Source organism: Alosa pseudoharengus, unplaced genomic scaffold, assembly GCF_046254945.1.
Source record: "Alosa pseudoharengus isolate Yale_2024_CS ecotype anadromous, Long Island Sound unplaced genomic scaffold, YU_APseudo_1.1 YU_APseudo_1.1_scf_23, whole genome shotgun sequence".
Lineage (NCBI taxonomy): Eukaryota > Metazoa > Chordata > Actinopteri > Clupeiformes > Clupeidae > Alosa > Alosa pseudoharengus.
Window position 1 is genome coordinate 12,387,951 of NW_027468685.1, and position 70,614 is coordinate 12,458,564.

The 70,614-nt window shown below is 41.8% G+C and overlaps 5 protein-coding genes across 25 annotated transcripts in view; 2 read left to right on the forward strand and 3 right to left on the reverse strand.

Moving 5' to 3' along the window:
* Positions 1–6,654: 6,654 nt before the first annotated feature.
* On the reverse strand, positions 6,655–13,492 carry LOC143140566 (uncharacterized). 2 transcript variants are annotated; one of them, XM_076301550.1, is made up of 6 exons: positions 13,176–13,492; positions 12,020–12,498; positions 10,246–10,310; positions 9,039–9,169; positions 8,134–8,300; positions 6,655–7,731 (listed from the first exon to the last, which is right to left on the reverse strand). In XM_076301550.1, the coding sequence occupies exons 2-6, from the start codon at positions 12,494–12,496 to the stop codon at positions 7,561–7,563; spliced, it is 1,011 nt and encodes a 336-aa protein (XP_076157665.1). In that variant the 5' UTR covers positions 12,497–12,498; positions 13,176–13,492; the 3' UTR covers positions 6,655–7,560. The 2 variants fall into 2 exon arrangements, with proteins under 2 accessions (XP_076157665.1, XP_076157664.1); XM_076301549.1 differs by having other exon boundaries at positions 12,020–12,602.
* Positions 13,493–15,853: 2,361 nt separating this feature from the next.
* On the forward strand, positions 15,854–32,939 carry LOC143140569 (large proline-rich protein BAG6-like). Of its 6 annotated transcripts, none has more exons than XM_076301552.1 (25): positions 15,854–16,095; positions 16,763–16,846; positions 17,011–17,128; positions 17,420–17,661; positions 17,874–17,945; positions 18,070–18,192; positions 20,401–20,639; positions 20,968–21,097; positions 21,312–21,515; positions 22,156–22,390; positions 22,860–22,919; positions 23,845–24,146; positions 24,896–24,974; positions 25,262–25,611; positions 25,979–26,282; positions 26,588–26,757; positions 27,151–27,204; positions 27,520–27,622; positions 29,003–29,127; positions 29,419–29,553; positions 29,690–29,758; positions 29,948–30,139; positions 30,330–30,437; positions 30,759–30,905; positions 31,943–32,939. In XM_076301552.1, the coding sequence occupies exons 2-25, from the start codon at positions 16,769–16,771 to the stop codon at positions 32,036–32,038; spliced, it is 3,735 nt and encodes a 1,244-aa protein (XP_076157667.1). In that variant the 5' UTR covers positions 15,854–16,095; positions 16,763–16,768; the 3' UTR covers positions 32,039–32,939. The 6 variants fall into 6 exon arrangements, with proteins under 6 accessions (XP_076157667.1, XP_076157673.1, XP_076157672.1 ...); XM_076301558.1 differs by having other exon boundaries at positions 23,872–24,146; XM_076301557.1 differs by having other exon boundaries at positions 22,159–22,390.
* A 752-nt stretch (positions 32,940–33,691) lies between these two features.
* Positions 33,692–42,566, forward strand: tk1 (thymidine kinase 1, soluble). Its single transcript, XM_076301551.1, has 7 exons — positions 33,692–33,872; positions 34,008–34,039; positions 38,033–38,146; positions 38,242–38,335; positions 38,469–38,558; positions 40,101–40,220; positions 42,048–42,566. The coding sequence occupies exons 1-7, from the start codon at positions 33,807–33,809 to the stop codon at positions 42,225–42,227; spliced, it is 696 nt and encodes a 231-aa protein (XP_076157666.1). The 5' UTR covers positions 33,692–33,806; the 3' UTR covers positions 42,228–42,566.
* Positions 42,567–47,070: 4,504 nt separating this feature from the next.
* Positions 47,071–59,425, reverse strand: LOC143140570 (class I histocompatibility antigen, F10 alpha chain-like). 8 transcript variants are annotated; one of them, XM_076301559.1, is made up of 15 exons: positions 59,259–59,425; positions 56,283–56,573; positions 55,890–56,180; positions 55,525–55,809; positions 54,937–55,059; positions 54,767–54,811; positions 54,156–54,191; positions 53,036–53,086; positions 52,336–52,389; positions 51,653–51,697; positions 51,244–51,279; positions 50,374–50,388; positions 49,708–49,749; positions 49,169–49,257; positions 47,071–47,807 (listed from the first exon to the last, which is right to left on the reverse strand). In XM_076301559.1, the coding sequence occupies exons 1-14, from the start codon at positions 59,311–59,313 to the stop codon at positions 49,211–49,213; spliced, it is 1,416 nt and encodes a 471-aa protein (XP_076157674.1). In that variant the 5' UTR covers positions 59,314–59,425; the 3' UTR covers positions 47,071–47,807; positions 49,169–49,210. The 8 variants fall into 8 exon arrangements, with proteins under 8 accessions (XP_076157674.1, XP_076157675.1, XP_076157676.1 ...); XM_076301560.1 differs by lacking the exon at positions 49,169–49,257; XM_076301561.1 differs by lacking the exons at positions 51,244–51,279; positions 51,653–51,697.
* Positions 59,426–62,089: 2,664 nt separating this feature from the next.
* tpm3 (tropomyosin 3) overlaps positions 62,090–70,614 on the reverse strand; it is a 16,484-nt gene continuing 7,959 nt past the window's right edge. For 2 of the 8 annotated variants that reach the window (XM_076301570.1, XM_076301574.1), the window contains 8 exons: positions 69,338–69,471; positions 68,945–69,062; positions 68,745–68,815; positions 66,919–66,994; positions 65,340–65,402; positions 65,146–65,215; positions 64,798–64,876; positions 63,603–64,007 (listed from right to left, as the gene is read on the reverse strand). In XM_076301570.1, coding sequence (XP_076157685.1) covers positions 64,004–64,007; positions 64,798–64,876; positions 65,146–65,215; positions 65,340–65,402; positions 66,919–66,994; positions 68,745–68,815; positions 68,945–69,062; positions 69,338–69,471 — 615 coding nt within the window. In that variant the 3' untranslated portion in view covers positions 63,603–64,003. Of the gene's footprint in view, positions 62,934–63,602; positions 64,008–64,797; positions 64,877–65,145; positions 65,216–65,339; positions 65,403–66,918; positions 66,995–68,086; positions 68,163–68,744; positions 68,816–68,944; positions 69,063–69,337; positions 69,472–70,614 lie in introns of those variants that run through there. The other 6 variants (XM_076301568.1, XM_076301572.1, XM_076301569.1 and 3 more) reach the window with 3 other exon arrangements.

Genomic DNA, 70,614 nt, shown 5'->3' on the forward strand with positions numbered 1-70,614 from the left:
TCTTACACTATATTTTAAGCAAATAAAGTTGTTTGTTTAGGATTAGTGCGTGTATGTTTTAACCTTTGTTGTGGCATCCGTGTTTGTCACACATTCGATGGCAAAGCACTTGAACACTTGCTGTCGGAAAAACAAAGTAGCCATGGGGGCGGTCCTTGTCATTCCGAGGTGCTCTGAATGCACTCTTAAAGCGATGGTTCGGAGTAATTTTACCCTAGGGTTCTTTGCAACATGACCCCGAGCCAAACACCCTCCCAGAACCTTTTTTCCCTTGGTCGAGTAGCGCCGTCAGAAACGAATGACGTTCTGCAGTCATGATGGAACCAACTTTTATCTCGTAAATTACCCCACTAATAATGCCCTGAATGGTACGAAACTTCTGCAGTAGTACAACTACGACATTTAGTCCAATAAAGAGGCATTAGAAAGTTTGTAAGTGCACCAGGAGTTTATTTAAATAAGACTTGCCTGATTATCTGCTACTATACCGTTGCGTCAACGTTTCTTCCGTGATTTGGGAAAAGTCTGTAAAAGTCCTTGCAGGAAGCGATTACATCAACGTTTTTTGGTATATCCAGTTTTAAATATTTTTTTTCCGAAGTGTTTACAACTTAGTAATAACTAATAATTGTTGCAAACTGGACTACGAACAAAATATTAGTGCATTCCTGGATCTACATCCTTATACATGCTTCCTGCCAGGACTTTTACAGGCTTTTCCCAAATCACGGAAGAAACGTCGATGCATTATTCAGAATAGTAGGTTTATATAGTTATAGCTTGCATTAATATTTCTTAATTATGAAAACATGTAGGCCTAGCTTATAGCAGAGACTTTCTAATGTGGAGACACAGCACTCAAAAAATACTCCATAGAAATGCATGGGGCTAGTTTGTCACGCCAATATGGCCGTTGTCTACACATATCCCACCCCTTCCTCGGCAAAACGTCGACATGTGAATACATTGAGCCAATCATGTGGTGTGATGTGAATACATTGAGCCAATCATATGGTGTGTTGTGAAGACATTGGCCAATCATGTGTTGTGATCTCGCCGCTGGAGCAAGATTGGTGTCGTGAAGCCTTGCGCACGCGCAGTTCGACCCAAAGACTGTGCCCGATGAGTGCCCATAAAACGTTGGCCGCCGAGTGGATGGACTTGCCTAAAAGGACTTTGCTTATAGCCTTCACTTGGCCTCTGTTTTACAGCTAACAAGAAACAGGTGTCTTCGAACACTACTGTAGGAGGAAAGGCACCAGAGTGTTTTACAGTAGCAAAGGAGTTGGCCATCGCAAATAATAGTGGAAGGCCGATTATGGAGGGGGTTGAGGGAGGCATTCGGTCGGATTCTGGTGCTGTGGAAATGTGTAGCCTTTATGTGCAGGGTACAGTAATATGACATTCAATTCAACAAGTTTGTTAAAATGGTGATTTTTATTTATTAGGCCTACTGTAGGCTATGTCCGATTTATTTTAGGCTATTCTTGCTCAGATGTTCAGCATACTGTAGGCCTATGTCCGATTTAGTTTAGGACATACAGTATTCTTGCATAACCGATTGAATACATGAATGTCCACGTACGGGCATTGCTATGAGACATCTTCCTAGATCATCTGACAAAAGATAACGAATTCCCTCGGTTGACAATCTATATCTTCATAGAGAATATCGTTCGGGTAGGCTATAGCCTATATATTTTCTGGCGGACTCTAAAAGGGACATTCCAGAATTAGAGGACATTTTGGCATTTACACTTCTTAAATAATTATTTTCTATTTTACCATTTTATGTTGAATATTTAACAAATATAGGTCATAAACTACTCAATTATATGATTTGTCAAGCTCAGGCATCAACTGTACTTTTTCCACCTCATATGTTTTATTTGCTGTGTACATGAGTTACGCAACCCTGTTACAAATACAAAATAGCATGAAAAAAGTATATTTTTTAAAATATTTTTCAGTAAATCCTTTTTCATTCAATAAAGGAAGTCATTTTACACTGAATAGTCATATGATTTCAAGTGACACAGTTTTTTTAAATAATTCCAGTATCTATTCTCAAATATGCTCAGATACATTGTGCATATAATCATATAAGCTGTTCTAAGGACTATAGATGTCATTTTTTGTGTGATAGCAAAATTACTTACCATTATTTATCCTTATTTTAATAAAAATGTTTTTGTAACAGGGTTGCAAATTGAGTCATAACATCATAAATCTGTAGAAATCCATTAGAAATTCTGATATTAGGCCTATCTATTGCAAATAATCACAAATTATTTTCAGCTGTAATTGAATCTCAACATGTATTGTAGCACACTATGCTGCAATGGCGCTGTACCAACAGAAGAAAATCTGGCAATTTATTTTATATATAAAATATAATATATTTTTATAATTTAACTCAGCATATTTAATCATAAATATATCATAGTTAACAAAAAATACCCTGATAACTATGATAATAACCATGTTACTTTAATTAGAGTAACAGGGTTGCGAGTAACAGGGTTGCGAATTAATGCTAATATAGCATCTACCTTATGAACAGAAGCTAGCTGTAAAATTTAGCTATTTTACCAAGGTCAAGGACCAATGTGGTTATACAAATACAGAAAATAAAAAAATTAATTATTCAACATTAATCTTAAAACATGAGTAACAGGGTTGCGTGGTTAAGCTTTACATACTCAATTATCCCAGAAAAGTTTGAAAATATATTAAAATTGGAAGAGGACACTCACCTTTTGTCTACCCATGTTTTTTGAAAATGATTGGATGATGTCATTTCTTGTTTGTAATATGACATAATATTTTAACCCTTTATCAGCCAGGCAAAAATGGTATTGGGAACAGGGTTGCGTGCACATTCGGGGACACAACTTCATGGCACAATAAATAGTATTCAAAATATGTTATAATCAAAGAAATTCTTTTTTACAGATACAATAGATGCGTATCCACAAAATACTGCAAAAGATAGATATTAAAGACTTATTTTAGCTGTTCAATTTGGTTTAAAAGTTGGTCATCAGGAGCCGGGGACAGGATAAAAACCCCATTTTAAGGGGTGTTCCAGAACTAATCGGTATTTTTAATCATGTAAAGGAACCACTTTTCCCCAGCAGATTATTATGTTTTGCTTTATGACAGTTTCACTTGCAGGTATGTGAACATTTTTGTTATTTTGGACTTGAGTATTTGAAATATCAGGGGGGGGGGGGGGGACACCCAGGGGCGGTCTTAACATAGAGGCATAGGTAGGCGGCTGCTTGGGGCCCCCTACCAGTAGTCTTAGTAGGGGGGCCCCCAACCAACCTAAAAAAAAAAAACCTTGTCATCATAAACGCTTAAAAAGTAGTAAATTGTAATAATATTCTTAAGAAATACGTTAAAACATTGACGCAGTAGTTAAAATGTCCAGTTCATGTTCATGTTCAGTGTATGTCCCTACACATACACCCCCTACGTCCACAATGAAATGGACTAGGCCTAGTCTGTAACGTGCGTTGCGCGAAAGATAAACATAAAGGACGTCTGGGAAAGTGTTGGCAATTTAGCGACTTTGTCGCTAGATTAAGTGACTTTTGGCCATCCCTAGCAGGGAAAAATGGCATCTAGCGACTAATGACAAATTTGCTTACTTCTTGCAACGATGGCAAACTCTGTTTCGTTGTTGAAACGTCAGAAAATCTCCCCTCATGCCAGTTTCTTTAGTGAATTAGGCCCAAAGCATTGCCCCACGATAATAAAAGTTACGACTGGCTTATGTGGTATCAGCCCGTGTCATTACACGGAAGTAGATGTTCTATAAATCTAACAGCTCAGAAAACTTCACTGGAAGGTGCAGCAACAACGAGACGAGAGCAATGACATGATGGCAGGGAAACAGGGACACGCTTGCCAGCATCGTTCAACAAGCACATTGAACAAGTAGGCTACAACTTCATTCACAAAGTAGATTTAAAAAGTAGTTTAAAATCGAGCATACAAGTAAAAAAAAGTAGAAAAACCTATAACATTTGTTTAGGCTTTGCAGCATGTTGTCAATGCAGGACAGACTGTCCGCTGGAGTAAAAAAAACAATTATCTCGGTCTGTCCGAGTGACATTTAAGCCTATAGCCTACCAAAATATAGCCATTGCCGGTTAAATTGTGTAGGCTACCCTATGGTGAAGTTATAATCAGATGTCATGCAGTGCAAAGCAGATGCAGCAGTTGGGAATAGGTTAGAAATTACTGCATTTCAGCCACCTGATGCTCGTTCTGGTGTAGGCAGAAAAAAACCCCGGATAAGATAGTATACATAAATGTAAAGTGTACCAATTAATACTGTATATAAGTATTAAAACAATTATATTTCAAGAAGTTGCCTATAATATAGGAGAAAAGCAAACAGGCGTAAAGTGGAATTAAAGGGCCATCACCAGGGTTTTTTAGGTGGTGGTAGTGGGGGGCGGGGGTCGGGTTCTCTGTTGGGCTATCGTGACTATTAGTTTGTGTAGTGCTACACTTTGGGCTGTATTTTGGGCCACCAGCGCATGGCGTAATACTCGTTATTCATTCGCGGAAAGTTGAATTAGTTATTTTGCACGTTTATTTTTTAAGCATTGCGCCCAGGGGTGTGGCAATTAACAACCTAGGGAGGGACCTAGCGCATTGTCTAAAAATCGCTATCATACACCACCTAAACCTGGTCAGAAGTCAATGGCGAGTTGTTCATATGCTATCTTAAGAGCGCATGTCAACAGTCATATTGGCAGGTGCACGCACCATCCTTCTATCATTCATGAACGCACAGCAGCGCACGTCCATGCAAAGCATTACAAATTGCACAATTACAATGGGAAACATAATTAGAATAAAGATATTACGAAATACTGTACATCTATACTATTCACCATCATTTGCAAATTGGTATGACGGTTAAAAGTGATTAGGGGAGAGGCGAGAGACACGTATGGAGCACAGCTGAAGACGCACTGTCACGAGATATAAGCAACTCCTCTGCAGGATAAATGTTATTTTATTCAGTCATTTGAGCAACATTAGGGTAAGTGTTGCTTTTTCCAGCCTATGTTTTCGATGGTAACCCATTGTCAGTCAATAGTGAAAGTAACTGCATATAACTGTCTTGTCGTAGACTGACTCCTTGGTGAAGTTAGTTTCACTTTGCCAATGAGTTCAAATAATAGACGAGTGCAAATGCGTGAAGGCTATGCTAGGTTTTAGTAAAGCATGGTTTAAGAATGACTATTCCATACGGTCTCGCAAGCAGCCTCCTTCAAATGCGCCGTTGAATGCCAAAATACCGATGCATTTATTTGACATATCGCGCGTTGCGCCATTAAAGGGAATGACAGATGTCATTCTCATTGGTTTAAAATGATGTTACGCCCCAAACACACCCATATGACTGATTAAAAGACCTAGGAACACCTTGTTACGCCATGCGCTCCACTTTTGAGAACGAAACCCCTCCCAATGTGAACTGGACATCCTACTAAATTTGAATAGACTTTTGACAAGTGACGATGCACTTTAGAATGTCATGATAGGGCCCTTTGTGTGTTCTCTGCTTTCCATCTTCATTTTGGAGTAGGCCTAAAGCAGGGTTTAAAGGGGAAGTTTTTTTTCTCCTCTCCAACCTTCACTTCCCCGTAGATTAGCTTTACCTGCCTATCCACCATTCAGTCGGTAGGCTACATTTTTTTTCGTTCTCTTTAAAGATCGAATGGGGGGGCCCCATACATACCTTCGCCTTGGGCCCCCAATTTGCTAAATCCGCCACTGGGGACACCAAATGTCCTCTAATTCTGGAATGTCCCAAAACCCCTCGCCCTGCGAAGAGAGTCCCTCACAATTTGCGCTCCAATGTCGTATGGATCATCCAGGTACGCCGACATGTCTCGGGAGAAATTGTTAGTGGAGGGGTGGTACTTATAAACGGTGTGGTTAACGGAAACCTCGGGTTAACCAAGAACATAACCTGATCGGAGCAGGTTTGAGATGCAGCGTAAATTGCCATGGCAGCATACCTCGGTTAAAACCTATCCACCTTTCGTAGTACGGGTTAATCGGGAAGTTACGCCACATGTGATCAAGTTACTCTTGAAGTTACCCAGATAAGCCAGAAACCCCGCTTCGTAGTACAGGCCCCAGGTATTTAACGCATTCTCTAAATGTGTGATACACAAAGTAATTGGTAAACACTGCTTTCTGGAGTACAAAGTGATGTGAGAACATAGCTTGCAGATCACAGAGCAGGAGAATACTATAGGCACAGGATGATGTGTGATGAGTGTGATATTGCATCAGCCTATCAGAAGCCTGAATGGAGTCCAGCGCTATCTCACAGGTGACTCACCCAGCAGGGCTGCGGTCTCCTCCATTAGCTCTAAGTGCAGAGGATTTACCCACAGTACACCACACACTCTCCAGTCACCGATAGACAATACATTCTGTCCCCGGCCACTAAATACGTCTCCCAGCAACCCATCTGAGAAGCAGACCACACGGCTCCCTGACCTTTAAGCCATTTATTCTGAGGGCCTCAACAAAAGCTATTCCTCAAAGCTTTCAAGGGACCAATTAAGAAAAACAAACAGCTTGCTTTAGAAAAAAACAGACAAAGCAAACAAGCTTTATAAAAATTATTTATTTCTACATTTTTATCTTTCACATGGTTTTAACACTCACAAAAAAAATACTCTAACCGAGATAAAAAAAAGAACAATGCCACGGCCAGTATCTAGCTCCTGTGGTGTGGTTTGGTCATATCTTCTAGCAGGCCACTCTCAAATTCCGCCCCCTTGAAACTACAGAACAATGTGAAATTGAAGATGGCGGGGGAAGTTTTCAGAGAACAAGGATTGAGAGTGTTCCAGGAAAAGTTTGGATTCTTTTAGTGCCTGGCTGACTCCTCCTCCCACGCAGCCAAGTCCTGCCTGACGTGTTTTTCCGTCCCGTCAGCACGCTCCTCAGATTCTGCTCGCCAGACCGGAGCAACGACGCTGCCATGGTGATTCTGTTTAATGATTAGTGCTGGGAGTACAGAGTCCCTCCAGTGTGGTTTCCGTGCGTCCACCCTACTGTCTTCAGTACCTCACGCACTCTTGCCTTGATAGGGAGGGGAGGCTTTGGCTCCATACACCCGTAATGGCTTCAAAAAAACATGCTCCTCACTGTTCCAGCACACACGCAGAACTGCACTGTTCCAGTAACCTCCCAGTGTTCAACTAATGCCAAATGTTCACTCATCAGTAGTCTCTGTCCACATTGACCCACCCTCACCCACTAGGCGTACTGCAGCAGGGAGAGGTAGATGTGCCATTTGTTAAGCGGTGCTTGCAGTCACTCACACACTCTCTCTCTCTCTCTCACACACACACACACACACACACACACTCTCTCTCACACACACACACTCTCTCTCTCTCTCACACACACACACACACACACAACTCTCTCTTTTTCTCTCTCTCTCCCTCACACACACACACACACACACACTCTCTCTCTCTCTCTCTCTCACACACACACACAGAGTTAGTCAGCATCCTGCAGCAGTGATGAGTAGAGCTGTGACTGTAGGAAGCGTGGGTAGCAGTCTGTGTCCAGCAGGGAGTAGATGCGCTTTTGGGCCATGGACAGCGAAGTGTGGGAGGGCGCCTGAAGTAGCTCAAGAGTCAGCTCGCGAGTCTTACTGTCCAGATTGACCTGCGAGAGAGACAAAGGAGTGAGGACACAGAATGCAGAGAAGCCTGTGGAGTTGACTACTGGGTGTGAAATGTTGACGAGTGTTCGGGGTGTTTGTGTTCTCGCGGTTACTTGTGGACTTGTAACCGGAGGGTTGCTGGTTCGAGCCCCGACCAGTGGGCCACGGCTGAAGTGCCCTTGAGCAAGGCACCTAACCCCTCACTGCTCCCCGAGCGCCGCTGTTGTTGCAGGCAGCTCACTGCACCGGGATTAGTGTGTGCTTCACCTCACTGTGTGTTCACTGTGTGCTGTGTGTGTTTCACTAATTCACGGATTGGGTTAAATGCAGAGACCAAATTTCCCTCACGGGATCAAAAGAGTATATATACTGTACTTAGATGTGTCCAGAGTGTGTTGCCGTACCTCTCTGGGTGCCCCTGGCTGGATGTAGGTGGCACTGATGTCCCGGGCCCGGCGCTGCAGGCTGAAGTTGTTGGAGCTGTGACGGTACTGCTCGCACGCCAGGTAGAACTGCAGGTTCTCCTCGCTGAACTCTGAGCGCAGGAACGCCCCGAACACAGACAGACCCGCTGCGAACGAGAGCGAGAACGAGAGAATGGTGTTTAAAATACAACATTGTCTGTGTGAGGAGAAACCTACTCAGAGAAGCTGATAGGGGTGTGGGGACACAGCTGTGCCATTCCCACTCTCTGGTTACCCTCCAACACACACACACACACACACACACACCCACACACACACACACACACACACACACACACACACCTACACACACCTACACACACACACGCAATGACCTTGGCAGTGAGCTTGGCAGAAAATATGGTACTCATGGGATATGGCACTGTTAAATCCAGCTCACTTCAGTATTTTACAAAAATGGAACATGGACAGCAGACTATGCTCACTATCTGTATAGAGAATATATTATGGTTATGGAATTTAGCAGACATTTTTGTCCAAAGCGAATTTTGCATAATCAGAACCCCCCCCCCCCCGAAAACCATCTTGGAATGATCTCTCAAATTATCTTAAAATTATCTCTAAGGTTGCAAATCTCTCCGCCTACTTATTCACTCTGCCATTCTCTAGATTAAAGGACAAGCTGATGCACTGAGGAGGAGGACTAAGGACTAGAGTGAAAACAGTTGAGATTTCTCAGCCAACACTGTGACAGCATGCACTGACCCAAGACCAACCCTGACCCTGGCTAGCTGGCCATTTACCAGCCATGACCACCACATCTCAGTCATTCTCCTTCCTTCACTTGCCCTCTCCGTCAGAAACCGCCGCGAGCGGCTACTTACTGCGGCTGGACAGCAGGTTGCTAAGCGACCGAGACCAGGACTCCAGTTCCTCGCGGCTGAATCGGCCCTTGGAGTGGCCCACCTGACTCCACTGCTTCAGGAAGGGCAAACGCGAACGCCTCTCCGTGGTACTGAGAGAAACAGAGAGAAGAAGAGATGGATGAAGAGAGGGAACAATGCAAAGATGGAATAACACAGAGGGGCATATATCCATAGAATTATTAGCATCATTTTCCCCATATTCCATACATGACAGTTCAATACTGTATTGTGGTAGTAGTATTGTGAATAACATGTTCTCCAGGGTTCCGACTCTAAGTCTTAATGTAAAATTCCATGACTTTTACCCTCACTTTCCTTACAAAAAAACCCCCAGAATTTCCATGACTATATAATGAATAATATACCAACCAAAGATTTCAGAGCAGCCAAGTAGCATTCTAGAATGTTTTACTCTTTTTTAGAGCGGGAAATTAATAAATGGGCATTGAAAAAACAAATCAACCACTCAAACAAGCAATAATTGAAAAAGCTAAAAAGATAACAGATAAATACCAATGCTGCATGGAAGTATATACACATTAATATATTTTGGCAAGTACATTTTAAAACTGCTACACACAGACAAATTTCCCTGACTTTGCCCCAAAAATGATACAATTCCCTGACTTTCCATGTCTGAAATAGACTTTATAAAAATGAAGGTTCTCATGGAGGTTCTCATAGGTCTTTACTGACCTTTTTTGTATAGGGAGAGAGAGTGATGGAAAAAGTGAGTGGGAGGAGGAGAAAGAACAAGTTTTACATGACAATGGAAAATGATAAGGCGTATTACCATAGCTAGATAGAGAATGTGTTTTTACTTGGGACTAAGTAGGTGAAAGTCAAGCAAAGAGATTAAGTTCAGGAAGTGGTCATACACAGTTTAGAGAGGAAAAAAGAAGAACTATTTGTAGAGGAAAGACCAATAGTGCAATGCCTGAAAAACCATACTCTTTAAAATTAGAACACAACTGAATTTCCACTGTGAGGTACTGTAACACTGTCTCGTGAGTAAACTCATGTCATATGATCACATTAGAGAACAGTTTCACTACGAGTTCAATTCACTAGGAGCTCACCATTACAAATGATGAACCCCCCCCCCCCCACCACCACCACCACCCACTGGTTAACTTACATGATAACTACTACTGGTGCTAGTTACCTGGTGGCGCTATTCTTCTGTTCGGTGGCTGCCAGGTTGGAGTGTGAGGAGGTTGGGCTCTGGGACTGGGAAAGATTACATTAGGAACACAGAAGTTATGAGACTCAGCAAACACAAAGCTTTTATAATAATTTACTACACACTCACATCCATAGGGTAATCCATAAGGGCACCCAAAAGACAGACACCCAAATCGCTAAAAGAAAATGACTTTACTACTGTACTGTACTACTGTATACACAATGAAATTATATGCACAATCTTAAAGATATGATATTGCAACCCTATGTGTCAAATGCATTCGATGCTCGGAAGAATATTACAACATGGAATGCATTGTGACAGTCTTTGTGACAGACTGGTTGGGTGTCGACATGATGGTTGGGAAGTCTGACGTAACAGCTTGATGGCTTGCATCTGGTCTCATATGGACTGACAGGAGGAATGTTAATCACACTTTCAACACTTTCTCTCACACACACATATAAATACACCATACATACACCAAAACATGACTAATGCCTATTACCCAAAACTCTACATATACCCAGGGGTGGATAGAGTACTGAAAATCTATACTCAAGTAAAAAATTACTTGAGTAAAAGTAAATATTCCCATCTGAGAAATCTGTTCAAGTAAAAGTAAAAAAGTACTTTTTTTACATTTTTATATTTTTGATGGCCTTTTAAAGGGATACAAAAGTATCCTTTACCCCTGTTTGCTTTTCTCCTCCTCTGTAGGCTAATCAGATAGGTAACCATATTTTAACAGCTCAATTCGCAGTCACTTCCAATCCATTGCCAGCTGAATCTTCTGCTTTGCATTGCTAGAAGTCTGGTTATAACTTCACCATACAGACAATGTAACCTAAAAACAATGGCTATATTATGGGTAGACCTATATTTAGGCCTCATATAGCCTAGGCATGTCCACTCGGACAGAGCGACAGAGTAGGCTATCTTTCTCTCAGCCGAGAAAACATCATTGCCTTAACTGAGCTGTTAGATATATACAACATCTACCAACATCTACCAGGCCAGTCATTACTTTTACAATGGAACAATGTAATGATGCATTCTGAAGCCCTGTTTCTTTTCTCCCATGCAGTTGTGCACCGAGGGAGGGGTGTGCTTTTCTCCCTCGAGATACTTTCTCCTCCGATAATAAACTTGTACTTGTAGCGAAAGGCAATTGAAAATGTAGCGGAGTAAAGAGTGGATTACTGACTCAAAAATGTACTTGAGTAAGAGTAGAAGTACCGTTTTGAAAAAGGAATATGGAAAGTTGTCGTTACTCAAAAAAAGTACTTTTTTACTCATGTGTGTTACTACCCACCCCTGCATATACCCATGCAAATGTGTGTACATGGTTCCTTGGGAAGCATCAAAATTATGTTTACATAATATTTACAACAAGTCCTGTAGCCCAGGTAGAATACTGAACGTCTTACATGCAATGGCACGTCAATATTTTCAGGTTATTGTAAGGTTAGCTGAGTACAGCCACAACCTTATAAATGGGGTCATGTTACAAATTCCATTGCTTTACTTTGTCCATCAGACATTTGTGAAAAAAGTGGGTTTTGTAAGTGCATTGTGGGCCAAATGTTCTTGTGCGTGTTCTCATGACTGTAGGAAGACCAATTGACAAGTAACGCTGGTCGTAATGGAGAAGGTAATCATACTTAAGAGATCGTGTCCACATTCACAGACCCAAACATACACACAGACACAACCTCTGGACACTGCTCAGCATGCACAAGTGCAGATTTACCGAGGAGAAGAGGGTCTTGAGGTGGAGTTTGGCTGCGGTGAGGCGTGCCCTGGCATGGTGCGGGTGCAGGCTCATGGTCGAGAGCGGGTGGCACTTGGTGCTAGATGGGGATGGCGGGGTATCGATGCCCACTGCCCTGCTGCCCCCGGGGTCTTGTGCCAGCTGGCCGTCGCTATAGGCACGGTAGCTCTCGTTCAGGGGAGATTGCAGGTCACTGGCCGCCTTGTCCAGCTCAGTGATGTTCTCCACGCTCATGCTGTGCTCCTTCACCAGCTCTCGGCCACCCCCCCACCCTCCTCTTGCCTTGCTCATAACTGGGGCAGGCGGCACTGGCAGGCTCTCGGGTTCCTCCAGGTGCGGGGTGTAGCTGCCAACGTCATAGCCCTCCTGTTCCTGCTCGGCCCTTTTCAGCGCGACCCGTCGCCACGGCAACGCATCCAGGTCCAAGAGAGAGCCCTCGGAGCTGAAGCGCCGCATGTCTGAGACCGAGGAGGAGAGTAATGAGAAGGGAAGAGAAAAAATGCAAGGAGGGGACTCAGGGAATGCCAAGAAAGATGCAGAGCAGAGAGAAAGAATGGCAAAGCTGATGGAAAGAGAATAGAACAGATGACAAGAAAATGGAAATTAACTATCAAAAGTAACACTTGATGAGGTCTCAATATAGGCCTACTGCACACCAGTGTTCAAGCCGCTTTTATTCTGGCTGCATATATATTCTGTTACATAGGTCAGTAATGAGATTGTTACATCTGACCAGTAGTGTGTTTGATTTTGGTATGAAATAACCTCCCACAGTATAGCCTACTGCTTTGCCAACCCGCATGTTTGTGATCGTAAGTGCGCCGTCCTTTTGCTGTCAGCAAAATTAGAGAAGTCACTTTTAATCGCGCACATTCCTCTAAACCAGATAAGCCACCATAGTAGGCTAGGCTACAACTCTAATGACAAATACGTAAACCAACTATTTGACATTTAAGTCTGCTAAACTGTCAGCTGACTCAAATGTCCTTGAAGTGCAAGTACGTCCTCTTTGACTAAACATGATTATTGAAGTAGCCTAAACCGAAAATAACAACCAAGAAGATAAGATAACAGTTGTCTGTGTTTCAAGTAGGCTAAGACACGGTTTCGAAGCTTCGCGCATATTGAACCATACCTCAAAGCAACGATTCCACCTGTTCAGTCATGATACTCCTTCCAGGCTTTCAATATCCAAATAAATCTGAGGGACAGGTTCATAAAACGCAGCGTGTGTCTGTAGGATACGGTACTCTCTCGTAACGACACTTGAGTTATGGTGGTCTTGTAGTCGTTTTCTTCTTGAACACCTTCCTGACAAGCTAAAAATACCCACAGACATTCGAAACGGCAAAAGTTGAGAGACTCAGCAAGAGTTTTCTCCCGTCAAACATTGTATAGGCTACACTTGAATGGAGACAAGCAACGCCTCTGGACTCCTCGCCACACCCAGAGCGCCGTCTCAGCTTGCCCAACTCCTCTCTCCAGTGGGCGGATAGACATCGCTCCCGTAATTGTAGGTGCGTCCTGGGGGAAAAAATCACAGCAGCATGTCCTAATTACCAACTTCCTCGGACAATTTTTGTAATCATCCTCGCCCTTCCTTCGGTCCACAAAAAACGTTATAGCTATAGGTCTATTTACCGTTATTCCAAAGCTTAGCCTGACTCTGGTATACAAAAAGACACACAGACTTGACATTGACAGAAACCCATGGCATGGCAAAGAGATAAATGCGGGCTATGGGTAGCCTAAACGAAGCCACAATAAAACAAGTAGACTACCTGGTTCAGAATGTATAATAACACAACTCCAACCAGACCACTTCAGAGGGAATGTAGGCCTTCGTGATTTTTACTGTGCATTCATAGTTTTTAATCCATGCCCTGTTGTCAGTTTCCTCCTGTGACCTATTGACCTCAAATAATTATGGTTATGGTAATGGTTATGGGATTTGACAGACGCTTTTGTCCAAAGCGACATACACATACAAAACAATATAATATTTAAAATTTAACAGTGAACAGATTAGAATGTTGGTCAATATAATAAGGAGAATAGCAATAATAATAACCAACAATGTAAATTCAATCAATAGCCTAATAAAATAAGCAATGAAAAAGAGGGGGGGGGGGGCAATAATAAACAATAATGTCCATTCAATCAATAATATAAAAACATAGTAAGACTACATTAAGGAGAATATCAATAATAAACAATAATGTGAAATTAATCAACAGCCTAATGGAAATAAAACAATATTATACAAACCATAACGCATAAGAACCGCTTAAAGAACTAAGTGCATGTTGAACAGAAATGTCTTTAGACCCCTCTTAAACGACCCAAAACTATCACAGGGACGGGGAGAACTGGGCAACTCATTCCACCAACAAGGAACCACTGAGGAAAAGAGTCTTGAATTAAAAGGAAAGCCTAATTTCTATCATGACATTTTATGTGTCTGTTTGCTCATTCGTGTCCAATTAAATGCACCAATCAGTCATCATATTTTTAGACAGTGTGTAATATGGAAATGCAGTGCAAATATTCACATTATTGTCCCCTGCTTTGGAACTGCTCAGGTAAGGGGGAGTTGACATCACTGTCATGGTACTGGGAAAATGTTTTAAAATGTGTTTTTTAAAGTAGATTCTTGCAAATGTGATATGTAGTGAATGTTGAGTTTAAAATCGGTAAATAGTTGCAAAATATTACACAGTGAGAAAGCCTCAAGACAGCTGATGTGTTCAAGCAGAGGGGGGAAAGGGGGGGCGGAGTACCTTGATGTTGGAAGATCACAGGAAACTGTGAAACTGGCTTATTAGAGGTAGACCTGAGGCCTATAAAGCTATTTAGGTAGTAGGCAGCCAGTAGGTATTTGTTGAGCATAAATGCAAATCTTATGGATTTAACCCTAATTTGATTTTTTTTTTTTTTAAAGATACATAACACTATTTTTGCTAAACCTTATTTCAGCATTTCTTAAAAATGCTTTTAGAAAAATAATGATGATCTAAATGTGAAGACATATAGGCCTAAAATTAAAAAAAAAATATATAGAACTCAGTGTCCGTGTCAGTATCTCTGTCTCTGTGTGATTTTGATCATTTTTATTAATTTGTTTACATCTCGCCAACCCTAAGATATAAATATAAAACATGTAAAACATCTAACACAGATAGTTAAGATATGTCTATCTTCAAAAACCTCTTGAGGACCCAGTTCTTCTGAGTGTACCTCCTCTCCTAACACACACTCTCCTAACAACCTAACAGACTTAACTAGCATTTACCATGACCTTCTTCTCTATCCTGTCTATCCCTCTTATCTACATCCTTTGACTTAACTTGGCTCTAAATTGTGATTCTACTTTTAAACAAAGTAGTAGGCTACTTGTTGCACTATTGGTTCCTATATTTGCACTGTACATGAATTGCTCCCCTTTTTTGAAAGTCACTATGGACAAAAGAATAATGAATGAAATAAATAAATGTAGGCCAAAATATACTCCAAAATAGTTTGGAGTTTTGCATTGTAAAATACAATATTTTTCACTATAAGTCATCACTAAGCTAGTGGAGACACACTTAATCATTAAATTTCCATGTGACACATACATCCAGACAGTGTTATCATGGTTATTACGATATGGATATGAAATTGCTTAAACAACAATAATAAAAACAATTTAAATTTAGCTATAAACTGTTCTTTAGCTTTCATAATTTTGCATCAGGCATTTCGGATAGACGGCCTTCTAAAAATACCTCTACGTCACAGGGGCTTTTTACTGATGCTGTCGCATTTCCCGAAGTGGCTAACCACAAAGCTAACTCTTTCACCGGAATATGAACATCGCACATCTGAGGAAAATATACGTATTTGGTATTCTGGTTGTCTGAAAATAGCTGAATTTTAGGTGTGACAATTCTGTCGTTACTACTAAACTTTTCACAAACTAAACGTTTACCTAACTTAACGTCTCAATCATAACCAGGTAATTGGGATTAGCTAGCTTGCTAGCTTGCTAGCTACATAACGACTGATAAGAGAACGTAAGTTGATTTGGCTAAACTTAGCTTCATCGAGTATATTGCTTGTTTGCTAAGCAGCTGTGTTTTTTATCTGACAAACTATGCATGGATGAACTTATGAACTATCAGATCAGTGGACTTTCTTGTCACACAAAATTTAGCTAGTGTTTGGCGGATGCTATCAGATTCCTGTTTAACGTTACAGCATAGCACTAGTGCGGAATTTGTGTTGTTGCTTGTTGGTGTTATGAAGACGTGTCTCCCTATCAGTGAACCATAACAGTTCGAATATTGTGCCGTAAAGTCCCACGAGAACATTGTGTAGGTATCAATACTTGTGTACTGTTACAAAGACATTAATTCGCTGCCCAGATGACGCCTTAAAAAAACAACACACACACATATATTTTGAGATTTATAAGATCTGTTATTCAATGAAGTTGTCGCCCGTACAGTCATTCGTGCTGTAAATTCCTATTTTAGTTGTTCTTACTGGACCATGACATCTGTTGTCACAGTAAAGTAATGGGAAATGTTCAGTTAGCCACATTCGCGTTTCCATGCCTATAATCAAAGTACTTAGAACAGAAATGGCTTTTGACAGTTTGACAGCCTTTTTTGTGTAATGGATTTATGTGGGAACGTATTTTGGATAATTTCATCCTTTTCTCTAACTCTTTTATGCTAGAGAGCTATGGAGGAACCGGCGACTATAGAAGTCACTGTGAAGACTCTGGACTCCCAGAGCAGGAGTTACAAAGTGAGAGGAGAGGTAAGGCCCTTCTCTCAGACCAGCCCCCGTTTAATGCAATCTACTGTAACTGCAGTCAAGGACAGCAGCTAGCTGTTCTTGAATTAGGGTTGTCTGTATGGACAACTTTTTAAGATTCATGTGGTGTAAATTTTGTGTTTCCCCCACCCTGGTACTTTCCACAGCTGACTGTGAGGGAGTTTAAGGAGCATATTGCTGCCTCAGTGGAAATCCCAGTGGACAAGCAAAGACTCATCTACCAGGGTCGTGTCCTACAGGATGAAAGGACTTTGACTGAGTACAGTGAGTCACATACACACACACACATTGCACGCCCACTGAGGGGCACAAAGAGCCTATCCCACTGTTGTTTTATCTGGAATTTTACTGGAATTTTATCTATCCATCCTTGCATTTCTAACGTTTGCTTTCTCTGCGTAGATCATCATTAGTTTATATCTGCACAGTGTAAGCCTGTGTGCTGCACACTCACAAATCAAAGTATCACAGTTGATTTATTTATGCTATATTTCCTCTCTCCTCCTTTTCCTCCTCTCTTCCTGCATCTGCTGTGTCCTTCCTTGCTCCTCCTAGATGTAGACGGTAAGGTCATTCATCTGGTGGAACGCGCCCCTCCACAGACCACTCAGTCAGGTGGAGGGGGCGGGGGCGTGGCGGGTTCTTCTGGGAGTGCTGAGGGCGGCCCTACCCCATCTCACTCCGCCTCCTCCACGTCCCCCCCCCAGGGAGGCCCACACGACCGCAACGGCAACAGCTACGTCATGCTGGGCACCTTCAACCTGCCAGTCAACATCATGGACCCCCAGCAGATCCAGGTGTGCGTGCGTGCGTGCGTGTGTGTGTGTGTGTGTGTGTGTGTGTGTGTGTGCGCGTGCGTGTGTGCTTGGTCCTGTACATCTCGTATGGTTTGAACAGATGTGCGTGCGTGTGTGTGTTGTGCTGTGTGATGTGATGTGATGTATGCTTGGTTTGGCTGTGTTTTTGTGCATTCATAAAAGTGTGTGTGTTTGTGTGTTTCCCCCCCCAGATGCAGGTACAGCAGATGATGTCAGGAGTCGGAGAGGCAGGCCGTGCCACCCGAGTCAGCACCAGCACCGGGGTCAGTCCTGTCGCCATAGAAACAGCCCTCTGCAATGGGCTGCTGATAAGATTGTTACTGATAGAACTGAGACAGGTTTGCATCTCATCCCATTTCCTTCTGTCCTTCTTTTCTGTTTTATTAGAGTAATGGTTCGGTGGACCTGCACATCAACTTGGACCAATCAGTGCAGAGTGAGCCCCGACTCCGGCTGCAGTTGGCTGAGAACCTGCTGAGAGACATCCAGGCAGTGATCCACAGACTAGAGGTATGCGCAGCCAATCACATGCACACACAGTGTCACTTACCCAGTCAAATAATTAGGCTCGTTCGACTTTATGCACCGCTGCGCAGACTTGACTTGATGTGACGCATGCTGGGTTGAACGCAATGCATACTGGTTAGAAATACTGTTTGACTCCATCCAGCCGGACAGGAACTTACCATGGTGTCACCATGTCACATGACCTTAAAATATCGTGGGAGCCTGCGCCTTCTTTCTTGCAGGTGTCCTCCATGGACTGCAGGAGCTAGACTCCGCCCTCATGACGTAATTTCAAAGACCTGATAGGGCAGTTTGGAAGGAATCTCCCCATGACTATTATGACCGATTTCTCATTCTGCTTCCTTATGCTGGAATGTACGAAAATTAAAGGAGAAATCCAGTCGATTTTTACATGGATCTTAATCGCTACACGTCGCCGAGTACTGTCGATAGGATAAATAATGACTAAAATCGGTGCTACCGAACTGAAGTAGTAATGGCCAGTACTCCCATTTAGCTACAATGCTAGGTCTGGGGGCATCATCTAAACGTGGCTTTTTTGCCTCTTAACAGCCTCAAAATGTCATTAAAAGGTCTGTACAATATGAACAGAGTTGTACAGAGTATGAATGAGTCCTTACATGACAAAACGATGCATTTTCTACTCATTAGCTGTGAAGAAACCATTCAAAATTCAAAGTTTGTACTGTCACATCTGCACAATACTCTGTTTGCCTTTCCTGCAACTGAATTCCCACGATACTTCAGTGTGAGTTAGCTTTCAGTAACGTGCAAGCTTAGGCATCATTTGGACCGTTTCCATGTACAGTAGTTACATAGTCATTATATGATCATAACATTGCTGTGCTCAATTACCTATTTTTGAGGAGAAATAAACTTCAAGTTTTCGTTGCAAAGCCCGCTCGACAACATGAGCTTGAACTCGACAACAGACTTTTTTGGGCTTTCCTGGAAGCGACTGATGGAAACTGAGGTATGTGACGGTACAAACTTTGAATTCGAACGGTTTCTTTACAGCTAATGAGTAGAAAATGCATCGTTTTGTCACGTAAGGACTCATTCAAAATGTCATTAACCCTTGGAACCCGATTGACGCAAAGTGCGTCAAAAAACACACCCTTTCTTCTCTGTTACATTGCTCCGGAACTGTTCATCGCAGCGAGATGAAACCTTTATCGCGTGAAAGAGCAGAAGTGGGGCTTCTGTACGATCAAGTATGAAAATTAAAAAAAATAATGAAATTAAATCAAATTGCATCATATTTACAATCTATACTTCTCTGCGTTCACCTGTGCACCCATTACTCTCGTTTGAATTACTCGCGATCCCGTGATCGCATCGATATGGCAAGCATATCAGATCTATCCATCGGTACCATGAATATCGATCCTTCTGGCTTATAAAAACAGACGAAGTGACTGCAAAATAATAACATCATGTACACAAACCAACGCTGCACACCCATTACTCTCCTTTGAATTACTCGCGGACCCGTGATCGGATAGATATGCCACGCATGTCAGATAAAAGAGGAGACTCAGAGCTATCATTGGATACCAAGTACATCCTTCTGGGTTATAAAACAGACGAAGTGACAGCAAAATAATAACTTCCTATAGCTGGACTTACCCCACGTTTTTGAAAAAAAACAATATATAATATAATATTACAATGACCAGAATAAATCCTTATGAATAAAGGTAGTGAAAATGCCCTAAAAACAGCTTGGGGTTCTAAGGGTTAAAAGGTCTGTACAATCTGTTAAGAGGCAAATAAGCCACGTTTAGATGATGCCCCCAGATCTAGCATTGTAACTCAATGGGAGTACTGGTCATTAGCTGCAGCTACTCCAGTTTGGTAGCACCGACTTTGGTCATTATTGGTCGTTACAAACTAACCCCATGCATTTCTATAGGAGGATTTTTTGAGTGCTATGTCTCCTCATTAGAAAGTCTGGCTGCAGCTAATCCCGAATGCACCTATTCTTTCAAACTCCACTCAGCCAATCAAATATTTATATTCATACACTGTGGAGATTCACTCAGTAACTTACTACGTATCTGCCCCTCAGGTAAAGAACATACATAGCCTGGCTAGGAAATAATTTAAGGTCCCAGGTATAGTCTGAATGGTTAGGGTTGTTTGTTTTTGTGTTCCCATGGTGAAAGCTCCCTCTGTTTTGTCTTTCAGGGCCAGCAACCAGAGGCAACTGCCAATCAGGCCCCTGCACCTGAAGCATCAGCCAGTCAGCCCTCTGCCCCGCCTCCGTCCTCTTCTCCTGCTGCTCAGCCAATGGACACGTCTCCTCCAGCCCCCCCAGTCAGCACAGACTCCGCATCAGCCTCCACCTCTGCCTCCGCCTCTGCCTCCTCCTCTTCCTCCACCACCACCACCACTCAGACAGAGAGCACCGCCCAATCTGGGCCGAAGTAAGGCACCACACCCATTCGTCTTGCCCTTAACACTGCTGTTAACAGCGGCAACACCACTCATGACATCACTATGCAGATCGCAAATTGCATTCATGACTCTTCACACCACACCCCTGCTAGCAGCACAGCGACAGCTTACCTAGTGTTTTTCCCACCATCTGTGTGTGGCATGCCATTACTTGTCTTTAAGTGAAGAAAATACCACCCCTCCTTCTGTAGGTGGAAAGTTTGTACATTGCAGTCTGTGCTACACTGTTCCTTACTTGGTTGAGCTAAACTCTATCTCTTCCACTCCCTCCCTCTCTCGCTTTGTCTGTCTCCTCAGTCACCCCAGCCCTGCTGAGCTGGTGGAGGTGCTGTCTGAGGTCAGGAGGCTGGAGGAGCGTCTCCGGCCATTTATGGAGAGAACTCACTCCATCCTTGGGGCAGCCACCTCTGCTGACTACAACAACAACGTAAGAGACACTGACTCAGCCCCTCCACTGTCTCACTGGCCCAAGCGCTGGACCTCCTCAAAGCTCCAGACACACTTCCTGCAGCCAGCCAGTCGAAATGTTGGAATTCTGGGAATGCTTTACATTGATGAGACCGATGATTCTGTGGTGTTTCTATGTGAGGTCAGAATGCGTCTTAGAACCTCTTGCTAATCTCTGTGTCTTGTTGCCACAGACACAGGAGCGAGAGGAGGACCAACGTACACTTAACCTCGTGGGAGAGTCCCTGCGTTTGCTCGGCAACACACTTGTCAACCTGAGCGACCTGCGATGCAACCTGTCTGCTCAGCCCCCCCGCCATCTTCACGTGGTGCGGCCCATTTCCCACTACACCTCCCCTGTCCTGCTGCAGGGTGGCGTGCCCCACATCCCCATTCCGGTGAGTCACAGCGCCTCCTGCTAGCCATTCTGAAACTCCAGAAACATTGGACCGAATATACAGTATTAGCTGTTTCAATGAATTGGCTCTGTTGAAATGAAAAGATTATGCAAGTCACATATTGCAAGTATGTGCTCTGCGATATTTTGCTCTGTGGAGTTTTTCAGAAAACTGTGGCAGTGGGGTTACACCAGGCACGCAACTGAAGCGATCCGTTTGCGTAGCGTATGCCGCAACGATTAGTTTCCACTATAATCATGGAACTGGCTACACACAGACACGAGAATGTTGCGCACATTCAAAAAAAATCTTTAAAACTATTTTTACGTTCCGCTAACGGAACACTTCAGTCATGCACCTGCTGTAGCCCGGCTGCAAATGTCAAACTCTTAATTTCTTCAACTTTTTGCTGTATCGGGTGCATACTTGGTTCTTGCACAAATATGTGCACATGAGGGTCAAACAAAAAAAATGAACAAAACAAATTTACTGAGTTATCTGGAGCACTGTACTGAGTAATACTGGGAACAGCTTGTTCCAGTTTCGGGAAGTTTCCAGTGTTTATGTTTGGGTAAAAGTAGGCCTAAATGGTATTGCTCTGGGTGTGTTGATGGGATAGTGAGATTTCTCATTCTACTAGCAGATGAATCTTGGGACCACAGTTACAATGACGTCCAATGGGAGACATGCTACTGAGGGTCAACCACAATCCACTCAGCCTACTGGTCAATCAGATCAGCAGAACCAGGGTCAGGCCCCTCCCACACAGCCCAATGCCACCAATCAGCAGGGCCAGCCTCAGGCTGGGCCACGGGTCATCAGGATCACTCACCAAACCATGGAGCCAGTGGTCATGATGCAGATGAATCTGGATGGTATGTTCCGCCACAGGCACACATATACTTTGTTATATTTCTGCTTAAAGGAGAACTATGCAACATTTTCAACTTAATAACATAGTTAAGAAATCATTGTGATGGTTAAATGACCTGTTGTGGCGAGAATGGCGGCTTACCCTACCTATCGGAAAACAAGCCTGGCAAGATCTGCACTAGCATCCCGCCAGTGTCTGAGAAGCAAATCCTGTGAGAAGCAAGAACGAGTGGGACATACACATGCCCCCTTTCAAGCACCGGTTAGCCATGCCGGTTAGTTATAAGATGGCTTAATTTTTTAGACGTTCATCATGGCAGAGCCAGGGAGAAGACTAAACAGACGGTTGTGAAATATGCACCCCAAAGCTGTAGGGGGAGCTCCGTAGAGAAAAATGCGACAACAAAAGTGAGAAATCGGCAAAGAAATGACTAGAGTTACAGAACGGACCTTTGTTTTCTTGTTGATCAGATTCAGGCACTGGGCCACAGGCAGCAGGACAGCCCAACGTCTCCGCTGCTGGACACACAGGTGAGCAAAACACTACAGCTGGAACACTTAAAGAGCAAATGCCAGGTTTACACATTTTTTCGTTAATGTTAACTAATGTGTAGATAAATCAAAGGACATGCACACAATTTTAAAATTATTACTCTAAATGCACTACTACTACATTTACAGCCATTTCTGTAAAGATCGCATTTCAAAACACAACTGAGTGATGACATCATAAAAGGGAAGAATGTAACATATTTGAAGATCATTTGTCAGGTTAAATTTGTAATTAAGATTATTACAAAATATTTGTTTTGACCTCCTCTGCCTCAAAACCTTCTTGGCACGACTCCGTCTTATGACGTCATTACTCATTTGTGTTTTTAACTGTTGTCGTAGAAATGGCTGTTAATGTTATCGAATATCTTCATACATTTGTCCACACGTTAATTAATATTAATGCATTTTTTTTAACCTGACATTTGCCCTTTAAGCTCGACAGACACTGTGGGTTTGATCCCATTTTAGCCCCGATTTTGTTGAACTTTAGAACCAGGCCATATCAGGCCGAATTCCCTTCAGATCAGTTATCATATATCGTGCACTTTGGGTAGGGTCATGACACCTAATTAAAAGTTGGAACAAACGTTCCAACTCCCAACCAATAGGATTGGACTTCTGCCATGTCCAATGTTGTTTTGAGCTGTCTTGCAGTGTGAGCACTCAGCACGAGTGACTGATTTAATTGTTTAGTGTTACCATATCGTATGCGATTGAAAACAATCGCAGTGTCATCCCAAGGATGGGTGTGAGTGTGTGTGTTTTCAGTGTGGACTAGGTGTGAAAACCGTACTGTAAATGTGACTTGATGGGTGTGAGTGAGTCTTGTAGAGTGTGTTGGTATGTGTGGTGTAGTTGGTGTAGATGTAGTTAAATGTGTGCTATGCTGGTCTCTCTAAAGGTGCCACCCCTCCCCTCCACATCCCAGGCCTCCCCCCTGAGTTCATGCAGGCCATCGTGCACCAGATCTCCCAGCAGGCCGCTGCCATGGCTGCCGCCAACGCGGCAGGACACCCGGGTCAGCAGCACGCGCCCACGGGAGGGGAGGTCCCCGTGCCCCCGCCACACCCCCACCCCCACGCCCGCGTGGTCATCACACGGCCGTCCTTTGCCCCGCGCATCCCACAGCCCATCACCAGGACGGCCACCATCAACCTGAGGCCAGGCGTGCCCACCCCCACACCGGGGCAGCAACCTGGACAGGTGAATACACACACACACACACACACACCACTCACACACACACACACTCACACACACACACACCACACTCACACATACACCACACTCACACATACACCACACACCACACACACACACAAACATGACAGACAGGTAAACAGAAGAGTGGAGGAGTGGAAAATGAATGGCTATATGAAGAATTGAACCCAAAGAGAAACTATTTAAGGAAAATAGGTAAACACAGGAATGGGTAAAACAAATGAATGGTAATACAACTCAGCAGATTGATTGACTAGACAATGATGCGTCAGATCACTATATCCGAGACATTTGAGACCTTAGACGAGTTAGCGAGAACAGGCCAATCCCAAAGTCCGGACTCACAGACTTTGGTGTGCGTTCTTGCAAAATTCGTAAGGACTTAGGGCTGTCCTAATGTCAAATTGCAGAGGGTGTGACGGTTTGAGTATACACTTAATCCGGAATTTACAAAGGTAAACAACAGCACGACACACGTGCGTGGTGCATGTGTCAGCAACGTCTTTGTTATTAAACATCGTGAAGTGCTGTCCCAATCCCATTTATACCTATCTGAGCCCATGTGGTCTCACACACTCACTCACTCACTCACTTAGCACCTGAGATCAATTAAGTCTGTGAGTCTTTAGTCCTTAATCCTCAGGGCTCACCTTGGGATTGGCCCAACATGTCTATGTGTGTGTGTGTGTGTGTGTGAATAATTACTGAACGTGAACGTGTCTCCCATGCAGGGTGTTCCTGGAGCCCCCTCTCCTCTCAGCCAGATGGTGTCTGGGCTGGTGGGGCAGCTGCTCATGCCGGTCCACACAGGTGAGCTAGTGTGTGTGTGTGTGTGTGTGTAAGGGTTGTGCAAAATTCCAGAATTGAATTGAAACTGGCTCTTAAATTCCAATTCAATTCTTGAATTTCACTTGCATTTCAATTGAGGTAGCAAACAGGAAGCAGAATTGCAATTCGAATTTTGCACAACCCTTGTGTGTGTGTGTGTGTGTGTGTGTGTGTCAGGATGGGTAGTACGTAGTGTGCGGAGTCTGGGCATTTGTTTCTGTTGGATTGCCGCCCACAACTGCGTCTTTTTTTTTCTTTTCTTTTTTCAGGTGACCAAACATCCACTTCCTCCTCCTCTCATTCCTTCTCATACTCCACCTCATCCTCCTCTTCCTCCTCCTCCTCCAACTCTTCCTCCTTCTCCTCTGGGGCCGCCCCTCCTCCCACCCCCTCCACCCAGAGTAGTGGAACCGCAGAGGGGCAGCCCCAGCCGCCGGAGGGGGCGGGTCAGGGTCCCCAGGAAGGCGGGGCCATGGATGGGAATCTGGCCCAGCTATTGGGCTCTCTGCTGGGGGGTGTGGCTGCAGCTGGAGGGGCGGGGCCAGGAGCCTCCCCCTCCATCACAGTCACTGTACCGGGAGTCCCTGCATTCCTGCAGGGCATGTCTGAATTCATGCAGGTCAGCAGGCACGCACACACGTACGCACGCACACACGTACGCACGCACACACGTATGCACGCACACTACAGACTCACTTACAGTCTTCCTACTCTCTATTACACCTGCATGCCATTCATGCCATTCACAGATCAGATGCACATTGTACACATATTTGGTATGTTTGCTCTTGAAACTCCACTAATACAGCAGCCTGTCTCTCTATTTATGTCTTTGTACTTTGTATTTTTCTCTCTCACCCCTCCTCCTTCTGTTTGGCTCCTGCTCTCTCCTTTTTCTCGCACATCCCTCCTTTCCTGGCATCTCCTCCGTCCCTTCTCTCGTCCTCTCTCCATTCCCTCTCTCCCTTCTTCTTCCTCTCCTCCAGGCCAGCCAGCCGGTCTTCCCTCCTCCTGGACAGCAGCCTCCTCCTCCGGGCTCCGCGCCTCCCCCTCCCACCGCGCCTCCCACCTCCCAGCCGTCGGCCCCGCCGCCGCCCCCCGGCTCTGCAGCGCCCCCCGGTGGCGAGACGCTGAGCCCGGAGCTGTTCACGGGCATCGTGCAGGGCGTGCTGTCCACGCTGCTGGGCTCGCTGGGGGCCGGAGGGGGCAGCAGCGAGAGCATCGCCCAGTTCATCCAGCGCCTCTCCCAGACCAGCAACCTCTTCACGCCCGGCTCTGGGGACGCCGTCGGTTAGTTAATCAGACCCATGGCACATGCAAACACACACACACACACACACACACACACACACACACTAAACACACTAAACAAACTAAACAAACATTGACACAAAGTGTCCGCTAAGAGCTATAAATATCAATGTTTACCATGTTGTGAGTTGCTTTGGTTAAAAAACAATAGCCTAATGTAATGTAATGTAAAAAGTTTAAACATACTCCCTCAAAATACCTTCTCTGGTATTGGCTGCTTGCTTGATGCTATCAAGTTCAAAGCCCAGTATGTAATGTGTGCCTGTTTCTTTGGTTGGTTTCAGGGTTCTTTGGCGACTTGCTGTCCCTGGTGTGTCAGAGCTTCTCCATGGTTGACATGGTGCTCCTGTTGCACGGCAACCCGCAGCCCCTGAGCCGCATCCAGCCGCAGCTCAGCGCCTTCTTCCGAGAGCACTACCTGCAGGGCCGCGAGCCCACCGACGCCAACATCAACGTGAGCTGCCCTCTCCACTCTCTCACTCCCCTCTCCACTTCCTCCCTCCCCTCTCCACTCTCTCACTCCCCTCTCCACTTCCTCCCTCCCCTCTCCACTTCCTCATTTACCTTGTAGGCCTGTACTGCTCCGTCTTTTGTCCTCCTTTAATGAGTCTCTACAGGCCATAGAGACTCAAAGATGAACTGATTAGATTTAGGAGATTAAAGGTCAAAGTTCAAGGTCACTGTGACCACATGTATGCCCCTTTCTTGTAAATGTGATGTTTCAAGAACGCCTTCCACACTCCCCCCCCCCCCCCCCCCCCCCCCACACACACACATCTCCTCCCCCCTTAAATATTTGTGATGTTTGTGGAAGCGTCAGTATGTGTAAATGTTTATTCCTCTACAGGCTGCAGCTGAGGAGCTCATCAATGGACTAGAGGAGTACATCGCCGAGAGCTTTGTAAGACACACACACACGCACACACACACACACACACACACACACACACACAGCCTATACACTTTAGAGTGTATTTATACTGACCAGTGGTATGTGCAGGAAAAATCACTAACTTCTAAACTGAAGCAGCCTGAAAAACACTTAGCGTACTTTCTTGGCCTTGAATTGGCCTTCATGAGAAATGGATATCAGCTGGACTTAGGGGCATGATAATATTCAGCTCTGCCAGCAATAACAATGTCTGTTAAATAAAACATACCCATGTGTTTTTTTGAAACATCGCTTGTTTGTTTTGGTTTGGTGTGTGTCCTGCAGGCTACGGTGACAGTGCGTGAGGGGGTGGACATTGTCCAAACCAACTTGTCCTTCTTACGCCAGCAGTTTACACGCATGGCTACACACATCTTGCGCTGCACAGGTAAACACACACTGCACTCCACTCCACTGCACACTGGGATTTGTGGGGTACATTGTTTGGTTGTTTGGTTAGCTTGTTGTAGTTTGAATACCACAGGGGGGTATTCTAGAAAGGAGGTTTAACAAACACTGAGATTAACTCTACGTAGGTTGTCTGAACCCGTGGCGACTAAACCAGAGTTGTAGGTTCCAAAACACCTGCTACGAATTAGTTCAATCATCCCGTATTGGTTAATCTAGAGTTGTGCGCGTTCATGGCGAATTTATCAAGATATCATCTATTGAGAGTCGAAACCATGAGTGAAAATGCCGAAACAAAGAGCACCGTATTTTTCAGAGGCGGAGGATCAAGTTCTCCTCGAGGCTTATATGAAGGAGAGAGCTGTAATAACAAAAAGAATCGTCTGCTCCGGAATGACCATGCTTGTCAGAGAATAGCCTAACTGACCGTGTAAAAGCCTATTAATGTCAAAAGCACAATATTCAATAAATCAGTGGACATGATGTATTGACTGCTTTGTACGATGCTGTCTTAGACTATAGACTATCTTGTCACAGATAAGTGCTTCAGCCTACACATGCACTGAAATCTCTCGTTGAGAATCCCAAATGTCATTTCTAATTTAACACGGGTTCTGCTGTGGGCCACGTTAAACTTTGTTTGCACTCCAGCATCCAGATCAGGGTGCGGGGTGATGAGTGTCGGAAGGCATGGGTATCCTCTATCCCCCAGAAGATACCCATCAAATGGGGCTAAAGTGGGCTAGGCCTACTGACCCTGGCCATTTCGCCTCCACATTTGTGATAAGATGTGAAGCATCACGTATCCTCTGGCAATTATTAAAGTAAAACTTTTTTTGTTTTACTTGTTTGAATGTGTCTGAGCTGTTGTCTGTATGTCTGGTGAGCCAAAGAACAATTTCCACCATGGTGGACATTAAAGATTTATTCTATTCTATTCTATTCTATTCTATTCTATTCTATTCTAATTGAGGGCTAATCCACGTTGCGGAATGTTAAAAATGTAGGGATGGAGAATGTTGTTCAAGTGTTACCATAGTGACTTACATAGCCTGACAATTTTGGAACTGAAAACCCAGGTTTACCGCGTACTCTGGGTTAACATTCCCAGTTAAGCCAGTAAACTCGCTTTCTGAAATACCCCCCCGGTCAGTTTTTTTTGTGCGTGTTTGTACACTTAGTTCCCTTACTGATTCTGCATATTTCTTTAAATAAACACTTTTTTCCCTCATCTAAAAGCAAAATATAATATCTCCATCTCTTAAGAATAAAAACAGAATATGACCTAATGTAGATTAACTTTTGTGTTTACATTTTTTTGATTATTTGTTTTGTAATGAGTGTTTTTGTGTCCCTGCAGACCACACCTTTGGCCCCCGGCTTCTGTACATGTGCACCCAGGGCCTGTTTGAGTGCTTGGCTCTGAACCTGTACTGTCTCAGAGGAGAGCAGAGGGCCCTCACTGCTGTCATCAACCACCGCATTGTCAGTACACACACACACACACACACACACACACACATACACACACACACGAGCGCACAAACAAAATTCTCAGACTCATGCAAACACAAGCCTCAATCTATCTTGTACTATTGTTTTTACCGCTGCAAGTTCTGCTACCATTACTAATAATTACAAGTTACAACAGTAATTAAAGTAATTGATTTTGATTATTGGTTAGTTTATGTATTTGTGAACTTGTCATGGTACGTTTACAAATTCTGTGTATGCAAGTTCATAGGCTCATGTGTTTTTGTGTGTGTGCATGTGCAGAGGAGGATGTCAGCAGAGGTGAACCCTAGTCTGGTGAACTGGCTGACCAGCATGATGTCCATGAGGCTGCATGTGATCCTGGAGCACAACCCTGTACAGGAAGCGGACATCATCCACTATGTCATACACACACAGGTATTCACACAAGCATCCCCTCACATTTAAGGAAGGTGGGGATGGTTATAAGCACATCCAGTCAGAAGAGGAAGGACATACAGTGTAAGTGTCTTTTGCCTCACTAAAACAGTAACGACTCTGTTTTATGTTTTAGAGTGAAGCAGCTCAGAGGGTGGATTCAGATGCCCAGGCTGAGCAGCAGGCGGACATTCAGAATGTAGAGGTGTGTGTGTGTGTGTGTGTGTGTGTGTGTGTGTGTGTGTGTGTGTGTGTGTGTGTGTGTCATTAATGTTTGATGTGTCTACGTGTGTCTTGCTGCTTTGCTATAAGTGGTTTACACTGATGTATGGTTGGTATCAATGTGTAATTCTATTGATAACAATGGCCATGTGGCATCCCTGATGCTCTGCAGATGGAGGAGACCATGTCCCCGGCTCCTGCCACCACTGCAGAAGAGGCCATGATGACCTCTGCAGACGCCGCAGAGGGCACAGGGTCGCGCCGGGCGTCGTCGGGGGAGGCCAGAGGAACCGTTCCCATGGCAGCAGCAGGCCGTGAAGAGACTGGGGCCGAGGTGGAGCCCTGGGCAGCAGCAGTCCCACCGGTAAGAGCGGAACTCTGGATGCTTGTCCCACAGCAGTGTCATGTTACACACCAAATATGCACTTCTTCCTGAATCCAAGCCATATGGATCCAATAAACATACCTGATTATAACTGCATTGTACATATGTAAGTGTGTGTTTTGTCTATACATGCATGGTTAAGTGGTCATATCTGTCTGTATGTTTGCAGGAATGGGTGCCTATCATCAGGCATGACATTTTGTCCCAGAGGAAGATGAAGGCACAGCCTCCTTTGTCAGATGCCTACCTTCATGGCATGCCAGCCAAGAGAAGGAAGGTACGTTGTCTTGGGACACACACACACACACACACACACCAGCTGATTCTCACACTTACAAAGACACTCAGCTAGACAGATGCACCAGCAAACAGACGACAAAAAAAAACATAGTTCCATTCCTGCCTGGCTTAGAAAGCCCTGCTTCTGCCAGATTTTATCTGATCTGATTGGTGTATTGGTAGTTATTGATATTAATAGATGGTCAATTATTGATTTATATGAATTAACATGGGTATTGCTTTGAGAATTATATTGATTTATATGGGTATAATATGATTTGTATGGGTACGGGTCATGATGTGCTCTGTTCATCTTCAGACGGCCCAGGGTGACGGTCCCCATCTTACTCTGTCTGAGGCGGTGAGCCGGGCTGCCCGGGCTGCTGGCGTGCGGCCTGCAACCACTCCAGAGAGCCTGCAGGGGGAGCTAGAGGCTCCAGAGCTGCAGCAAGCCTACAGTGAACAGGTACTTTACCAGTTCAGTCTCCACCAATAAAATACATACAGTATATTGAGCAGGCAAACTAAAAACAGTTGAGTGTTTTGTAAGTAGAGGCAAGTACCAAAATGTAGCTGTTCTAAAATGAAGAAAAAGAGATGATGACCTTTTTATGTTTTTCATTTGTCATGTGTCTTAATAAGAAGGAAATAATGGGCTCACAAATGACATTTATGTGAAAAATTGAGCATAGCGTTACTTCAGGCAGGCCACAGTCTTGCCCAGCTTCCCTGAGAGGCTCAGCTGATTGCCCACCTGACTGCCCAGCTGATTGCTCATCTTCTGCTCCTTCACTGGCGGAGAACATTCAGAGCGCCTTATTTAGGCTGCCTTAGCCTACCTAATGTACCTGCCGCTTCTCTGCAAGCCCTTTTTGCAACCCACCTCCACCCATCTCTTCCTCATACTTCTGACTTGTCAATACTTGTCATTGATGTCTGCTCTGTTCAGTACCTATAGAGGGTTTATCTTCGCTGCTCTCCCTGCAATAAGCCGGGTTCACACTGTACGTGCAAGCAGTAACGTTACGCTATGAAACCCATTATTTTCAATGGCTTGCGTGCACAAGAATTGTCTTTTTTTGCCGCTTTGCCGCTCTTGCGCGTGCTGCGGTTGAAGTTCAACCATGTAGAACGGGGCACGCTGTAAATCATAGGTATTTTGCCCTGAGCCCGGCGGCAAGCACAACAAATATCTGTGGGACATTACCTCAACCAAGAGCAACCTAGTGGTGAGCGAAGCACATGCCGTGTGCAAATGTGAAGTTGCCTTTAGTCAGGGGAATCCCAGAACAGAGCATACCACCAAATGTAATATATTATGCAAATAGTAAATAAAAGCTATTTCTTTGACAAAGTGGTCCTGCCTGAATTTAGTTTATTGGTCCCTCAGTGAACAACTACACAATTAATTAACTATTGTTCCATCATGCATAAGTGACTTATTTGTTTACATGTGTGTCTTGTTTGTTTGTTTGTTTGTTTGTTTGTTTGTTTGTATCTCAGGTGAAGAGTGATGTGAAGAAACGTCTGAATGATGATCCAGACTACAACTCCCAGCGCTTCCCCAACACACACCGGGCTTTCTCCGAGGACTCCTAATCTCATTGGCCGCTTTACCCGTCAGTCTTATCTTTCCATCCAGTCATATGTAACTACCGAGCAGGTAGACGTCTGGGAGAGGGAGAAGAGGAGCTTCTGGTTGGACAGTGAGGCTTCATCTTCCACAGCCCATTAGTCAGCTCCCTTGAGATGGGCTGCGTTCATTGGTCAAGTCCATTTTCCTCATACATTTACTGCTGCAGTCAGGTCCATCAGCCGCACGCATCAGTTACTATAGTAACGCCCTCACCTGTGGGCGATGCACCACCTTGCAGCAGTCTTCTGTGAACAACATCTTGCTTAGCAACACGCTCTCAGCTGTGGACGACACCTGACCTAGCACCACTCTCGCAGTCCTCCCGCTAGACAACACCTTGCTCACTCTGAGGCTTGCTTGTTGATTTACTAAATTGTAATGTTAAGTTGTACATTGTTGTAATAAGTTATTGAGGTGTTGATAAATTAATGGGGGTAATGAGGTCGGGTTGTACCCTGAATAAAGGTTAACGGGGCTAATTAATGACAATGATGGCATGTATATGACCACGCTTGATATTTCAGGCTGGAACAGTTTCTGATTCATTCATTTTAGTCATCTGGTCACAGGGATGCCGTGTCCCTGTTGCTGTACAATGTGTCATGTGGTGGGCCTGTGACTTTTAAGAGTAAAAAGTTTCTCTGTTTCTGTTTGTGTGAGGTGTCTTCCCGTTGGTTGTTTTAGGAGTGAAATCAGAACAACCCTCTTAACACGTTTTAACTGTTAAAAGAATAAAGTATCCACCTTGATTAGTTTGGACGAATACTCTGCTTCTCTCTTTGTCTGAATGCTATAGTCACACCCACCCTGCCCTTTACAAAGCTGTGTTTTGATTATCTGCAAAATAAAGAAATATAAATCCTTTGTTTTGAGTTCTTTATGACCGATAGATGGATGGATAGATAGAGTGTATAGAAAGTGTAATGAAGACCCCGTCTTCAATTTGACTTATCTTCATGCCCAGGGCTTCCTCTTTGGTGACCAGATTTTCAACATTGCATTTTTTATCTTATTGAATTTGCAGCAGACATTTTTTTTACTGATGACCATCAAATGTATTGTATGGCTTTAAGTCTGTCAGATCTGCAGCAGCTTAGAAGACATCTCTGATGAATTCCATATTCTAAAGACACTGGATTTTACGGGGTGGTACTTGGCTCAACAGCTCTCTATCTGGGTTGGAATGATCTCTGCTGCTTTAGTGTCATAATGGTTATGGATATGGTTACTTAGTGGACACTTTTGTCCAAAGCGCCTTATTACATAATATGAACATTATTGACAGCCCAATGAAGTTACACATTTTACCAGCCAATGCACAGTTTTTGGTGCATCTGTCTAACATCAGTCATTCAGCAAATCATTCAGTCTGTTAATGTATCCGATTATATGAGTGAATACAAAAAGCATGAATTCAGATAAATGACTGCTTCTGAAATGTATGATATGCAAAGTGGGTTTATATCTTTTTCCGATATTCCTTTACTGGGGTTGGGTTTTGTGTCTCTAGTGTGCGTGTCAGTCTTTTTTTTCTGACGCACTCTCTTTCTATTGGGTGTTTCTCAGACCAGGAAGCCACGCAGGAGCTTAAATTTAAATCCAAATCTACTGGCGGGACAATCAGGTTGTTCGTCGTCGTCGTTAGTGTAGGAACTTTATGAACTGACCGAATCTGCTATTTCAGGGTAAAGTTATAGTTATAACACCACTACAGTATTCATAACACTAAAAATGGATTGCCTGAATGTTTCAAGTATTCTGCCAAATTCACCAAGGAAAAAGCGAGGACAAATCCAGGTAACATGAGCTTTTTGTTAACGTTAGCATTAACTTATGCATTTCGTGTAGCTGCTAAATTCATACTAGTGAAATTTTAACTCCGTGTTACTGACGTAGTTACATGTGTATTAATGTTGCTTATTGTGTTATTAGGTCATATTTGGACCCATGTTTTCTGGAAAGAGGTAAGTTGAACATTATTGACATTGCATCAAAGATGGTTCATCTCGCTTAATATCCAAGAGGAATGTGCGTTTAATACAATTATATACCATTTCATTAATTGTCATTTCAAACTTTTGAAGTGTTTCAAGGCTGATATTTAGACAATTTTGTCATTAACATTTTGTTATTCGCGCCAATGTTGACAAGGGGCTTCCGTTTCCTGCGCGCGGGTTAGCTCCTTTTTTATTTGTGGTTACTTGTTACTTGTATCGCCACATATATACCGTACTGTGTTCATGTTTTATATGAATTTAAGATGATATAACATTGACGTAAGACCATTGGAGATGTTTATAAATAACATTGGCCTCACAACAATTTGGCGCTCAGGTTGCGCGCCTCTTCCACAAAGAAGTTGGGGAGGTAGATTCCACTGTAGCCTATGCTACTTTTAAAACTATACGTTACCTTTAAAACAATGTCATGATCTATTGGATGTACACAACTTGTACCCCTTTTATTGTATACCACCACTAAATTAACAAATATCTAAGTCCAACAGTAGGTAATGTAGAAAAATGTGTCTGCAAATATTTGTTGCAACAGCAACATCATCATACACGTCATTGTACAGTGCTGGAAGACATTTGCATTATAAATCCCTTAATGTAGATTCACCACTGAATATGTAAAATATGACATCAGGGGTACAACTGGTGAAGTCAACACAGACAGTCTATGCACAGAACACAGACATGGCAACAAAATAGCAGTAGTGGGAGCACCAGACATCTCACTTAATTTTGGATATTGGAGGAACCATTAAATGAGGTGGAGTGGATTTAACATGGAGTGAGATAAAGATAACTAGTTAAAGTCTTCACATTTTGTTCTCCATTTCTGTATTGACCCTTCAAAGCTAAGTCCGTTAGTGTTTTCCAATACATTGTTGTTAAATTCAACAACTTGCTCTTCATTGTCCTCCAGCTGCCAATTCCATGGTGTACAGCAGTGGATCTCAACCTTTTTTGAGCAAACGCCCCCCCTGACCTTACTTTAATCCTCTGCCGCCCCCCCCCCCCCCCCCCCCCCCACACACACACACACACACACACACACACACACACAATTTAAAAACCCTGGGTAGGCTATAGGCCACTCACACCAGTGTTGTAGTACTCGAGTCCGAGTCTTTAGCTAAATTTAGAGACTCGTGACTTGACTTGGACTTGAGCACTGATGACTCGAACTTGGACTCGGACTCGTGCATTCGCACTCGCGATGACTCGACTTTTTTTTTTAATATATCATAAGGCTATAATTGTAGTATGTCATTAGGCTATATTTTGCTATATGATTTTAATATCTAAATTATTCGTAATACTAATTTAGTTCAAGGGAATGTTAGGCTACTGCTTCGTGTCGTTGGCTACGTCGCAAGTCACATCATGTTCACATGCAAAGCAAACTAACGTTAACTTTAACACCAAAATGCCTGGAGATATGGCCGCCACTATTTCAATGTAGTAGGCTATTGCCAGGCAATATTAGTTCTCATACATGACATAACATTACCTAAGATTACACTCAGCCTAGGCTAAACAACACACACTGCTGCTGGATAGCTGATCATCGTGTTTTCCCTGACTGACGCGAGAAGCGAGGTTCCATTCATTCATTTTCATTCGGGGCGTGCCCTGCCGTGCTTCTGTCTGTTAATTTGCAGCAGGCTATTATCGGATGAGAGAAAAATAAACTAAACGTTTTCCCGATCAAGATATAGCATACTTCTTAATTTTGGTGTCATAAAATATAGAAGCATAACATTAAATTACCTAGTAGAGTGTCAATGTAGGCCTACGTGTCTGCGCAAGTGAAACTGACAAACTGAACCTCTCGTGGGTAGGCCAGAAACAACCATATTTAAAACCACGAATGAACTGGATTACTGTTACTGTTCAAACGAGCGATTTGATAGCCTTATCCGCTGCACGAAAAAAAAGGAAATAGCAACGTGTTCTATATCTAACAGGTGAATATCGTATCAAATAGTATGGCGATGGCAGCTTAAAAAAACATTTATTTCACTCAACTCGCTGAAATGAACGTGGCCTGTTGCACAAATAAATTAATTAGGCAGATGATCTACATCTTCGTTAACCTAAAGCTAGTTTTCATCTCTATTGTTGACGTGAAATATGTCTCCATAGTGTCAGTGAAGTGATAACATAATTATGCAGTTGCCGGTAGCCAGTGTTCACATCACGGGAGTCAGAAAGAAGCTACCAAGACGGGCCCTGCTCTGTTTCTGTCCCTCCCAAACTGCGCTAAAATTGTGTAGGCTATTTAACAGCCAGAATTTTAAAAAATGCCCTTTTATGATCCACACTACCTCTTACAAAATAGGCCTACTCCAACTTTCATCTAGCTCTTGTGAAGTATGAACTTCTACAACACTGCATATACAATTGTCAGCAGTCAGTAACAGCATGTGACTTAATGGCCTTTGTGATTGGGATGTGGATTGCTCATGTATTATGAGTAGGCCTATAGGTTGTGGTAGGCCTATAGCTATGGTATGGTATTCTCTCCGATATAATAAATACAACACATTGGGTTTGGCAAGAAATTTGGCAATACTACTTTCACGTGATGGCACCCCTGCTTGGAGATAAGACAGAAGATGTGATGTCTGTTTTGCTTTTAAGGATTTCATCTGCAATGGAAAAGTATGGAAAAGCATGTAGGCTATGCTTACTTTAGTGCTGGACTTGGACTCGACTTGATCAATAGGGACTCGACTCGGACTCGACGTGGATCAATAGTGACTCGACTCGGACTTGACTCGGATGAGTAGTGGACTCGACTCGGACTTGACTTGGAATTTTTTTTTTAATGACTTGGACTTGACTCGGACTTGAACACTGAGGACTCGAACCTGGACTCGGACTCGAGGCATAGTGACTTGACTACAACACTGACTCACACTCATGCTATATTGCTTTAATAAAAAAACCGAACCCATTTCTGTGCTGTTTTGGTTTCTTCTGGAATTATAAGAAAATGTCCCTATGAGCCTATTTTATTATTAAGCAGATTTAGCCCACTGTTAGAAGCAATAGAAGACTGGTTGGGTAAAAAATCGGCGTTACTATAGAGATGACGATAGCTGGGGCTGGGGGACATGAGTCCGGGCGTGTGCAGGCCCGAACTGCACTGTATGACCACTGAGCATAGATAAACAGTAAAATGTAGCTGGGACGGTATGGGGTTAGAAACCCATGAATGAAAATAGCCTATTTATTTCAGGTAGCCTATTTTTGCACCAAAAATATGTGAAAACCATGAAAGTTTAAAATTAAAAAAAAAAAACTCTCACGTTCCCAGCGCCCCCCTAGGTTGTACGAACGCCCCCGTTGAGAAACCCTAGTGTACAGTCATCGCTCTGTGAATGGCTGTTGAGCTCCAATATGAGCAACATGTCATCTACTTCTATCTACTTGTATGAGTGCATTAATCTACTTGAATGCCCTCATACAGGCGCACGCTACCTCCAGACCGTTGCGCTCCTCAGACAAACGAGGTCTAGCTCTGCCACCAGTACGCTCAGGCCAATCCAAACTTTTCTCATCTGTTGTTCCTCTTTGGTGGAACGCACTGCCAGTACCTACTAGAGCAGGGACATCCCTCTCCATCTTCAAACTCCTGACTCAGCTTTTCAGAGAACATCTCCTCTCATAGCACTACTTACAACTAGTCTTGCTGATCCTAGCACTTACCACCTGACTAGAACTGATACTTGACTGTTTAAAAACAGCACTCACTGATGCACTTATTCTTACTTAACTCTACCTTTTTTCCTAATTGTCCTAGAATTGTTGAGAGAATTGCTTTAAAGCTTAAACTGTTTTCCATGTTGTTAGTCGCTTTGGTTAAAAATGTGTCATCTTAATGTAATGTAATGCAACGTGGACTGAATCTTAAACCATTCTGTTTCTTATTTTCTGTTGCAGCACTGAATTGATGCGGAGAGTGCGAAGATTCCAGATTGCGCAGTACAACTGCCTAGTGATCAAATATGCCAAGGACACACGCTATTCGGAAAAGGGAGTGGCCACACATGACCAGTAAGACTTTTTTTTTTTTTTTTTTCAAGTCATGCTCTTGTGTATTTTGTGGGGATTTCTTATTTTAAAGGTCACTAATCTGTGTCCCTCCCCAGGAATATAATGGAAGCAGTACCAGCCAACTCCCTGAAGGATGTGCGTTCTCTTGCAATGCGGGCTTGTGTCATTGGCATAGATGAAGGACAATTTGTGAGTTGTCACTGCATTAGTAATGCCCCTAAGCCCACCATGCGAATGAAAGGTTGCATGATATTTGCTTAGCATTATTAAACAGACTAAGCTTTACTGGTTTACTAACACCTTTAATTCTTTCATGTTTCAGTTTCCAGACACAGTGGAGTTCTGTGAAGAAATGGCCAACCATGGCAAGATAGTAATTGTTGCAGCACTGGATGGTACTTTTCAAAGAAAGGTATGTAGTGTTTGGAGAGTGAAGAGATGTTGAGTGTTAAGAAGCCATTTAGTGCTTTACTTCAGTATAACACAGATGCAAAGCAATGGGTTGGGTTTATCAACTGAAAAATAAAAAGATACCCGCACACTGTTTCTATATTATTTATTAACAACGTTTCGACCAGAGGTCTTCGTCACGAAGACCTCTGGTCGAAACGTTGTTAATAAACCACTCTGGGAGCTTATAGAAACAGTGTGCGGGTATCTTTTTATTTTTCAATTGTCGGCTAAGCCTTATACCCAGCACCTGTTTAAATTTAGATGTACGTGCACTCCACTCATTGGGTTTATCAACTGCCATTGCACATTTGAGGCGTGCCACAACGAAATGAGTCCAGTGTCGCGGAAATCCATTTCGAGATATAGCGATTTGAATGCAGAGAGGGTCGAAAAATGACAAAATTATGCATTTTCTAATTTCACCTTGAACACATTCCTTTACCTCTTATCTATCACTCATAGACGTATCTTACTGTAAAACGACCTAGAAATATGATTTTGAAGGCCAAATGTGTAGGCTGCGCATTAAAGTTTGGATAAAAAGTTGACGTTTTTCTTCCTTGTTCAGACGCTTGCTGTGTGAGAACAGGAAAGTTTCAGTTTTCTTTGGTCTGATAACTTTGTGTTTTGGCTTTTGGCCTCTTAAAGAAGTCATCATAATAGGCTATCCACTCATGATTATTCTGAAGTAACTGTCTATTGTAGCCAAGAGATTTAGGAGGAGAAACAGCAACCTAAACATACAGTTGTTGCTGACAAGATTCCTCACGGAGATTCACAGTTGGTCCGATTTAATTTGTTTTGGAGTTAGCAGCGGCCTAATTAAAAACAAAAACATTAGGCTATGCATTAAGCAGTAGTCTATTGTTGTCCTTGCCGTCTTCAGAAGTTGATCGAACATTATAGGCTACCTCACAAGTTATAAAGCTGCGCTGTGTAGTTCGGATCTTTTCGGAGATTCTGAAGCAATTCAATCTCTAGCTACGGATTTCTTTGGAGAATGGACAACAGTGATTGACAGCGACAGCACTGGGGCTATTTTAATTCCAAAGGCCAAGGGAACTTTATCAGGATGCATATTGTGGTGATTGGTTGAGCGGAAATATACATAAAATGCTCATTTACACTTCACAAACTTTAAAGCTGATTTTCTCAAAACTAGTTTTTTTGCTGAGATGAGAGAGCTTTTACATTTTGGCCAATATCTCTGGGTTGGCTAAACGGTATTGGTGTTTTAAACCCTAAGGTCTGGATTATGAATATCCAATAAACCCTTTTTTTTTTTTCCCTTTTTTTTTTGTCGAGCTGGACTCATTCCGTTGTGGCACGCCCCATTTCAGTGTTTGTTTGGGTGTTTGCCTAAGTCTAAGACATAGAACTTTAGTGAAGTTTAAGTCTAAACTGGCAAATGACGACCTTTTCTTAGCATAACCAAATTAGTATTTGTGATGATTGCTTCTGTCCCTGCTTCCCACTGACACCTAAACTGCCTTCCTTTCAGCCATTTGGAAACATCCTAAGCCTGGTGCCGCTGGCCGAAAGTGTCGTAAAGCTGAACGCTGTCTGCATGCAGTGCTTCAAAGAGGCTGCCTACACAAAGAGGCTTGGTGCTGAGAAAGCGGTATGAGGATCAAAGAGGAAGAGATTGGTTTAACATGGGCTTTGATTTGGGTTATGTTTACTGGGGTTTTCATTCCCGGCGTTCTCATTTGTAAGACGCACAACACGCCATGCAGTGTGTTAAAACAGCTCTACATGAACTATTACTCATTTAATTAGTGAGCAATAATGATACTGCTAATTTATTACCATGCTACACGCAAAAACATGAGGGTCAGCTCACAGATGAGGATGTTCTCAGTATATGTATTTTTCTAGAGCCACCGTTTGCACGAAACTTCTAAAAATCATAGACAACAAACTCTTAAGTCAACCTTTGTCATGTTCCTCTAGATATTTTTTTTAAACGCTACAAACTACTAAACCAACTTCTGCCTCTTTCTGAAACATGTTAATAAGTTATCAAATATTGGTATCATCAACTGTGATTTTCACAGCCTGGTGCTTTTTCTCTACAAAGCTCCCCCTAGCGTCTGTACATGTCGATATGTGTGCGAGCCCTCGCTCAGTCTGAAGCGCTTTTCCTTTTCATTACATTACATTTGGCTGATGCATTTTTTTTTAACCAAAGCAAATTTTCTTTGCATCTTCCGTCAAGGGTTTTCGTTGATTCTTCACCGGCTCTGCCATTATACACATGTTTGCAATAATCGCTAGCGTTTCGTTAGGCTGCCTCTGTGCTGTGGATGCAGGATGTAAACTGATTCTGCTTCTCGCGATGTCTGAGACTTTGTGAGACTGAAGGTCGGCGGGTCGGATACACCGAACTTGCAAGCGGGATATTCTTCCTACAGGCAGTAGGGGCGGGCGAGAGAGTCTTCATTCGCCCTGGAATGAGTCATTTAACCATACAGTATACCGACTTACGAAGATGATTAATTAACACGAAAACATTGCCTGGTGTCCCTTTAATGCCCATGGTCTTAGCTTTGCCATATACCGTATTTTCCGGACTATAAGTCACACTTTTTTTCATAGTTTGGCTGGTCCTGCGACTCAGGTGCAACATATATATATATATATATATATATATTTATATATATATAGGTTTTTTCCTCTTCATGACACATTTTTTGACTGGTGCGACTTATACTCTTGTGCGACTTATAGTCCGGAAAATACAGTAGGACAAATGGATATGCATGGATTGTATTTCAGCTCAAGAGTGCTGTTTTAAACCCATGAGAATGATTTGTGTGAGACACACTAAATGTTTCAAATGTTATGGGAATGGCTCGCAGACACGCTGTATTCAGTGTTTGTTGCCATACTGTAACAAACAATACAGTTCACTTGGGACGTCAGCAATACACCCATCAAGTGTAAAACTGGTTGGATGAATGGTTCGAGAGATATGGGAAGACTGGGATGCCGTACAATTGTACCACGCAAATTAGTTTTTAATCCCATGTACGTTAAAGTTATGATCTGTGAGGTTAATCAGTTGTCCCGTAAACTGATGTCTGTTTCATATGGTCCGATTTAGTGCATGTGATGCAAACTGGATTTGAATGTATCTGATTCAATGCACCTTTATCCTGTTTAGACTAACAAGACCATATCCTGTCTGTGCCAACCAAAACTTAGCATTGGGTTGCATTTACGGTGCATTGAACAACAGTCTTGGTGAATTAGTAGCAGATGTAGAGTTCTCTGGGGAACAAAACACTTGAATGTTATTGTAATACAATGTACTATTTGAGACAAAAAAAACACTCCCAGTGGCCGTGACCCTATGTGTAGTTTGGGTGTGATGTGAGTGACATGGGGAATCGATGGGACCTCCAGCTGCCTCTCATGCACATCTGTCCTTTTACCCGTGTCACAGGTGGAGGTGATCGGAGGAGCTGATATGTACCATGCCGTGTGCCGTGGCTGTTACGGGGGTCTTGTGAGGGGGAAGGAGAACTGTGGGCCACCCAGGGATGAAACTCCTCCACACAAGGTCTCCGGCAAGCAGCTGGATATTACCGCCCCACGCAATCCGTTTGCCACTCTGCAGCTCTGAGAGCGTCACAGATGGACATAGTACAGACTGGACAGACTATCAAGACGAGCCAGTATTATTTGTACATGTCGAATTCTTTGTGTGGTACGGGAAATTTTAACGTGATTTTACTTTTGTAAAATGTAAATTTGATAGATAGGTTGACTTAGCACTTGGTTGGTGGTTTGCACGGTGTGTGTGTGTGGTTTTCTTTTTTTAGAACTTTTTAATCAACGTACTGTATGTCCTTCAGAATCAAACATCTTTAACTACACTCACTCTGTGTACATGTACATGTGTATATACAAGCAGCATAATTATGATTTTGCTAATTTTATTAAATATTTTAATGAAATCTGATGTATTTGTTACTGTGCACATTTATAATTTTACATACGATGTATGTAGTTTATAGCCGTGAATTTTCATAAGGTATGTTACCCATCCTGAATTGATTATGTATAAGTTTTCTAACATTTAGCTATTGTTGGACATGGCTAATGTCTGTTTAGGTGTCGGAATGTAAGCCGTTTATAAATATATAGATATAGGACATTTTCCCTACCCTGGAAATCCAGAGTTCTCGCGAGAGCACAATGGAATTGTCTCTGCGAGACACTCTGGCAAAGAGCAATGATGCACGTTACTTTTACCCCAACATTCCGGAAAACCAGCTAAACTGATGAAGACAGCGCTGCAACGTTGGAGGACGGTACACATTGGTCGTAGTGTTATCCGATTGCGTCGAAGTCCGAAATAATTCGGAGTAAACATGGTCTAGTGTTATCCAATTGCGTGCAGTGAGATTTTTAAATGCATGCTTGTTGCCGCCCCTCAAATTGGCCCATTACATTGTTCTTTGCCAGACCCTTAATCTTTCTAGATTATCAGGGTCTGGATTTTCCAGGCTACATTTTCCCCACATGAAGGCCTAATTTTATTTTCATCTAATTGCAATACAACATGACAAAATTTGAAAGTTTGTTGATTAATTATGGTAGGCTTATGTTAGAAGCTTGTTACTCTGTATATCCACATCTAATGTCAATCTTTTAAATGTTATTTATGTTAGAAAGTTGTTGCAGGAATACACAAACGTCACTCTCCACGCTCAATGTGGTTTTGACAGAAATGGAAATGGCTACAGTACAGAAAAAAGCACCCAAAAACAAGGACCCAACATTTCTAGCGCCATCTCTACATAGGATTTGCCTGCGTGTGATGTGAATGTATACAGAAGCTGACACTATAGTACTCTAATCTGTCATTTATCAGTCAGTCTTATTCACATGGTTGAGTTGATATCAGGTTTTGCTGTCTTCCAAGGTTAACCTCAAATCCACAACTGCCAGGAGACAGTAGTGGGTAGTGTTGGTGTAGGGGTAAGGTGTGGGGCTGCCATGTGTGTGGTGTTGGTGTAGGGGTAAGGTGTGGCGCTGCCATGTGTGGTGTGGGTGCAGGGGTAAGGTGTGGGGCTGCCATGTGTCAGGTCACAGGTTCTCAGCCCAGTTTGGAGAGGGGTGACCAGAGTGCTGCTGGGGTAAGGGGGTGCGTGTGTTCTGATGTAACCAGTCAGAGGTGAACTCTAGTAAAGAGCCTGCTGTTGTGTGACATTTACAGTATACCCTTTAGAGACTCACATTGTATTGGCAGGTTTATATAAATATCTGTGTCTCTTCTAGTTCTTACCATAAAGTTTCCTGTAGGTTCCTCTGGATGGTTTCGGGGAGCCAAGTAAGCCCCCTGATGTTTTCTTCCACACCTCACCTCTGTATCTATCCTGGCTGTTGCACCTGTTCCAGGTGTCGCTCTCAGCCTCAGGTCCTTCTGTGAGTCCAGCAGGTCTTTGAACCTGTGACCATGGCAGCTTGGGGCGCTCAATGGTGTTTTAAGTCCCCACCGTCGACTTCAAGGCAGCGCTGCGATCATCGACTTCAAGACACCTAATCCTAACCCTTGCCTAACCCATACCTTCCATGCAGCGCTGCCTGGAAGACGACGTTGGGGGCTTAAAACACCAAGTAATGCTTGGGGCACTAACACTGTGCCACCAGTGCTCCACTACCTAGCTGCTCTCCAGGGATGGATTACTGAACGGGCCTACTGGGCCTAGGGGCCCAAGGGGTCAGGGGGCCCTGAAGCCCAAGCCTTTGCATGGAATCATTGCCTCAATATCAACAAATCAGGATGTAGGCTATGAATCTGATTGAATTTAGTATTGGCCATCTCCAAAATGCACCAGAATACAGGAAATCACATCAAACAAATTAAAATTGTTCTGGGGTGGACCCTCAAACCCCCCCTTCCACATATACGACAATAAGTGGGGGGCCCTTAATACATCTGGGCCCAGGGGCCCGAAAGTTCATAATCCGCCCATGCTGCTCTCTGTGCGCACATGTAGATGTGAACGCTGGGATGTGATGCAACATAATATCGGTCTACTACATTAAGGCCTCAAATCCAATACTCTAGAGGTGAAGGACTCTACAACTGCACCAGCCTCAAGTTGCTCGCTGCATGTATATATTATATATATTTATTATATACAGCACATGTATATACGATGCAACATAATGTATCAGCCTGAGCTGAGTTTTGAACCAATGCCCTTGGCCATGTAGTGTTAGGACTCTAACCACTGAGCCACCAGCACAACCACCATTCATGTGTTATATTTTATTATACTATATAACACAGTGGTTTTCAAAATGGGGGCTGCAGCAAATTGGAAGGGAAAATAAAAGCAAAAATAAACAAATAAATAAAACATACAAATATAGCTATTATTGTGAGTATTGTTATACAATACCATTATTATAATTATGTTGCATATCTTAATATTATATTTTCCATGATAATCTTTCGGATTGGCTGGTGTTGGGGCGGGGTCGTCAGTCCAAATGTGCTCTGTATTTTTATTTTTTTACCTTTGCCAATCACATCCGTGAGTGTTGAGGCATGATCCAAAATCCTTTCTCTGTTCTCAAGCCTTATGACATCCCAAGGATCATTTCTAATATTTTCCTACTTGAGGTTATAGGCTGATTCAGATTTCTAATATTTTCTCTATACTTTAGGTAGTCTAATGGGCTCATTCAAATGTCTTAATATTTCCTTTCTGTGCTGAGTAAGCAACCTTTGATAAACAGTCATTTTGTCAGCTTTTTCCCCTCATAACATTAGGATGCCATATACACCCCTGTTCAATGTGTTATATTGTACAATATAGCATGAATGCAACAGAAATTGGAATTGTTTTACCCCAGTTGGCAGAGGAAATGTAATAATTACCTTAATAAATGCATACATATTGTTTTACTCTAAATAAATAAACAGCCTAAAAATGATTAATGCAAAAGCTTAAGGTACAAATCTATGTCCTGTTGTAGATTCTAACCCACAACATCCTGAATTCCGAAATTCCGTTTTCCTTCTTCTCACCTTCTTACAGGCAATCCATTTACTTTAGCAATATAGGTCATTGGCCACCGTCACCTTGGTTTGTTAACGTGGTCTAGCCAGCGTTTTTAGGACCCGCAAATCTTATCTGCCCTTCACAGATGCGCACGCTGGGTGTGGCTCAGCAGCCCAGCAACGTAAACACTGATAAGACTGCTGAATTGTGTACTATGTGCGTCTGAATCGAGTAACGACTAAATATATATGTTTTACAAAGAAAGGGAGGAACTTCATCTAATGCCTTTAAAAACCAATGGACTATGATGCTTTATTACTGGCCACCCCAATAGAATGTTTACAAAAGTGACTTGTTCACAAAGTTAAACTGTTCAAAATGTTGATCACCCCCTTTGATCCCCGACCAGTGGGAACGGCTGAAGTGCCCTTGAGCAAGGCACCTAACCCCTCACTGCTCCCCAAGCGCCGCTGTAGTAAGGCAGCTCACTGCTCCGGGTTAGTGTGTGCTTCACCTCACTGTGTGTTCACTGTGTGCTCTGTGTGTTCACTAATTCACGGATGGGATAAATGCAGGGACCAAATTCCTTGTATAAGCAATTATACTTGGCCTAGAAACCTGATTTACGATTTACATTTACATGTTGACTCACTAAGTCACCATCATTCACAGAGCAGGATAAATTATGGCCTGAGTTATGAGTAGAGTAGAATCACAGGGAAAGGGTTAAAATGGCTAACTATAGTACTGTGTCAGTAGGTATCCTGTCCTATTCTGCCCAACAGGGTTGTGCACAATTCGAATTGCAATTCTGCTTCCTGTATGCTACCTCAATTGAAATGCAAGTGAAATTCAAGAATTGAATTGGAATTTAAGAGCTGCCCACAGATACAGAGAATAGAGGATAGTGAGAAAAAATGTTAGATGAGTAACAATGGTTTCACAAAGCAAAATCAAACAAAATGGACTGGGACAATGGTAAGGAAAACAAGATCGGCTGGGAAAAACTGAAACCACATCTCCCAACAGCTCAGGGGCCAGTTGCACAAAACATCTGAAGTTAAGATTTTCCTAAAATTCTGATTTAAGGTTTCCTAAAAAATAAAATTGGTTGTACAAAACATCCTTAAGCCTTCTCCATAAGGTTTCCTTATACCCAAGGAAAAGAACCCAAATATTCTAATATGTGCTTAAACAATACTGGAATATGTGGCCACAGTGAATTCTTCATAAATGTTCATGTGTAGTACTTGAGAATATTCACAATAACAAAGGAGAGCAGACATCATTTTTTAAAAAGATTTATTTTAAAAACTCATCACTTCAGTAGAGATTTAGCTTTTAGTCTAGGACTAGGCTTTTTGTCTAATCAAAGTGCTAAGCAGCACTTTATGTCTAATAAAAACAAACAACTTAGAAAATATAAACACAAACAAACTCCTACCCTTATAATGAATAATTAAGTTTATTGTTTACATAGCGCATTTTCATGCACTGAGTGCAACACAAAGTTCAACTAGAGAATGTAATTCCAGGGAATTACGAGTGCATGAAAATGACGCTAGGACAGACATGGTGGTTGCATAGCTTAATAAAAGTGTTAAATCCATGCTCATATTTCATCAGAAGAGCAAGAAACGTAGAAAATAAGCACTTTGTAATTAATTAAAATAATAAAATAAAATCATGAAGCCACAAATGCTCACATAAAACACTTGGTGCTGAACAGCTTAATCTTACATTTACATTTATTCATTTAGCAGATGCAATCTTAATGTTAAGATCAAACTAATTTTGGATATAGAAATTAACATTGTTATGGAGTGGAGAGCACTTTGGAGCAAAGATTCTTGAACACAGTTCCGCTCTAGAATCTTCGCTTTGGAGTGTGTGTATGAGAAACCACCACTTTCCAGTGATGGCAATGAGGTATAGTATAATCTGTGGGAGTACTCTGTACTATGAACACTGTGTTTGAAAGTGGTCTCCAAACAAAGTGGAGTCCTAATCCTGTCCATTAGAACTGCATGTAATACAAGTGAATTTGTTTGATGTTAAAATCTTTGAAAATGATTCAAAATAATTAGTAAACATTGTCATTCACCAGCCATTTGTTTTGTTCTGAGCTCAACTGGTGTCTTCTGGTTACTCAGCAATGGAGGAACTGTTGATTTTGCTTCACTCTGAAATAAAAATGACAAAACTATCAAGAATGTGATAGAGAATCCCCCCCCCCCCCAAAACCCAAAAGCACAGGAATTTCAGTCATTTGCAGTCATAAATCAGTCATAAACACAGCATATATATATATATATATATATATATATATGAAGGGTTCATATGCAAAAGCCTCTAAATGCCACCTATATGTCAAAAATGAGATAAAGATGGTGAGGGGATGCTCTCCACACATACGCTAATCAAATAATTTAACTTCTAAACCCACTAAATACCACTCTCTTCCTGGACTGAAATATCGATTTATAGGCAAAAACCTATAGGAGCCTGAATTTAAATGCTCATTTAAAAGAAAAGTGGTCAGACGGATTTAGAGGGTTTTGCATCTGAACTCTTCATATATATATATGTTTAAAAAGCATGCATAAGCATAAAATATATCAAATATGCTTACTAGCTATGCAATTCAATACATTTTGGTCTGTACCATGAAGGGGGAACTAATTCAACTGTATAAACCATATATTTTCTGAAACCTTAGACCCTCAGGATGTAATCTAACATGACATGAGACATGTCCCACTCTCCTTATTAGTATGCTGCCCATGCATAATACATTGGTTATTGGTAAATAGTGTGTATAGCTAATAACGTTTTGGGCTATCATGTCATGAGGAGGGTGACAAATGTCAAAACCCATGTCAGTTCACATCTTGAGGGTATATGCTTTCAGACAATATATGGTTTAGGTTGTTTAAATAGTTTTTCCTTCATGGTACAGTCCAAAATGTATCAGCCATGTGATTAATTTACCAATACCCAATGTGTTATGCATGGACAGCATACTAATGAGGAGGGTGGGACATATCTCATGTCATGTTAGATCACATCCTGAGGGTCTAAGATTTCAGAAATGGTTTATATAGTTGAATCAGTTTTCTCTTCATGGTACAGACCAAAATGTATTATGTGTACACTTACTTGCACCTAAATCCATATAATCCCATTAATTTCAATGGAACATTTACTTAAGTGGTCTGCAGGTATAGTGAAAATGAGTTTATTTCTTGTTAACATGATTTTTCTTAAACTCTGGGACCAGGGCTACAACATAATAAGATAATAATTGGGGGAAAAAATATTTTTTCTTTCAGTAAAACACAATAATCTCACGGCAAAGTCAGATAACTGACTTTTACCATAAACAGGCGCCTCAACCGTTTGGTAGAGGTTCATAGAAATTGAATGGGAGGGTCCTTTGAAAAAGATTATTCACAAATTTTCATACTACAGCCTAATAGAGCAAGATAAAACAAAAAATATTTTTTTCATCACTTTTATTATGGTGTGCCAGTATGATACTCACCAACCATTACCATCCAGCAAAATATTCACGGCACACTGTTTTTCACACAATGGCATCATTACTACCCTTATCTGAGCTGGGAGGGGATGCTGTTGTGAATAAGATGGTGAATATCAATCACAAGATGAAAAAATTATAAAGGCTTCAACAGCTTCCATAAAAGACACAAGGGAGATAAGTAACCCATGTTACAAAATCACTCAAGTGTCTAGAACCGTTTCACTCAACTTACAAATATAACCTCTGATTAGCCTACAGACCAAAAGAGTTTATGTCGACTTAAAAACATTACAGTTGAAATAAGCTTTAGTCATTCCTATTGGTCAATCTTCCAGTAAAAAAAAACTAACTTGGTGAAATGGCAGTAAGACCATTTTTTATTTGCTATTGTAACAGCAGGCAGTAACCCAACACAGCCTGCCATAAATAATTAAGGAAATACTAATTCAACAGACATGAAACACTTTTACAGCCTATTATCATTTAATTAATCTGCAGTATTAAGTCATATTTTCTAATTCAAATATGAGACATCTTACGTGTGTTCAAACCAGAGTCTTGGCTTCCCTCTGAACTAGAATCTGAAATAGATATTAAAGTAATAATAATGGGTTAATAGGTTTATCCAGCCTTACAATACAGGTAAATCATCATTGGTCTGAACTTTGGCGCTGGAACATCTAAAAGGAACAATATGCAGTTTGTGCCAAAACGAAACCAGCTTAATCAAGATGCATAGAACTGAGTTTGTCATTACATGGGTGCAGCAAAATAAACACAGGATATTTTTGTAATTAGCATTGTAGCATGTTCTCTACAATGCTAATTAGAAATGTGTCTGATTCTATTGGGGAGACGGTCAGGAATGAAAGGCATCATGCACCCAGAGAAGCCCATGGATTTAGTCTCTACAATCTTTTAGCCATAACAAACTGACCTTACAGATATAAATGCAGTGTGTTCAAAGTAGTTTCACAATAACAGTAGGCCTCTAACATGCCTGTTATTCCAGCTCTACGCAAAACAATGTCAAATTGAAATATTTTAAATTAAGTTTTTAAGGTCCATGTTCATGGAAAAAGGTAAAACATAAACATTATAGGCACTGAATAACTTTCTTTTGTGAAGCAGTATAATCAAGCTGTTTGTTTCAATGTCTCCTTACAAAAATGCGGTTTATGATAAGAAACAATAGATGGGCTTACCTCCCGTCTTCTTCCCTATAGCATAAATTAAAAACATGTTAATACATTATGTGATGGCAACACACTGAAAACCAATGGATTATTCTAATTGAATGGCCATTCTGATCTTTACTGATATAAACACAAAAGTATTATGTTTATATCAAATTCCATTGATATAAACAATGTATAACTACCATCCCCTTTTTCTTGCCTGGTTAAAAAAATTGACTGTTTTAATCCATTTACTATTTGACATTTTTTTTATCAGTCATGTTCCCTACAGTGCTAATTAGAAACTTATCTGATTCTATTTGGGAGACAGTCAGGTATAAAAAGCATCATGGCCACCCAGAGAAGCCCATGGATTTAGTCTACAATTTTTTTATGAAGACCACAACAAACTGACTGTACAGATATAATAACGGGTTCATAAAATGTAGTGAAAAGTTTCACAATAACAGGATGCCTCTAACATACATGTTATTCTGGCTTCACAAAAAACAATGTCTAATTGAAATATTTAAAATGCATGGTTGCAAATTAAAAACAAAAGAAACAAACAGAAACAAATGAATCAAGGTGCACAACATGCAGAGAACTGAGTCCAAACACTGTTTAATGCACCCAGAGCAAGCAATAGCTAAAGTTAATGCATGATAACGACTATCAACAGACTATGCAGTGTGTTCATATAGTGTAATGAAGAGAAATTTCACAATAACAGGATGCTTCTAAGATGTCTGTGTTATTCCATCTCTACTGAAATATTCAATATTAAGAGTGTTTTGAGATTACAGTGTAATATATAACATTTGAGATTACAGTGTTGTTTGTTTCAGTGCCTCCACAGAAAGGTTTGGTTTATCATAAGAGACAATATGGACTCACCTCCTTTAAGGGGCTGCTGCTCATGTGCATTCTTCCCTATAGCATCAATTAAAATCATGTTAATATTTCATTATGTGATGGAGGCACACTGAAAAGCAAAGGAATACTCTAATTCAATACCATTCTGATCTTAACTGATATAAGTAGATACATGTGTGACACAAGAATTATTTTATATCCAATTCCATCACTGTCCTTTTTTCTTGCCTGCCTAAAATCTTGAATCTGACAGTTTTCAATTTTCTAACACAGCCTTGTACTAATACAGACCAGAGTTTATGTCAACTAACAGAATAAACAGTTGAAATTAGCAAATCATTAGGGAAATACTAATGCCCATAATCATTTAATCAGTCTGTAATATTAAGTCCTCATTACTATTCTCTAATTCAAATATGAGATATCTTACCTCTTGTCTCCAAACCAGAGTCTTGGCTTCCCTCTGAACTGGAGTCTGAAACAGATATTAAGTGTCATGATAATGGGTCAATAGATGTATCCAGCCTTATAATACAAAAACACTAGTCAAATAATTATTGGTCTGAACTGTTGCGTTGGAGGATCTAAAAGGAACAATATGTAGTTTTTACCCAATTGAGTATGGTTGCAAAACAAAAACAAAACAAACAGAAACAGATGAATCAAGAGATGCATAACATGCATTGAACTGAGTGTCACTGTGGGTGCAGCAAACTCACTTTTTTATCAGTCATGTTCCCTACAATGTTAATTAGAGATGTGTCTGATTCTATTTGGGAGACTGTCAGGAATAAAAGGCATCATGGGCACCCAGAAAATCCCATGGATTTAGTCTCTACAATTTGTTTATGAAGACCATAACAAACTGACCTTACAGATATAATAGTGGGTTCATAAAATGTAGTGAAAATTAGTTTCACAATAACAGGATGCCTCTAACATACATGTTATTCTGGCTTCACTAAAAACAATGTCTAATTGAAATATTTAAAATGAATAGTTCTTTAAGGTCCCCCTTCGTATAAAAAGATAAAACACTCTTTTGTGATGGTGTTTGTTTCAATATCTCCTTACAAAAATGTGTTTTATCATAAGAAACAAAGATGGGCATACCTGCCAGATGCTGTTTCTCAGCTGGTCGTGCGTCCTTCTCTCTAGTCTTGTTCTCTATAGCATAAATTAGAAACATGTTAATACTTGATTATGTGATGGCAACACACTGAAAAGCAATGGATTATTATAATTTCAATGGCCATTCGGCCAATTCTGATCTTTACTGATATAAACACAAAAGTATTATGTTCATATCAATTTCCATCACTACAGTTGTATAGAAATTACCACCCCCTTTTTCTTGCCTGGCTAAAAAATCAACTGTTTTAATCCATTTGCTAATATAGCCTACATGGGTCAGACAAAATAAATACAGGATCTTTTTATCTGTCATGTTCCCTACAATGCTAATTAGAAACTTGCCCGATTCTATTTGGGAGACAGTCAGGTATAAAAGGCTTCATGTGCACCCAGAGAAGCCCATGGATTTAGTATGAAGTCCACAACAAACTGACCGTACAGATATAATAATGGGTTCATAAAATGTAGTGAAAAGGCGTTTCACAATTACAGGGTGCCTCTAATATGCCCATGTTATTCAGGCTTCACTAAAAACAATGTCAAATTGAAATATTTGAAATAAACAGTTCTTTGTTGGCATCGAATAAGACTTTTTTGTGATGCATTATTTAAGCTGTTTGTTAATGTCTCCTTGTGTGAAAAAGTGTGGTTTATCATAAGAAACAATAGATGGATTCACCGTTTAGAGGCTGCTTCTCAGCTTGTGCTGCATCCTGCACAGTAGCATTCCCTATGACATCAATTAAAAACATGTTAATATTTAATTATGTGATGGAGACTCACTGAAAAGCAAAGGATTATTCTAATTAGGGTGATCATTCTGATCTTTACTGATATACGTAGACACACGTGTGACACAAGTGTAATGTTTATATCAAATTATATGTCCAACTACCATCTCCTTTTTTCCTGCCTGGCTAAAATGTACTGTTTTAATCTAATACAGCCTTGTTACTGTACTAGTACAGAGCTAAAGAGTTTATGTCGACTAACAGAGTCAGTTGAAATTAGCTTTAGTCATTATTGGTCAATGTTACCGTTTGTTCCTGTAAAACAACTAACTTTTTTTGTTTAATGGCAGTGAGACTATTTTTTCATTTATTTGCCATTATAACAGCAGACAGTAACCCAACACAGCCTGCCAGAAATAATTAAGGAAATACTAATCCAATACACATAAACACTTTTACAGCCCATTATCATTTAATCAATCTGCAGTATTTAAAGTCATTCATATTTTATCAAATAAATCATATTTTAAAATTAAAATATGAGACCATGCTTCCCTTTGAACTAGAATCTGAAACAGACATAAAGAGTAATAATAATAGATCAATAGGTTTATCCAGCCTTACAATGCAAAAATAGATAAATCATTGGTCTGAGCTGTTGTGCTGGAGGATCTAAAAGGAACAATATGTACTTTTGTCCAATGGAGCATGGTTGCAAATTAAAAAACAAAAGAAACAAACAGAAACAAATGAATCAAGGTGCACAACATGCAGAGAACTGAGTCCAAACACTGTTTAATGCACCCAGAGCAAGCAATAGCTAAAGTTAATGCATGATAACGACTATCAACAGACTATGCAGTGTGTTCATATAGTGTAATGAAGAGAAATTTCACAATAACAGGATGCTTCTAAGATGTCTGTGTTATTCCATCTCTACTGAAATATTCAATATTAAGAGTGTTTTGAGATTACAGTGTAATATATAATATTTGAGATTACAGTGTTGTTTGTTTCAGTGCCTCCACAGAAAGGTTTGGTTTATCATAAGAGACAATATGGACTCACCTCCTTTAAGGGGATGCTGCTCATGTGCATTCTTCCCTATAGCATCAATTAAAATCATGTTAATATTTCATTATGTGATGGAGGCAAAAACAAACAAAAACAAAACAAACAGAAACAGATGAATCAAGAGATGCATAACATGCATTGAACTGAGTGTCACTGTGGGTGCAGCAAACTCACTTTTTTATCAGTCATGTTCCCTACAATGTTAATTAGAGATGTGTCTGATTCTATTTGGGAGACTGTCAGGAATAAAAGGCATCATGGGCACCCAGAAAATCCCATGGATTTAGTCTCTACAATTTGTTTATGAAGACCATAACAAACTGACCTTACAGATATAATAGTGGGTTCATAAAATGTAGTGAAAATTAGTTTCACAATAACAGGATGCCTCTGACATGCCTATGTTATTCTGGCTTAACTAAAAACAATGTCTAATTGAAATTTGAAATGAACAGTTCTTTAAGGTCCCCTTTCGTATTAAAAAGGTAAAACATCAACATTATTGCCATCACATAACACTCTTTTGTGATGCAGTATAATGTTGTTTGTGTCAACGTCTCCTTACAAAAATGTGGTTTATCATAAGAAACAATAGATGGGCTCACCTGCAATAGGCTGCTGCTCATACCCATTCCTCTCAATAGTCTTCCCTATAACATCAAATAAAACATGTTAATACTTCATTCTAATTTGAATGGCATTTTGATCTTTACTAATATAGACACAAGTGTTATTTTTATATAACATTCCATCACTACTGTGTTGGAGAACCTACCAGTTCCTTTTTTCTTGATCATGACCACAAGCCCAGCTATGAGAGCAATAAGTACAACTGCACCTCCAGCAGCTCCTCCCGCAATCACACCAATGGATGAAGTTTCATCCGTCACAAGTCCATCTAAGCACAAATATTAGTAAACATTATGATTCATTAACTCAACTCAATGAAGCACTATTTCTGTCACCGTTAAATGAACATTACTTGACCTAAAGATTTGCACATATAGAAAAACAGTATGCTCGAACTCCTAATGACCTATGCATGAGGTTACTATTTAATTATGACACTGTGTGTTCATTTAGGCCTATGTACATGATTCATAAGTTTGCAGAAGTACAAAACAGAATCTTTTAAAAAAAGGCTCTTCATATGATGAGTCTTAGTATTTTTGTCAAAAGGGTTTAGATACCTGAGTCAGTACTGATCTGTAATGAAATCTGTATCAGTGAGTGTGACTCAAGTGCCAGATCAAGTGTGCATGGGTCTTAAAATGCCTGGTACATACATCATATTCATACAGTACACAAACACAAAGATGATAAGATGGATATGTGTGGTGAAAAAGGTAAAAGTAACCCTTACCTGTTTCCCAAGTTCTGACCTCTGGTGCCTGGAGGGTCCTGTGGTTAACAGAACACTGATAATCATTGGCCTCTGATTTAGGTACGTTCACAACCAATCTGGCCTGGTGGGTTCCATCGCCATTTGGATAGACATCTTGGACACTGACTCCTTCCACAATGGATCCTCCCTTCTTAATAAACATTTCAATGTCTTTTGGAAGAAACCCTGTGGCCAGGCAGGTCATAGTCAGCTTGTCCGCAGACTCCTTGCTTGTCCGAGCAAAGAGATAAACTTTGGGTGGAACTGTAAAATAAGTGATATTAGTGACCTTTTGTTTTCCAGATTATTCTCTGACAAAAGAAAACACATCCCAGAGTACATACTAGATCCTTTGAGTTCCGCGTCAGCATAGGTGATGAATTTGTCCAGCCAGTCCACGCATTCCTTCTCCAGGTAGCCCTTGGTGTACTGATTAAGGATGGGAACCCCATCCCACTTCTGCTTCGTTTGTACAGCTTCATTAACTGGGGCTATCCACTGCATGGAGGCATCATCAAAGGACAGGAAATCCCGTCCATCATAGCTGTACTCATCAGCCCCCTTGATGAATTGGACACGACCATCTGGGAATTTGTCAACCACACAACCATGTCGCCAGTTCAGGACGTGAACATCTGCAGGGGGATAAACAACAAGCAGTGCAAATAAAGCAAACCAGACACATGGTTGCCATAGTTTAATTTAGTCTATTTAATACTTTCAGACTTGTTACTCACCAGAGTTATTTTGCCTCTTGCGTTCCATTAGGATGTTCACATTGACTTTGAACCACTGCTCTTTGCTCCTGCGTGACTGGGTTCCTTTCTCCCAGTAGTCTGCGGGAAGCTTCTCTCTCATCCAGTTCTGTTGAGGGATCTTCATCTTATCGACACTGTTGTAGTAGTCAATCTTTCGATTATCCAGGACACCCATGCCGGTGAATTCAAAGACGCCAGGTGCAGATACGGGCTTTGATAGCGCAGTATACACATAATAGAGAGAATGTCTATCTGGCATACCTGGGAGGGCTTTAGGGGAATTAACAAAACTGAAAGTCACAGACTGAATCTTCAATATAGATTTAACAAATGATTAACATTACAGTGATAACATAATTGCAGCTGCAATTAAGCAGACCTAAGCAACCAAAGTCCAAGGAATTGTATGACCTTTAGCTAAATGAGGTATGGCTCATATTTCAGTGTTGTTCAGCACTGGTATTGATCAAAGTTTACTTTATAACCAGGGTGCGATTTGTGTAAAAACCAGAGGGGGGGATGATTTTGAATAAGTTTGTAAACCCCCCCAATCCCCCCAACCCCCCCCATCCCAAAAAAAAAAAATGAGCGAACGATTCATAGCCTAGTAATGTCATGGCTAATAATACCCTATATTTTTTTTGCCACCTTTGTAACATTTTAGTTTTAGTTTACCGTGGTGTATGACTTTAAACAGTGAGTGTGCTTGGTATGATGATCAGCTCCTCTAATGCAGGGTAGGTCTACGTTTTGACAAGTATACAAATTCACCTTGTTCTTGCCCTATCTGAAATGACTCCTCTACTTTTGCTGCCTCCATCCTTTCTGTATTTCTAGCTCCGCTTTAACCCTCTCTGGTTCTACTCTACGTGCAGTTGTTCTCCATCTCAGTTGCATCAGTTTTCTAATTTTGAAGGTTCTAAAACATTATTATGCTTCACTGAATCCTTCTCGTTTTCCTTTCATTTGTCCAGCTAACTTTTCCATTGAAACTAGCCATTTATAATGGATTACACACTCGACATTCTGAAATGTCCTGCACGATCAAGGCCAAATTAAGTTATCACGCAGCCACTGTGTCAGCAGCATGAGTGCTGACGGTGACGGTGCGTTTCTGATGTCAGATTATTATGTAGGCTAGCCTACTAGACTGTTCTCACGTTGCAGCGCTTTACTTATATGAAATAGCATTAATCAATATGAGGGACAGAGGGGGATAAATGTTGTCCCCACCGGGGATAAAAATAATTTAGCAGAGGTAGGGATAGGAAAACCAGAGGGGGGGAAATCCTCACCACCCCCCCCTACAAATCGCACCCTGTTTATAACTAATTGTAACCTAGGTAGTACAGCCAGACACAAGTTAAACATTAACAACACTTCCTTATAGCTTGGCCAAGAGCTATAAGTTATATTAACAGTGAGAAAAATAAAACTAAAACCACAAATCACTCAAATTTCGTAAAATGCAGGATAGTAGGGCTTAGAGGTGTCTCCCAAAAGAATGGTTGAGAATTGGCAATGAACACAGAGACATAATGTTGAAAATGATCAGTGATCATTACACAACACTTTCACAACCTCTCCCAGTAACTGTACAATATTGTCCAGGAAGGCGACATTCAGAGGTGGGCGAAGTACTCAATTTCAGTACTTAAGTCAAAGTACAGATACTACTGGTCAAATGTTACTCCGATACAAGTAAAAGTTGCATATTCAAAATTGTACTTAAGTGAAAGTACTGAAGTACTAAAGTACAATTTGAAATTACATGTGTAAGGTTTAACACTTAAATGCATGCCCCTGACTAGCTTGTATAAGCTGCAGAATAAGGGATTATAGAATGTTACAGAATGAAGAAACCCAACTGACAGAAAGAAAATGTTTATTTTATTTTAATTTTTGTATGCAGTGATGTGGTTTACTTTCGGCAAACAAAGCACGCATTTAAAACGATAGGAATCGTTCATCCGTTCAGTAAACTTAAACATTTTGTCGAGATACGGCCATGGGTGCGAGTACTCGACAGGGCATCCGCCTTTATCTCCGTCTCCATCTACCTCCATCTTGCTGTCGATTTAGGAATAGAGAACGGTTAGACGTTGAACTTGGTTTTATAGCCTAGCGCACAGATGTGACGCAACCCTGATTAGTGATTAGGCTGTCACCTGTGAACAAACCATCACATTTTAGAAGAGAGGGGAGGGGGGGGACAGAGTTTCGATATAGGCTAGACCTAGTTTATTGAAAGTTAAAAGTAACGAGAGCCTTAACAGAAATGTAGTGACGTTAAAAGTACGATTTTTGTCATTCAGATGTAGTGAAGTGAAAGTGAAAGTATTTTTTTTTTTTTATTAACTCAAGTGAAGTACAAATACTCAAAATCTTTACTTAAGTACAGTACTTAAGTAAATGTACTTCGTTACTGCCCACCTCTGGCGACATTAATAACAAAACAGCCAGTCCAGTCCTAAATGTTATTTTAAGACAAGAGCTACTGTATTAAGTTTAACATTTCAGTAATTGCTGAAGAACACAATAGCCTGAGTCCTTCAATAATGCCATTTTAAAAGAGTGGCAGTAGCCTATCCTCTCTAAATATATGATTACATATTTCAGTTTGGATATAGCCCTGTGATGAATACTGGGTACTTTTATTCCAAATGGACATAAAGGAAGTAAAAATATTTTTTCAACAGATTGACAGGCTTGACCATACGTCAAGTCCTTAACAAGTTTGAAACACATGGCTACATATTATGTTCATACATCAACAGACCTGAATACTGTAAAAACAATTACATAAAGTCTTGCTATATTCTATACGACCATCTAGAGCTGAAAAGGCTAAGTTAAGATTACGTGACGCATTTGATTGATCTGTGGATTCAATTTCTGGGCAAAGGCAGCTGATGTCCGACCACAACCAAGAATACTAGAAACCAGCACACTTACCATTTAAAGAGGGCAGGATGACTCCAACAAATACCACAAGTGTGATTAATCCCATTTTTCTTCAGATTAGTCTGAACCTACATCCGAAAGTTGATCCGTGTGCTGTTCAAGTGCTTGACTAAAGTTTAATGAGGGCTCAGTCGCACTTTGGAACATCATGAGAAAAATGAAATGAAACTAACCAACGAATGTTGCAGGGAGATTACACATCATCTGTTACTATGCAAATGCAACCGCGCTTCGTTGCAAGTATAGCAGGGGTTGGGTGGGACATTCCAGAATTTGAGGACATATTCTGTCCCGTTAGTTAACTCACTTTTATCTTGTAGCCATATTTCTTCACATTATTTTACATCTAGACCATCTAGAGCTGAAAAGGCTAAGTTAAGATAACGTGACGCATTTGATTGATCTGTGGATTCAATTTCTGGGCAAAGGCAGCTGATGTCCGTCCACAACCAAGAATACTAGAAACCAGCACACTTACCATTTAAAGAGGGCAGGATGACTCCAACAAATACCACAAGTGTGATTAATCCCATTTTTCTTCAGATTAGTCTGAACCTACATCCGAAAGTTGATCCGTGTGCTGTTCAAGTGCTTGACTAAAGTTTAATGAGGGCTCAGTCGCACTTTGGAACATGATAAGAAAAATGAAATGAAACTAACCAACGAATGTTGCAGGGAGATTACACGTCATCTGTTACTATGCAAATGCAACCGCGCTTCGTTGCAAGTATAGCAGGGGTTGGGTGGGACATTCCAGAATTTGAGGACATATTCTGTCCCGTTAGTTAACTCACTTTTATCTTGTAGCCATATTTCTTCACATTATTTTACATACTACTGCTGCTATTTATACTTCTAGTCTTCCTATTTTCACTGCATTAGTTGTATTGTATGTGCTGTTGTAGCCTATCTATCTTCTTACCATCATTACTCATTTTTTACTTAATTCTGAATCTCTGATGTTTTGTTTAACTTTTGAGAGATTTGTTTTGTCTGTGTTTTGTTGTATTGTCCTGTTTGTCTGTTTGTATTACCCCCCCCCAGTATTGTGAAATGGTCCAAATGTAATGACACTTTGAGCTGCATTCTGTGTATGAAAGGTATGCAAATAAAAAATGAAGCTTATTATTACTGGAATATGTACAGTAAGTAACCCAGTGTTCACGTTTATGTCAATATTTACAATAAAAAATAGTAATGCATCCCTGTTACCCTTCTACCTTGTGCAACCCACGTATTGTTCCATTAAAATAATGAAAGAATGAGTGTTTAATTCACTGTCTTTTTTTTTTTAACAGTTTACATATGCCTACTAGATATGCAGCCGTAGCCTACTTGATATTTTGTCCAACCCCATGTTACCAGGGTAACAAACCTTTTACCTCTATATTTTACTACAACTTTGTTATACTTTAGTAGCCTAGAAATCTAGATGCGCCCCTAGCGACTAGTCTAGCAACTCTCCGTTGGCTTGTGAGCTCCAGATCCCCAGACTTCGCCGGGCCAATGAAATCGTGTATATAGTCGGTAGGTGGGCTTAACATAATGATTGATGGCAGAGTTGCAACGGTTTGGCTTGAATTCCCTGCTACTTGAAAACAAATAAGATGGATGTTGCTGTTGGCGAACAGTGTGACACGAGTTAAGCTTTTATTAAGTTGGCAAACGTTTGAACTAGCCAACTAGCTCCGCTGGTGGGAAACGCATGGGACTCATAGCGCTGCCGCTGTCCTATTGACCTCTCCAGAATAAGTCCCGCCTCCGTAACTTCCGTATCCATCCAACTTCCGGGCGTGGATTGTCTATGAGAAATAACATGGCGTTTCGAAATATCATACCGGTAAAACATCTGTAGGTAGCGAAGTTGAAAAAGCTGGTGGGCAGATTGGCCTACACACTTCTGCCATATAGTTTCCACTGGATTTTTTGATTGTCGGTGCCGTTTAAGTAGTATACTATAGACTATACTACTTAAACGGCACCGAAAATAAAAAAATCCAGTGGAAACTAGATGGCAGAAGTGTGTAGGTCAATCTGCCCAGCAGCTTTTTCTACTTTGTCACCTACAGAGTTTGACAGGTACGATCTTTCAAAACGCCATGTTATTTCCCATAGACAATCCACGCCCGGAAGTTGGATGGATACGGAAGTTAGGAGGCGGGATATATTCTGGAGAGGTCTATTGCGTGCAGAGGGAATTTGAAAGACAACTGATTATCCCGCCCCTCGGACTGAGCACTGCGAACGGTGAGTGTCCAGACCCTACATGTAAATGTGGGTCTGGCTCGCCAGGCTAATACTTTAGTACACTACAGTATATCAATATTAATACCTCTCAATTTAAGTCCACTTAAATCTAGTCTATCAAAGAAGACAACTATCATATGAAGATCGCTTCTGAATTCCTGCCATTAGGCCTACAGTATTTGTATATTACATGTCTGTGTGTATGTTATACAAATTCACTAGGTGGTATATTTCCAAATGGTTAATGTCCCTAATTGTAATCCCATACACTTTTGTCAATTTGTTGCCTGGCTCTGGAAGCAACATAACACTACCAAACCTTTACTAAACAAAAATCCTTGTAATCAGTAGAAATTCTAAATGTTTCTGATCCTCTTTTCACATGTTGTTGACTATGCATTTTTCACACTAGGATACCACACTATCCCTATTCACAGAACTGAAATACTATCTCTAAACTGATGAACCTTTCATTGCCACTTTGATGGCATCAATTAGGCCTACAAATATGTCTATGCTCATTTCCATACTGTATGTACATCTGCCTATACAGAGTGGACAAGGATTGTCAAGTGTTGAGTGGTAGTAAAAATCATGGACTTTATTTGTTTGTTTGTTTTTTTTTTTTTTTTAAAAGAAGAGATTTAGTTAGTCATTGAACACAGACACAAGCTGTAATAAAGTAATTATATGTAGCACACGTGGACATGTTCCAGTTGAAATACTCCTCAATAATTACCATCTCTCCCACTGAGTGTCATCTCTCTGCTCCACTCCACATTTCAGAGGCTGCTCTGTGTTGGCAGTAACATTGCTTGTAGTTGGCTCGCTTGAGCAGCAATGCCATACGGCTCTCCCAGAGGTACATTACAATGGTATCATGTTTAAAAACAACCCCAAAAAGTGCACTGTGAGCAAAGAGCACTGTGCACATTCATAAAAGTGGCTCTCGAAATTGGCTTGCGTGTTAATAACGCTTAGAATGAAAACACTTCATGCCCAAACGTACACAAAAGATACATGATTACAAAACAAAACTGAAGTGGTCTCCACATACATGAGAAAGTACGTGGTTATAGGCCTTCAGCGGTGGTTTTGGTCCCCAAACTGCTTTTTTTTTTTTTTTTGGTGCCAAGACAGGTGAGGGTGTTGAGAAAACTGAGAAGGAGTGGGAGGAGGGGGATTACAAGTGGAGAAGGAAGACTGTTAAGTGTTTCAGATGGGGGTCTCTTATAGAAAACCCAATAACAAGGAGGGAAAGGGACGAGAGAGAGAGAGAGAGAGAGAGAGAGAGAGAGAGAGGAGGGGAGGGTGAGATGTTTGTGCTGCTGATCCCTCAGACGCTGCTGAGGTCCTGCAGGGTTTGTTCCAGGGTGGCGTTGAGCTGAACGTTCTCCTCCTTAGCTTGGGCCACTCGCTCTGCAGCACACAGGGTTTCAAGTGTTAGACATCCAGACGCAAACTCTCTCACCTGGCTGATAGACACGTTCCCTAGAGCTACAGCAGCACCATTATCAGTCTTCTACAAATCCCTGATGTCATTAAATGCAAGTACTGTTTAACTATTATTTAGTACTCCTCTCTTCATTTCTCCTCTTCACTCTAAGGCGAATGTCTTAGGTTGAAGGTTGATATTTCCCCAAAAGGTGCAGCCTTCATCCCTCAACACTAATACTGTTGTACTTGATATGCTACTTGTCCTTCCCAAACTATACTGACAGTAAACAAATATCCATATTTTATAGGATAGGTTTAAATATGAATGCAGATTAACCAAAACTGTTAAGTACTATATGTGTGTGTGTGTGCGTGCGTGTGTGTGTGTGTGTGTGTGTGTGTGTGTGTGTGTGTGTAATGGTCAATCTGAGACAGGTGCCGCTATCTCTGACTTCTTCGCTCACACTACACACTTACACACGCATCCATACACTCATCCCCACTCCCTTATGTATGGTTCCACTTAAAAACCGTCTAATAATCACAGACAGCATCACAGCCACACATGCTCACTTCCGCAAAGACAGACACAACAGACCATCCAGTGAAGAGACAGAGTAAATAAGGAAAAGAAAAAAAGGACACAAAAAATATTTGTTTTCCTTTTTATCCTCCTTTCATTCAAGAACATATGGAACAGGAAAAAGACCAGAGCCCAAGCACCAAAGGAAACAGAAACTGGACAGGCACAGTACAGAGGTCGAATGGGAGCCCAAGCCCCACCCTTATGCAAGGACAATGGGTGAACAAACAAGAGGAGAGACAGAGGATAAAAACACACCTAGCAAAAAGGTGACACAACAGACCTGTACAGGTAAAGAAATGAAAACGGACTTCGATCATAAATAATGACAGAATAGACAGACTGGAGAAAGAGACAGAAGAAAAAAAGCAAGGGGAAAACCAGGCAGTCGAAATGAAGAGAAGTGGGTGAAGGCCTTTGTCTGAGTTTGAAGAGCCAGACAGCCAGAGAGGAGAAACTCCTGTGCATCTTATCTGCAAATACAGAGCAGGAACACAGCTCTCAGAATCATATACAGCACTGCTTTATGGTTACGGTTAGTTGGTGAGTACCCACAATGCACAGTGCAACCTTTAGAGTGTGAGTGAGACGACAGCTTTGATAATTAACCTCAGGCTCTAACGCTCTAAAGCCCAGGCACAGCAAACACAGACATGCTAGGCTGACATATACACTTATCAGCTCAGCTCCTCCGCTGGGGGTGACCTTCACTTAAGTGGGTCAGACCGTGTGAGTGCTGCCTCTGAGGTACCCCAAACACATTACTGCTCCCTACCACACCTGGCAGAACTCCTCAACGGCATTCTGGGGTAAACTGACTACAGAGGATTCACCCCACTCAAGGGCACTGTTATCATTTCCTGTCTTTAACTGGGTGTCGTCGATGTTGTTATTCAGGAGTTAAACTACAGCTGGACAAATAGAGTCTAAACTACAGCTGGGCAAATAGAGTCTAAAAAAAAACAAAAAACTTCTTCGATCTGCCAGCAGAGGGCACTGTCTACATACCATTATGTGAGCTCCCCACTTTTTCTGTTCTAGACACAATAAAGTACCCTGTTGGTGGTAACAACGCTGTACTGTCACTGTAACTCTAAAAACACCCACAAAGGCCCCACTTTTGCACAGTCAGCTATGACACCAGTGTTAGACTGCGTCACCAGTACTGCAACAGGCATGTCTGAACTCATAACACCGTTATGTTACATCTCCGTTACACACACACACACGCGCACACAGCACACAAAAGGACAGAGTAATTACATGGAAGTCATGTCGTTGAGAGCATGGTCCAGCTCCTCACTAATGGCCTTATACTTCAGTTTCTGAGCATACAGCTCATCTGTCCATCACAAGAGAGAGGGAAAACAAAGAGAAAGAAAGAAAGAAAGAAAGAAAGGCCACAGAGAGAAACGGGCGAGTGGGAGAGACAGAGAGGAGGTGAAGCGAAAGGAAGAATGGGAGAGAAAAGGAGAGGAAAAAAAGGGAAGTCAGTTGTGAAGCAGGAAAAGGCACAAGGATCTCCAGGCAGGATGGAGCCACGAGGAAGGAAAGAGCAGACACGTGATGAGAGAATGATAGAACAAAAAAAGGAAAGACGAAAAGTTTTACCTTCCAGGTCATCAATGGTCTTCTCCAGTTTAGCCACAGACCTCTCTGCAAACTCAGCACGAGTCTCAGCCTGAAACAAACAAACAAACCAAATAAATACAGACACACACAAAAATAACTACACACTTATTATTTTCACACACTTCAGACAACAGAAATGCTTTGTGCATGGGAAGTGGTGAGATGTGACTTGCCTCTTTCAGTTTATCAGTCAAGATCTTGATCTCTTCCTCATATTTGTCCTCTTTCTGAGAGTACTGCAGAAAAAAAGGATGACACAATCAGTGAGTTACACTTACACACACACACACACACACACACACACACACTTTTATAATACCCAGTTTTTTCTTCTAAGGAAAACTGATGTTAACTGATATCCTGTGTCCATGCATCACTACCATATCAGCAACCTAATCAACAGCTACACACTTAGAAAGGGGACCTGCTGTTAACATTGCACACCCTGCGTGAGTGTGCGTTAGAATAGTGATTCTCTTCTGGGAGCTGAGACCATGTAGATACTTAGTGGTTTACTGCAGTGGAAACTGACACAGCTCTGATAGATATATATATATATATATGTGTGTGTGTGTGTGTGTACATCAGGGCTTGTCCACTGGAATGTGGCTGGAACAGTCACAAACACAAACAGACGCCTCAGTTTGTGTGTGTGTGTGTGTGTGTCATGGCTTTAAGCTGCCTTGTTTCTTTTGGAATCTTAATTTTCTCTCGCCAAAAAAAGTCTGTATAATTTCTAAGCATTTTGTTCCAACTATATTTTTACGTGCGCGAGTATAACCGAAAATAATCGGAGGGACTTTCCACAGCAAAGCTACTTCAACCCTTCACTGAATTTCAAACCCACCTTAGATCCTATTACAATCTGTCGACATCTATCTGAATATAGTGACTGTCACCGTGCTGCAGGTAAAGTGAGTCTGCCAGCTGTGCACCAGTGGCAGACATCCCGGTTCCAGAAGGATACATTACCTACACAGGTGATATGACTAATTATCTGATTTACCTGGCTGCTAATTAGGATGAGCTGGTTTACTAAATGGTTGGATCAAATACATGGCAGGACTTTTACTTTATGAACTCGGGATTTCCGCCTCTGCTCTGCACCTTTAGGCATTTTCTGGGAGGTGATTATACTGAACACGGGCCTGTAACATCTTCAAGAGAATTTACACTGACAGGTCAGTCATGCATTATTAAGGTGCATCGCAGTGAATCTCATCAACACCCTAAGCAGATAACTATCTCTATGTAGTAGACTTAACACCTCCCTCCCCTCATACTGACAGTAATGAAATCCATTCCATGGAATTTAATTGCATGTAAATGGGTATTTGAGGAGTCACATTCCACATCACTCCACACAGCCAATCACTGACATGATGGGTAGAGACGTTATCCAATCACAGGGCTCCAATAGAGGGTGTACGTCATATGCCATGACATCTCTGGCCTTTTGGTATGGATAATAAAGCAAAGGTGGATAGGCCAGTGATACAGGAAACACATTCTGATTAGATGTGCATGACTGCACAGAAGTATTGAATCTAGAGTCCACCAACTGCGAAATACAGAGCTCAACTGACGGTGGATAAATGCTCTTGCAACACATACAGGGCTAAACCTATCAAACTGGAAACTTGAGTATCTCAGTAGACCTAACCCGCCCCCCCCCCCCCTCACTCTACACACCCCACATAATTGGATCCATGCACACACACATGCAGGACCAGCCCCCGGAGCCAGTGGTACCTTTTCGGCCTGGGCCTCCAGGCTCTTAAGATTATTGGTGACATTTTTCAGCTCCTCCTCAAGCTCGGCACACTTACTGCACCGAGGACGGCCATTTTGATGAGAGGCAACATACGAGCATAGAGAGGGAGAGGTCATGAAAAGGCAGGTGAGAAAAAAAAGCCATCAGAGGGAACATTTGAAGGGACAGACACAAACACTGGAAGAAAGAGTGAGAGGCAAGTAAAGGGGGGGGAAAGGCTCAAGTGATACAATAGCATTACAAGGGTGGTATGTCAGAGTGTGTCATACACAGACCCGTGGTCCAAAAGAAAAGGATAAGAAACTGTAAGTGGTCTACTACTGTTGGTGATCATGTAAGATTCCAGTGACTTAGAAAGACTTGTGTTGCTGGTGGTACAGAATTAAATGTATTGTAGTTGCACATGTGTGTGTGTGTGTTCTGTGGAATTAAACAAGCTCTGGCTCAAGTCAAGTGGCACCTTAAAGCATGCTTAGACAAAGCAGAAAGCTGTGAAGCATACAAACATGCTAAGCTAAACAAGGTAACACAATCCATGCAGAGATAAGGAGTGACTTCAGCAAAGAGCAGGCTGGCTTCTGCCCTCGGGACAATAAGGTGTGTCTGTGGTTCTGATTAAGAGAGCCAGGAGGGAGGGAGATAGTGAAAGTGAAAGAGTGAGTGACAGTAACAGAAGCATGAGACAAGAACAAGAACAAGGCAGAAAAAAGGCAGTCCTTGGGAGAGAGAGAGTAGAAATGGGAGGAGAAAGGGTGAGGAAGTAAAAAGGGTACAGCGTGAGACCCCTTAAAGGTAGTGTAGAAAGATGGCGTCTCTGAGGAGTGCAGGGACTTCATCATCTCCGGCTACAATGTGAAAGTCATCACAGGAAGCCCCCACACTAACGCTCACTCCATCTTCACACAGGCCAACATCCCCACACCATCACCATTTCTTTCACCCTCAACTCCACACGAGGCTCTCATAAAGAAAAAAACCCAAGGTGAACCCCACTGGCTGATATGGAACTGCAAACCTTGTAACAACATCATTTCATTCATTCATGTGCAAACACTTTCTCTCTCACACTCACTCTGTGTCAGTCTCTTTTTTTTGTTGCACACACACACACACACACACACACACAAACACACACACACACACTACCTTGTCCTCAGAAACCTGCAGGCTCTTCATTGTTTGGTCCAGTCCCCTAAGTTCCTCCTCCAGACCCTTGGCAGCGCTGTTAGTGCAGGGGAGAGGTTGCAGCATCACCAGGGCAGGGCGCAGGGCAGCATGCACACATCCAACCAAACCACCGGCCAACAACAGGAGAAGGGTGGGGTGGGGGCAGAATTTAGGTCATACCCAAACCCATGCAGGAGCACACGTGCACACACACACACAAACACACACACACACACACACATGTATTTGGTTATGAAGGGAATCGCTGTTGTCATGCAAATGAGGGCATTTTTTCTCATGAGGGGAGAACAATGAGGACCAGCCTTATTATGGGATGGCCCGTCAGATGGGTCTGGGTGGCTGAATGTTTTTGAAAGAGATTCCAGCCCAGAATTACTGCACTCATCCTGGAATGTGTGCTCTGTTCAGTAACAGCTGTATGTGGCCATGGAGGTTTGGATCCTTGCACTGTCTAATGAAGGGGCTTGTATATGGAAACAATCAGTTTGTGTGTGTGTGTGTTTATATATATATATATATATATATATATATATATATATATATATATATATATATATATATATATATGTGTGTGTGTGTGTGTGTGTGTGTGTGTGTGTGTGTAAATTTGACTCACGCCTCGGACAGCTCTGCCCTCTCCTCTGTACGCTCCAGCTCTCCCTCAACAATCACCAGCTTACGGGCAACCTGCATTCACACAGAGAGAGAGAGAGAGCGAGCGAGAGAGAGAGAAAGAGAGAGTGTGTTATAGTGAGCCATGGATGTTTCTCATTACTGAGTAATCTGTGCACATGAGTGCATGTTTTGAACACTCACCTCTTCGTACTTGCGGTCGGCCTCCTCAGCGATGTGCTTGGCCTCCTTCAGCTGGATCTCCTGCAGCTCCATCTTCTCCTCGTCCTTCATGGCCCTGTTCTCAATCACCTTCATCCCTCTGTCACAGAGAGAGAGAGAGAGAGAGAGAGAGAGAGAGAGAGAGAGAGAGAGAGAGAGAGAGAGAGAGGATTTTTATTATCTATTAAACAACCTTTCCAGTCTTTTTCGAATAGGCTTGTTTTGATTGACTATATCGATTCAAGCAGAAATTGCATTGTACATCATCATTGTACTTCTATGAACAAGCCTGGAAAATGGGATCTCCATGACTGTGGGAATCCTATTTATGTGTACATTCAGATTTGTCAATGTCTTGGGTGAATGCACACGCACCTCTCGCTCTCATCAGCGGCCTTCTCAGCCTCCTCAAGCTTCTGCAGGGCAGTGGCCAGACGCTCCTGAGCCCGGTCCAGCTCCTCCTCAACCAGCTGGATACGCCTGTTCAGAGAGGCTACCTCTGCCTCAGCCTGAGCGAGGGATAGAAGAAACAATGGAAGGAAAAGAGAGAATAAAAAAGAACAGAGAGGATTAACAAGAGACACATGGCCAAGAGTAGGCGAGAAAGAGAGGCTGACAGAATGGGACCGGGAGAGAACAACCGATACACATATCTAATAAAAACCCGAGGAGAGGACAACCGACACAAAAGACTCTGCATTCTTCTGCCAGAAAAGGACAAACGTGCGCTCGACATTTTAATGACATTCAAGTCCATGGTTTACATGAACTTTATGCTGCCATTCATGTTTGTGCAGGTGTCCCCAACATTTCATACTGACAAGCTTAGCTGTGCTGAGATTATATAGGCCTGATGCATGCAAAAGCCTATTCCCAGTGGTATGGCCTACCACGAAGAAAGGAGTGAGTGAGGTAATGATAACTATTGATACATTTCTTTATTGTGTAAGGTTTTTAATCCTCCCTCTTTCAAGCTTCAAGTTGAAAACACTAAATTACAACAAATTGTGAAATTGCAACAAAACTGAATGATTCGGCAACACCCTTGCTCTTACAGAATCGCAGTTAACCATTGCGCAGCGTCAGCTGTGCGAAAGCTTTGCTGTTGCTGTAGTTACTAGTCCCGAAACCCGGATATTACGACATCGCTTACAAACTGAGAATTTCGCTCCTAATAAGGAGGTGAGGAATCTAGGGTGAGTCTGTCTGGCACGTTGATTTGCCGGGCATGTTTGAATGAAGACAAGCGCTTTCAACCAGATGATTATGCAATATAACAAAAATCCTCTGCATACATTAAAAAACTCTTTGGTGAGAATGAGAATAGGTTACCTGATCGGGTCTGTAGGTATAGAACAGCTTGTAAGACACTGGACAGGTGCCAGTGCAAGTAATAGCCTACCAACTAGTCTGTGTTAAATGGCTTATAAGTCGGCCATGTGTGTGTGTAGGCCTAAGTAATCGTTCTTAATATGACATTACACATAAATAAGAAAGAAATAAATGTGATCTTAATCGGGTCTTTTTTGTCTGGTCAAGATCGGACGACTTGGAATTCTTTGCACTGGGAGCGGTGAAATATGATCGAGAAAAGCCAATTAGCCTAACGCTAGAGAAAAAAGTTTTGCTTTGTTTTTTACTTGAATATAAAA

Bases quoted from the DNA above. Each gene is read 5' to 3' on its own strand.
- LOC143140566 (XM_076301550.1), bottom strand. From the start codon at position 12,496: ATGCGGCGCTTCAGCTCCGAGGGCTCTCTCTTGGACCTGGATGCGTTG. The intron at 9,170-10,245 runs GTAACTAGCACC...TGTTTCTCTCAG, and splicing joins CAGAAGAATAGCGCCACCAG to TACCACGGAGAGGCGTTCGC. The intron at 8,301-9,038 runs GTAAGTAGCCGC...TCTCGTTCGCAG, and splicing joins CAACCTGCTGTCCAGCCGCA to CGGGTCTGTCTGTGTTCGGG.
- LOC143140569 (XM_076301552.1), top strand. From the start codon at position 16,769: ATGGAGGAACCGGCGACTATAGAAGTCACTGTGAAGACTCTGGACTCC. The intron at 17,662-17,873 runs GTGTGCGTGCGT...TTCCCCCCCCAG, and splicing joins TGGACCCCCAGCAGATCCAG to ATGCAGGTACAGCAGATGAT. The intron at 21,098-21,311 runs GTAAGAGACACT...TTGTTGCCACAG, and splicing joins CTGCTGACTACAACAACAAC to ACACAGGAGCGAGAGGAGGA.
- tk1 (XM_076301551.1), top strand. From the start codon at position 33,807: ATGGATTGCCTGAATGTTTCAAGTATTCTGCCAAATTCACCAAGGAAA. The intron at 38,336-38,468 runs GTGAGTTGTCAC...TTCATGTTTCAG, and splicing joins GCATAGATGAAGGACAATTT to TTTCCAGACACAGTGGAGTT. The intron at 40,221-42,047 runs GTATGAGGATCA...CCCGTGTCACAG, and splicing joins GGCTTGGTGCTGAGAAAGCG to GTGGAGGTGATCGGAGGAGC.
- LOC143140570 (XM_076301559.1), bottom strand. From the start codon at position 59,313: ATGGGATTAATCACACTTGTGGTATTTGTTGGAGTCATCCTGCCCTCT. The intron at 55,810-55,889 runs GTATGTACTCTG...CTTATTTTACAG, and splicing joins CGCGGAACTCAAAGGATCTA to TTCCACCCAAAGTTTATCTC. The intron at 51,698-52,335 runs GTATGCCCATCT...TATCTGTTTCAG, and splicing joins TGAGAAACAGCATCTGGCAG to ACTCCAGTTCAGAGGGAAGC.